We start from the raw sequence: 56,849 nt of genomic DNA on the forward strand, positions 1-56,849 counted from the left end.
CTCTTTTCAGGTCGGCCAGTTGTGAAGTGAGCTTCCCTTTCTCTGCCAGGGCCTGGCCCAGAGACCTTTCTGCCTCTTGTCTTAACTCCTGCTCCATCCCAGCGCGCTTTCGAGAATCCTCCACGAACTTCTTGGCCGCGGAAACCTCTTGGATGGACTGCAAAAATGTTAGGAGGGTCAATGCAGTAAAGTGTTTACAAATAAATACAAAACATAAGTGCGAGGTGGAACTTACCAGAGCTAAACCCCTTTTCAGTGAGAGGAACAGCAGCGGCTGGCCCATCTTCTCCAAGGATTCCATATCCTTGGGCAACAGAAGAGGACGCTCCAACACCTCAGCTAGGTGGTGGGCGTGGCCTTGTTGGACTGCCCTGATGCTGGAGTGGCAGGGAATAGGGGCGCCATCCAGCCTCAAATCAGGAGACCAGGTGACTGGTGCTCGTCGCACCTCGGCCACTTCCCTGACCTCCCCACTCTCAACTGAGCGGGCGCGCCCTTTGCCTTTGTCCGGCTTCTGTGGTTGGGCCAGTGGCGGTTGCTGTTTTAGTTTCTTTGCTTTCTCCCCACCAGCCCCCTCGGCGTCCACCTTTCTCTTCTTTTTAGAATCATCTGTAGGAGGCTTTGTCTCGGCTGGAGGAGGGGGTGGTGGCAAAGCAGTGTGAGCTTGGGCCCCTTTTGCTCCTTTCTTTGCCACTCGGGCACCTCTGTCGGTCATGAGATCCTTAAGCTTGTCCATTTCTTCTTCGATTGAATTGTCGTCTGGACGCGCTATCACTAGACCCGCGATCCCAGAGGCCTCGGCTTCTTCTTCCTCCTCGTCGGAGAGGATAACAAATGGATTTCCGCGAGGTCGTGGAGAGTCCTCGAGCTGGAAGTGTTCTATCTCCTCGTCCAAAGTGTTTGAAGAAGACACTTGCTCCTCTGGGACAACAGTTGCCTGGGAGTGTGTAGTTAGAGGGACCGCAACAATCGGTTGTAGGTACAGTATGGTGTTAGGGGCGTCAGGGAGGTCGTTGTCGGCCAGGAAGTGTGGTCTGGCTACGTGAATCTTCCTACGCTGCCGATCACCGACAATAATGGCGTTATCTATTGCCTGGAAGTCCGAGGATATGGGATCGTACCCCAGAATCAGATGAGCAGCCCTGAGTTGTAGGTCCGCGCTGACAAACACCTCGGAGCGCAGTACTCGGTTCAGATCTGCAACGTTGCAGTGGCTTAAGCGCGGGCGTACGTGTTGCTTATCTGCAAAGAAAGACATCAAAGCAAACAAACATGGTCAGATTCACACAACATATAATAAACTTAAATAAACATGAATACATGTGAATACGCATTTTTGTGAGTGTTAGTGGAAGTTGTGCGGTGGGGAGGTTAATCCTAAGGTGTCGCACTTGGATCTCCCCACTCAACTGGGCAGTGGAGGCCGTCGTGCCAGTTCCCAGAGACGATCAGGTAGTCATCCTTCATGCCTTTGTTGGATTTGGGCAGATAGGAGATTAGCCTAACGACGCTGGAGCGGGATTTAATGTAGTAACCTACATTGGTGAGTTTATGGCACTCATACAGAAAGACGACATCGTGCCAGGTGAGGTTTAGACCCATTTGCTCGTTTAGAGCATCGACGCTACCCAAAACTCTAAAAACGTTTGAGGTGCACTGATCGGGACACAACCGGTGGTTGCGGAGGTACTCCCTAGTTACAGGCTTCATTGGGAGGGTCATCCCACCCTCTACAAAGGCTACCATTGGGATGATAACATCTCCTTCCTTTCTAGGGCCGGCCACGGCTTCCGCCGGGCAATATTTTAAACCTACATCGCCGGGAATGTGATACTTGGCTCTGAAGCCTTCCATTCCAGCGGCGGTATCAACTAGACACTTAAATTTTCCCATCAGGGAGGGACGAAAGACTAAACTCTAAAAGGAAAAATGTCTACAAGGATAGCCGAGGAGAAGATCCGAGGAGAAAAGGTTAAGAAAAGAAGAATAAAAAACTTATGAATCTCAAGTGGTGCAAATTTCCACGGTTTTCTGTAGGTAAAGTATGTTTACTGATGTTTTGATGGGATTAGTCCTTGATGAATTAAATGAAGGGGTAGGTTCCCGAAGCGTCAAGGTGTGCGGAAAGCGGCCTCGAAATTATATTTGTCCCGCCCAAATTTTCGTGAAATAACGAGGACCGTTGGATGCCCATCTCACCGTTGAACGTGGGGGACAAGGTATAACTTATAGTAATAAATGCGCGCGTTTTTGAAAATAAAACCGCCAAGTGTCACCCTCCTGAACGCGGAACGGTTTTCACACGTTTGGTTATTTACAGAAAGTGTGGAGGAAGTGTTCGTTGGATCAAAACCCTATTTTTCTCCTCGGATGATGAAAAATAGAGTTTTTAGGGGCTATTGTGGGGAGTAAAAGGGCCCAAATGGGCATATGGGCCTTTGGGCTGTAACATGGAGGGCCGACCTGCTCTAGGATTAAACTCTATGAGTCGGCCCATACGCCGAGGGTCAGAGGATACAGCCGAAGACGAGCTTCTCCTCGGAAAAGCCCTAGAGAATTCAAAGTTTCATTATGAAGGTCAAAGCACAACACTGGAAAGACCAGTGGTTAAAAGGGGATATCCTGAATCTTCTAGATGCACCAGTATTAAAGAAAATATCAAGAATAAAGGCTGTCACCTCCGCATTAAAGGCTCTGCACCTACCTCCTTGACCGCATTAATGGGGAGGTGACCCCTGAACAGTGAGGTGGAAACTTCTAGTCACTGTTCAAAAAGTATCAGGGAAGGAAGTATAAAAGGGGGGTAAAGGCCAAAGAAAAGGGGGATCGGAAAACTAAGAAAGAAATTAAGAACTTGTAATCTTGAAGGATGAAAGAGAAATAATAAAGAAGTAGTCCTCAGCTCGAGTCCTAGGAGATCCATTTGTCATTATCGTTCGTTATTTACTTGTGTTTGCTTATAAAAGCCTGTTATCAAGCTCCCAGTACTTCTAACCTAGGTTTCAAGCCCACACTCTACAAATTTTATTGTTTAAGGCTCATTGGGCCTGAGTCCGTGATTGTCTTTGGGTCCAGGTGCAATTGTGCACTTACAGATATGATCTTAATACAAATAATGAATTTTTTAAAGAAATTACTAATTAATGAATAAAAAGCGTGACAGAATATATATCACAAGCCATGTAACTCAACTCTCATTTTTTGATATTTTCAACAGAAACATTTAGGATTCAAATTCTCCTTTTACCTATCTATAATGAATTATCAAATTCACTCGAATTACTTGACCCATGGACCTCTAAAAACATTCATATGGTTCTCGGAACTCATTATACATATAATATATATATATATATATATATATATATAAGTCATTATATATTTTTCCTTTCAAATTAATGAATAGTTTATAGGGATTTCTTTTTTCCTAGTAAATGTCACCTCAAAAGAATTCTTATAACTCGATCTTTTTAGAAAGGTAGATAAGATCTTATTGGGAATTCGCATGGAAATAATGCCTCAAATAACCCAATGACTGTATTTTATCCAGCACTTCTATTTTGCACAGATTAGATCAAACTATTATGGAATGCATAAGACACTACTAGCTAGGAATTACAAGAGGCATCACAAAACCCAATCCATGTATTACACAAAACCCACTTTATTCTTGATTTCTGTTCTCCACAAGAATGAATAAGCAAATCTAATGCATAATTTTCGCTGAACCATTGTGCTTCATATCTCATGGGCTTTAAGGTAGACAATTACGCTTATATGGGCTACATGCAGATCGAGGTGGCTTATAGAATGGGGGATTTGGCCTCCTATATATAGAATGGAAGACTTTTCGTTAGTGGCGGAGGAGGCGGATTTAATGGCACAGCTAGTGGCTTACAGTATGGCGGATCTTTACGACATTCTCGAACATGTGGATTACACTTACCTGAGATATGAAATAAAGTTATCAGAATATCATTAAATTCAAGAAATTAACAAGGAAAACATGGACTAGAACAAAGGGAACTAGAGTTCCATATATTGAAAATTTCAGAAAGTGAAAGTAACTGATGAGTAACTAGAATTTGGTTAGAATTTATCAACTACACACTAGTTCTTGGAGGTGAATAAAGATTATTATCTTTTTTAGGGAGAGTATAGATCATGTCACGTGGCCATCAAACTCGAAGGAGAAGTTTTATCCCCAAGGAGGCAAGGACACCTTTGTCCCGAAGGGTATATTTGTCCCGACGGGTATATTGATCCCGAAGGGTAAATTTGGCCCAATGGGTACATTAATTCCGAAGGAGACCTAGTACCCGAAGGGTAAATGGAACCGATGAACATTTTCAATCCAAAGGGTAAAAGGAGATAGAAGGGCAATCCAAACCTGAAGGGTAAAAAGAGTTAGAAAATTGTTTAGTTAAAATATTCCTTATCATTTGTATACCACATTATATTTTAATTATCAAAATACCACATATTTTTTTAATTTCTTATAAAATAAACACCGTTTAAAATAAAGAAAAAAAATAGACAAATGGTATTCTATAATGGATAGAACAGAGAGTGAAATACAAAAAGGGAAAGATGATTTCTATTCACTATTCATGTTACGTATATTTGGGGGCATATGCATTTGGTTATTACCTCTTTAGGGTTAATCTTTAGTGTTAATTAGATATATGATAGTGTTTTAAAAAAGAAGAATAATTTTGAATTGATATTTAAATATTAAACAAGAATACACTTAAATAAGCAATTTGAATTTGCTTTAAAAAATACCCAAAAGATATATATATATATATATATGTTAACGTATGTATTGTGGGCTTAGCCCAATTAGGTTACTTACTTGTATAGCATACATTGTACTACTTGTACTGCACTCATATTTGCTTGTACTGCACTCATATTTGCTTGTACAGCACTCATATTTGCTTGTACAGCACTCATGTGCCTCCTATATAAAGGCATTCATGTATATTATTTCAGTGTGAAATACAATACTATTGAATTCAGTATTTCTAACATGGTATCAGAGTCACTGCTCTGACCTTTGCTTAGCAATCTTGTCTTTATTGGTGTAACTCCATTCTTAATATTGCTTCCGCTATCACAACAACTGCCACAGCCTTTCGCCGTTGAACCTTCGAGTCTTCCAAACATCGTCCTCAGGTTCCAAACCTGTAGCAGCCGCCGATGAGGAGTTCGAACACTGCAAAGACCACTGCCTTTTCCGGCACCGCCGTGAATACTGCTCCGATAAATTTTCCGAAGGTACCACGAAGATCGTCTTGCTCCGATCTACCTGTTCGTGAAAACCTCACAGTCATCGGAGCCTCCACGTGCCCTCACGCGCCGCCCAAAGCTTCTGGATTGAAGATCATGCGCCCACGTGCCGCCACGCGCCAAAGCACTTCATCACGCGCCGCCACGCGCTGCCACGCGCTACCACGCCCTGCCAGGCGCCAGACCTGCTCCTGCTGACGTCAGCAGTAGGTGACGTCATCACTGGCACGTCATGGCTGACGTCATCTTCAATCGCGCTGCTAACGTCATCCGCCACGTCATCGTTGACCGTTGACCAACCATTGACCATTGACTTTTTTTTTTAGTTGACTTTTTGCAGCCCAGGTTTTTCCTTACTTAGTTTTTCGCGTAGATTTCATTTTTGTAGTCTGTTTTTGCATATTGTGCCTCTAAATGGATAAAAAGTATGTTTTTCTTCCTCGCCCCATCAATACTGTATTGGAAGGGACTAGGAATTACTTATCTTGGTCTCAAGCTATGCGCAGTTTTCTTAAGGGTCGTATGCTCTGGCATTATTGTACTGGTGCAATCACTATTCCTGTGAAGGGAGCAAGCGAAGAAGATACTGCCTTCCTCGGTCGCATGATTGAATGGGATAGTCACAATCACATGATCCTCACATGGATTCGAAACACTTCCATTCCCTCCATCTCTAATTTGCTGGGCAGCTTTGATGATGCGAAATCAGCATGGGATATGTTGGCCAAAAGATACTCTACTACTCACGGATCCATGAAATATCAGTTAGTGGTTGACTTGCATCAACTTAGGCAAGAACCGGGGCAGTCCATCAATGACTACTATGATCAGCTTCGCTTCATTTAGGACCAAATTGACCTTTCTGATCCAACTTGGGCATGCTCAACAGATGCTCAACAATATGCTGCTATTAGAGATGAATTCCGTCTCTATGAGTTCCTGATGTCACTCCACAAGGATTATGAGCCCATTCGAGGTCAGCTTCTTAATCGTAGTCCTCCTCCCTTTCTTAATACTGCTGTGAACGAGTTAGTAAGAGAAGAAGCTCGCCTCGCAACTCTTCAAGCCCAGAATAAGCTTAATGTTCTGGCCCTTACTCCTTCTGCTCTACCTATAGAGCAACCTCAGCACTCAGGTGATCCTTCTGGCTCTAGCAATCGTCGCAGACAGACCAACAAAAAATTCTGCAACTATTGCAAGCATCCTGGCCACACTATTGAGACTTGTTACCGTCGCAACAAATCCACTGCTGCAGTTGCAAATACTGAGTCTATTCCGCCAATACCTCCCATTTCAGCTGAGTCCCAGTCTTCTGGATCCACTATCAACCTCTCACCCACTAAACTACAGGAGATCATAGCTCAGGCTGTTCGTATGGCTGGTAATGCATCTTTTTTTACTGCTCTCTCAGTTTTACCTGGTAAGTCTCAAACTTGGCTTTTTGATTCTGCCTGTTACAATCACATGACACCTCACTCGTCCTTATTCTCCAAACTTAACCCTGCTCCACATCCCCTAAATATTCACATAGCTGATGGTTCCACCATGCATGGGAATAATCTAGGTTTTGTTTTGACCTCTAGCCTCTCTGTTCCTAGGGTCTACCATGTTCCTGATCTATCCTATAATTTGTGTTATGTGGGACAATTAGCAGAATTAGGTTATTGCCTTATTTTTTACTATTCTGGGTGTATTGTACAGGATCCAAGGACAAGACAAGAGCTTGAGACCAGCCCTAGAGTTGGGTGTATGTTTCCCGTAGACAATCTTCATCTTCCACCTGTTGCTCCGGTGTCTGTTACTGCTGCTGCCACTGCGGTGTCTTCTTTACCCTCTCTCTCACTCGGGCACTCTCGTCTTGGTCATGCATCCTCTTCTCGGGTACAACAGTTAGCTTCTAAGGGTCTGTTAGGTTCTGTGTCCAAAGACAATTTTGATTGTACTTCATGCTAGTTAGGAAAACAGCCAGCTTTACCTTTTAATAATAGTGATTCTATTTCTAATAGTATTTTTGAGTTAATTCATTCGGATGTTTGGGGACCTTCTCCTGTTGCTAGTATTGGTGGATCTCGTTATTTTGTTGTTTTTATCGATGATTATTCTCGTTACAGTTGGATATTTCCTATGAAATCTCGTTCTGAAATTTTGCCAATATATAGTAACTTTGTAAAAATGGTTAAAACCCAATTCTCCAAAAGAATCAAAATTTTTCGTTCTGATAATGCTCTTGAATATACTCAATATGCTTTTCAAGCTCTATTACACTCTTATGGCACTGTACATCATCTAACATGTCCAGGTACCTCTCAGCAAAATGGTCGAGCTGAACGAAAACTTCGTCATATTCTTAACACTGTTCGTGCTCTTCTTCTATCTACCAAGGTTCCTCCCCCATTCTGGGGTGAAGCTGCTCTTCATGCTGTTCACACTATTAACCGCATCCCAAGCACTGTCATCCATAATCAAACTCCGTATGAGTGCCTTTTTGGGTCACCCCCTAACTATCATCACCTTCGCTCCTTTGGATCTGCTTGTTTTGTTCTTCTTCAGCCTCATAAGCACAACAAACTTGAGCCTCGATCTAGACTTTGTTGTTTCCTTAGTTATGGCGAAACACAAAAGGGGTATCGATGTTATGATCCTGTCTCTCATCGTCTTCGTGTTTCTCGTAATGTTGTCTTTTGGGAACACCGTTTGTTTGTTGAACTCTCTCATTTTCGTTCTTCCCTCACTACCTCATCTGTACTTGATGTCTTTCCAGAGGAGTCTCATGCTCCTTCTCCTAATCCTTTTGAACCTCCTTTGGACTTCTCTATTCAACCTCCAGATCCTTTTGATGCCTATTATGGACAGATCGAAGATGAACAGATTGATGACGAGCTACCCCACCTTGCACCTGGGTCCCCCGCTCCTGCTCCGCCTGAAGATCCTCCACAAGACCTTTCACCTCCACTAGACATTCCCCCTCGTCACTCAACCCGGGTAAGATCCATTCCTACACATTTACTTGATTATCATTGTTACACTGCACTTGCTACACTCCACGAGCCTCAAACCTATCGTGAGGCCTCCACTGACCCTTTATGGCAGATTGCAATGAAAGAGGAACTTGATGCATTAACCAAAAACCATAAGTGGGACCTGGTTACTCTCCCTCCTGGACAGTTTGTGGTTGGTTATAAGTGGATCTACAAGATTAAGACTCGCTCAGATGGGTTCATTGAGCGCTATAAGGCTCTTCTTGTTGCAAAAGGCTTTACACAGGAGTATGGGATTAATTATGAAAAGACCTTTGCTCCAGTTGCTCGCATCTCATCTGTTCGTGCCCTCTTGGCTGTTGCTGCTGCTAGAAAATTGGATCTTTTTCAGATGGATGTTAAAAATGCATTCCTTAATGAGGATTTGAGTGAAGAAGTTTACATGCAACCTCCTCCAGGTCTCTCCATTGAATCAAACAAGGTTTGTCGCCTTCAACGTGCACTGTATGGTCTTAAACAAGCTCCTCGAGCCTGGTTTGCAAAATTTAGCTCTACCATCTTTTGCTTGGGTTACACTGCCAGTCCTTATGATGCTGCCTTATTTCTTCATCGTACTAATAAAGGCACCATTTTACTTCTCCTCTATGTGGATGATATGATCATAACTGGTGATGACCTTAGTGGCATACAAGAACTCAAGGATTTTCTCAGTCAGCAGTTTGAGATGAAAGATCTTGGACATCTTAGCTATTTCTTGGGTCTTGAAATCACGCGTTCCTCAGATGGTCTTTATATTACTCAAGCCAAGTATGCCTCTGACCTTTTCTCTCGTGCTAGACTCACTGACAGCAAGACTGTTGACACCCCAGTTGATCTTAATGCGCATCTGACTCCCTCGGGGGGGAAACCATTGTCTAATCCTTCTCTTTACAGACGATTGGTTGGCAGCCTAGTCTATCTCACAGTCACTCGTCCAGACATTTCCTATGCTGTTCATCAGGTCAGCCAGTATCTGTCTGCTCCACGGTCGACTCACTATGCTGTTGTTCTACGCATTCTTCGATACTTAAAGGGCACTCTCTTCCATGACCTTTTCTACTCAGCTCAGTCTCCTCTTGTACTCCATGCATTCTCTGATGCTGATTGGGCAGGAGATCCCACTGATCGTAGGTCCACCACTGGCTATTGTTTTCTCCTTGGCTCTTCCTTGATTTCTTGGCGAAGTAAGAAACAAACCTTTGTGGCCCGCTCCAGTATTGAAGCAGAATATCATGCTCTTGCTGATACCACATCTGAGCTCCTTGGTTACGATGGCTTCTTAAGGACTTAGGTGTGTCTACATCCTCTGCTACTCCTCTTTACTGTGATAATCAGAGTGACATTCACATTGCTCACAATGATGTCTTCCATGAACGGACTAAACATATCGAGATTGATTGTCATTTCATCCGTTATCATCTTGTTCATGGTGCTCTCAAGCTCTTCTCCGTCTCCTCCAAAGATCAACTTGCAGACATCTTCACCAAGTCTCATCCTAAGGGACGCCTTCGTGATTTAGTTGACAACCTCAAGCTGGTCTCCCATCCACCTTGAGGTTGAGAGGGGCTATTAACGTATGTATTGTGGACTTAGCCCAATTAGGTTACTTACTTGTATAGCACACATTATACTACTTGTACTGCACTCATATTTGCTTATACAGCACTCATATGCCTCCTATATAAAGGCACTCATGTATATTATTTCAGTGTGAAATACAATACTATTGAATTAAGTATTTCTAACAATATATATATATATATATATATATATATATATATATATTAAAAAAAAAAAAAAAAACCAACAAACCGACAACTAAGATCAATGTAGGAAAGAGAAAAATCGAGATCCACGATTGCTACAGAATGCAATGGTATAAGATTTTTTTTTTTTGGAATTTATTGCACTTTGAAAAGTCAATCTAAGTAGACTAATAATAGATAGAAAAAACTAACACCGTCATCCATCATCCACTAGTAATTGACTCTAAGTCTACACTAAGTCCAAAAACATTTGGCCACCATTCTTTTTCTACTTGACAATGACCTATGCTCACTTACATAAAGTATGCATGTTACATTGTCGGCCTTTAATCTTCAAAAATGAAACAAAAAATATTATGCGTAACTATAACTAATAAAAATTTTGTACTACTAGTCAAACTCGGACAGCTTCAAATTTTACAATGTGTGTGCAAGCCAAACGCAATGAGTAAGTTTAAAAACATGTACACCAAAATCCACAATATACTTAAGTCTTAACTTGTAATTGATGGACCTAGTTTTTTTTTTTCAACAACTACCTATTGTAGTCTCATGTGTAAGCGATAAAATTCGATAACAAGTTGACACTTAAGCATATTGTGAAACAAAGTTTTTTTGGGTGTTAGTAAATGAAGCTATATATTTGGTTAACTTAGAATTTAATGCATTTTATTGATCTATCTAAAAATAATTAGACAGTCAAAATAAAAGTTATTATTGTTTGTAACAAAAAATTTACTATTATTATTATTATTTGTAACAAGACAGTCAAAATAATAAGACAAAAGACACATGCAGTAGTTAAGGTTAGGTGTATGTGTTTGTAATATAATTGTCATATGTATTTCTCCAAATTAAAATAAGGTTTAAATCTTCACTTGAGTGAGTTTTAAAGTCAATTTTACTCATCCTCATGCAATAATGTCGAAAGCATTTCCATGTATATTTCTTCCAAGAACTCTGGACTAAAAAATAAATCATATAACTTGAACTTTTTCAGAACTCTTGTTGATGATGCATAATTAGAATTCGCACAGAAGTCCCTCATATAAGCCAACAGACAAACATTAGTCAACTTTTTATTTTGGATACATTTACAATAGACTATTATGGAGTGCATAATACATAAGAGTAGAATTTATGAGAGACATTACAAACCCCCCCAACCATATATGATATTATCGCATAAAGCCCACTTTATTCTTAATTAATACTGCCCTCCACGATAATAAGCAACCTAATACTTGATTATTGTTAAACCGTGGTGCTTCGTTTGTTAAGGGGTTGGAGGTGCGCAACGTCTATATGGGGTACGAGTACATCCAGATGGCGGAGTTGGCTTCCTATAGGGTGGACCTGGCGTTGGCGGAGTTGGTGGCTTCAAAGGCGGAGATGGTGGCTTCAAGGGTGGAGATTGAGGCAGCGGCGGTGACGAGATACATCTTCCATAAGGAATTCCCCTACCACACTTACCTGAGATATGAAATAAAGTTATCAGAATATGAACTAATTGAAGAAACTAACTTGGAAAACATAGGCCATAACAATTGCAGCTCTTGTTCCATATATTGGAAGTCTCTAAATGTGAAAATACCAAATAAATAACTCGTATTGATTAGAATTTATCAGAAAAACACTAGCTTTTAGAGGTGAATAAGTGATTATCTTTTAGACCTTTAATAGGAGAAAGCTTATTTCAATATATTAAAAAAAAAAAAAAAAAAGGAATAATTAATCCTAGACCAACTATTTGAAACAAGCATATATTCAAAATATTTTTCAACATTAATAAGCAATTGTTAGTATGTAAAAATTTTAATCATTGAACTGCTTTCTGTAAATAAAATCAAAAGCGTGTATGCAGAGCCAAGTTTGGCCCGGTCGGATTGTAAGTTACTGTTTATCATATAATCAAGTTGGTCGGCACTGCCGCCATAGTTATCCAGATTATTTTGGCATTATAATTATTTTGAATTATTTTCATGGATATATCTCCCATACCCCATATTTTGTTTTACATCTATTTCATGATAACTCTTCCATTCCCTTTTATTTATTTCTTCGTCTGCTATTACTTCATTATTTTCTATTACATCTGTAAATGGTAGGCTGAGCCTCCTTCTAACCGTTCCATTTGTCATTCTGTGATTATTTGTTCAGATTAACCTTTGCTTCCTCTGTTATCTCTATTCTTCCTATTTTTGTGTTTAGCCCAAAAGTTTGTTGCAGATCTATATTCCTGTGAGATTTGTTACCGAAATCTGTGGTGTTCTCTGTTCTTTAAAGAGGCCGAAAATCTTCCTAGGTTTGGTTTGGTCAGCCCGTTGAAGCCGAGAGAAGGCGTGTTAGGGTGGTCCCCATTTTGGAGGAGAGTCCGGCGGAAAGGAGTTCACAGATCAGGTGTCTATCCCATAGTTGTATAAATTTGCTTCAGATCTAAAGGTTTGATCCAGAAGTTTGAGGATAAAAGTGACTAGGTTGTAATCGTTGATTTAAACTTGTAACCCCAGAATCATGAATAGGTTGTTTAGAAGTTACTCTTCCACCAGCAGTAGATGTTCCCAACCCACATCTATACCAGATATCCCAGCAGACGTAGGAGCAATTAATTCAGAAACTTATGAGCTATCTGATCTAGATCTAGACATAGGAGATTGGAATATCCCAAAGGTTTCTACCAGCCAATTCTATAAGTCTTCATGGTCTTTGAAAACAGCTTTCAAAACAGACTACCATGTCAAGACCATAGAACAAGTCTATGGAATCAACAAGGAGTACGAAACGTGCTACTTGTTATCCCCTTCAGCTATCCAGAAACATAAAGACAAAGGACATAACTTCCTACACATAGGATTAGTCCAAGTTGGAGTGAAACCACTCACCAGAAGAGGTTTGAACAGCTCAATCCTCATGGCCCTTAGAGACGCTCGTCACATCAGATTCGATGACAGCCTCCTAGGAACCATAGAAACCAGTCTTAGTAACGGACCCATCCATTTTAACTGTTTCCCAGATTTTAGCATCTTTCTCCATGACAGCACAGTTATCAAAGCTCTCACACTCAATATCAAGACCCATGGAACCCTTATGACACAGGAAACCAGTCAGATAGCCTTGATATACAGAGTTTACTACAAGTGCATGAGAACGAACATGAATGTTGGAGCACTTGATAGGAGACAAAAAGGTGAGACAACCCTCATCCAGACCACTGACCCTAGCGCCAAAATTAGGATTCCTAGAACCCTTAAATGGTCTGAAATCACTTTCCCAGCCAATTGGACTTTAGAGAATGAGAACCATACTCTACAGATCCAAAACCCAGCCCAGAATCCAGATTTAGAATTTGTCCAACAGCTAGCCGACGGCACGGTTAGGTTAAGTTTCGACAGATCTAGGCTTAGCACTCCTCTAGATTATGAGTGTAGGCAACCTCTGGACACATCACGGTTTAGATCCCCAACCGATCTACACCAGCCCCGTAGGCAGTCACCTATCTACCTTAGAGATAGACCTGTATCCCAGTGTAGCTCAACCAGACCTCTAGGATCACCTTTCCCTACGTCCAAAAGAGATTTAGGTGTTCAACTTCAGGGAGTTAGAACCAATTCCCAACTCACCACACCTTGCTACACAGCCAAACAGGATTCGATTGTCAATGAGGAAGACGATCGCGAGCAATCCCCCCATCCCCATCTGGAACTGATATGGAACAGCCTCTAGATCAGCAAGAGGAATCTCTGAATATCTTAGTGTTAAACAGAGAGTTCGTTCCTGACCTAGAAGAATTAGGAAAGGAGTTTAGTTCTGAGGAAAACAGGACTAAGAGAGAAGCCTACAAAGCCAATTATACCAGAGATCAAAAAGAAAAAGTATTTGAAGCATGGACGGCATTCATGAGGGAAATATCCCGTAATGTCCCCTTTTTCATATACTTCGAAAGGTATTTTGGCCAACACAAGCAATTTTGTGTCCTTACCAGAACCTGGAACACAGAAGGACCCAATGCAACCAAAGATATGGTTGGCAATCCAACTCCTAAGCAGCCTCTAGTCAAGTCTCCTGCTACCAACTTTAGTTACCCTAAGGACAAATCAGCCTTAGACATAGTTGCCCAGAAACTTGAAGAGCTAGCAAAGAAACCAGCCGTTCCCTTACCAAAGTGTACCAGTCATCTCAAAATGTTAAAAATCCGTACAGCCTCTAGCAGTTCCTCCTCTGACACAGATGATGAAACCCTAGAAGCCAAATGGAAACGCTTGAGATTAAAAAGACCTGAAAGGCGTGCTAGCAGAGCTCATCGACCTATTTCCAAAGCCTACAGAGAAAGTAAGAAAAATAAGCCTGGAAAATGTTATGGTTGCGGCAAACGCGACCACTTCCAGAGAGATTGCAGCACCAAAACCTCTCACCAAAACCTCCTTCAAGAGCCTAGCCCTAACCAACAGCTTTCGGTACAGGAACCAAGTAAAACTAAACCCAGTAACCATCAACCCAAGATAGATTTGGACCAATCCCACAATAGGTTTGTCCTGTCTAAGAAAGAAGTTAAGATCAACGACCTTCAAAAAGAGACCAAGGAAACCAAGTGTGAAATTAAGACCTTAAAGCAGAATCTTAAAGCCCTCCAGGAAACTCAACCCTTAGAAAGCACTTCTCATCAAGGCAATGAGGAAAGTTCCTCAGATGATGAAGTTGGTCATATAGTTAACCCTACAGCTGATCTCATCTATGAACCCAGCAACAAATTGTTCTTAGATGCTATCACTAGGATTAACTTCCATAAATGGCATTCCAAAGTCAGGATTGTCGTTAGCAAAGATTTTGAATTCGAGGTCATAGCCTTAATTGATTCAGGTGCTGATCTCAACTGCATCCAAGAAGGAATCATTCCCTCCAAATACTTTAAAAAATCTAGGGAACGATTAACATCCGCAAGTGGCGGAAAAATGCAGATTGAATTCAAACTGCCTAAAGCCCATGTTTGCCAAGATAACATGTGTTTTAAAACCACATTTGTTCTTGTCAAAAACATGACAGACAAGGTCATCTTAGGAAATCCCTTCCTTTGCATCCTTTACCCTTTCACAGCAGATAGTAAAGGAATCACTACCCAACCTTTTGGCCAAACCATTAAGTTTAAATTTATCAGTGGACCAGTGCCTAGAAACATTAGCACCATCCAAGCTGGCATCATCTCCAAAACCTTAAACCTAATTAGTGCCAAGACCATACATCTTAAGTACCTCCAAGAAAAAATCAGATACAAGAAAGTTGAGGACCAACTAGCTTGTAAAACCCTCCAAGAAGAGATCAGAAAGTTTGAAGAAAAACTTAGGCAGGAAGTCTGCTCTGATCTACCCACAGCTTTTTGGCATAGAAAGAGACACGAGGTAGCTCTCCCATATGTCAAAGATTTCAATGAAAAGGATATCCCTACCAAAGCTCGACCTATCCAAATGAACCAGGAACTTATGAATACCTGTAAAGCTGAGATAGAGGACCTCCTTAAAAAAGGAATTATCAGGAAATCTAGATCACCATGGTCTTGTCCAGCCTTTTATGTACAGAAAAATGCTGAGATAGAGAGAGGTGTCCCTAGGTTAGTTATCAACTACAAGCCCCTCAACAAAGTCTTAGAATGGGTAAGGTACCCAATTCCCAACAAAAAAGACTTAGTTAACAGGCTTAGCAAAGCAGTTGTTTTCAGCAAGTTTGATATGAAGAGTGGATTTTGGCAAATACAAATCAGAGAGCCTGATAGGTATAAAACAGCCTTCACCACACCCTTTGGCCATTACGAATGGAATGTGATGCCCTTTGGTCTCAAAAATGCACCGTCTGAATTCCAAAATATCATGAATGAGATTTTTAATCCATTCTCCAGCCATGCCATTGTGTACATTGATGATGTACTCATTTTTTCAGAATCTTTGGAACAACATCAGAAGCACTTAAGAGCATTCCTCCATACCATCAAACTCAATGGTCTTGTTGTTTCAGCACCCAAGATCAAACTTTTCCAAACTAGAGTTCGTTTCTTAGGTTTTGAGATTCATCATGGTGTTATCAAACCTATAGACAGAGCTATCCAGTTTGCTGATAAGTTTCCAGATGAAATCCTAGATAAAACCCAGCTTCAGAGATTTCTAGGTTCTCTCAATTACATTTCTGATTTCTATCAAAATCTCAGGCAACAATGCAAACTCCTTTTTGATAGACTTCGAACCAATCCCTACCCATGGACTCCAGCTCATACCACAGTGGTTCAACATATCAAACAATATGTCAGAACCCTTCCTTGTTTAGGAATTCCTTCTGACAACTCATTCAAGATTGTCCATACTGATGCCTCAAACATAGGTTATGGTGGCATCCTCCTCCAGTGTATTAATCCCAATTCCCCTGAACAAATAGTTTGTTTCCATTCGGGAATATGGACTCCTGCTCAAATTAACTATAGTACTATCAAAAAAGAAATATTATCTATAGTACTATGCATTTCAAAGTTCCAAAGTGATCTTTTAAATCAAAAATTTTTAATCAGAATTGATTGTAAATCAGCAAAACATGTTTTGGAAAAAGATGTTCAAAACATTGCATCAAAACAGATTTTTGCACGATGGCAAGCCATCCTTTCAATTTTTGACTTTGATGTAGAATTCATTGAAGAAAGCCAGAACAGCATCCCTGATTTCCTAACCCGTGAATTTTTGCAGAGTCACAGCCAAGATGTCCGGGAAGAAACCCGTACAACTGTCCCAACCCCCTAAAATCTCTAAACAGCAAAACCCTGTTGGTTCTAGCCAATCACAAACCATAGGAAAGATTGTCCCAATCACCCCCAGCCAAATTGTCCCAACATCCCAAGCAAGAAACCCCAGACAGAATAACCCTGCTTCACCATCAAACATTGCCAATCGATATTTGGTTTCAACAATTCCAAAACCAAATTATGAAAGGCCGCCTCATGGTCAGCCCAGTTACAGCTCAGCCCTAGCCTCCCCAGCACCCAAAACAATCAATCCTTATCAGATAGAAGAACAATTTAGCCCTATCCAAACTCAAAAGCCTTCTTTCTATCCAACCCAAAGAGGAGGACAATCCTCTTATGTCAAGAAGACCTTTACCCAGCATATCTCTTATATTGAACCTCACTTAGTTCATTTAACAGATCCCCTAGCCTTAGCCATGGAAGTATTGCCACCAAACTGGCATTTCCTACCCAAGCATCCGGAGAAAAATATCCAGTTCTATAAGAGCATCCTCTCTCAGGAAAAATCTGCTCAAATAGAAAACATCTACAGCAAAGGGGACCCCCCAATAGTCCTCTATCACAAGTTCATCATCACCGGTTTTATTAGTAGTAAAGAATGGGGACAGCATCCTTCCCTGTTAAGGATCCTCAAAAACTACAGATCTCCATCAGGCTCAGTACTCCATTACAGCTATTATGATTACATGGATGCTTTTGAAAAAGTACTCTTCTTCCAGAACCAGAAATTTAATCATTCATGGTTCTTAATGTTCAGCAAAGATTTTGATAGCCAAACCCCCTCTTGGTTCCTTAAATGGTGGGAAATGTTTGGATCCATCCCTCAAATCTTCCCAGAACCATTACAAGATGCTTTGAGATACTTTGATTCAAGGTGCAGCTCCTCTAAGCACAGATCCCAGTTCCCAATAATCCTGGTCTTCTCCCAGAGGTACAAGGTCCATTGGATCAGCATGTGGAAATACACAATTGGTAGCAACCTCTTAAACCGAGAATTCTCAGTTAAATGGTGGGACAGTCTCAGGATTAATCCAATCATCAGCCAGGTTTACAAGGATTATCCTCCCCCAGTTCAGAAACCCATTGCCCACAGGACAAGATCTCAGTCTAGCCTAGATTCCGTCCAGCTCGCCGGAAAGTCTAGCAAAGAGTTAAAAGAATTAGCCCAGCAACTCATAGCTCATTCCCAGCAGCTAGAGTCAGAAGAACAGATCTCTCCTACTGCCTCTGAAGGGTCAGTCAACCACAGTCCAATTGACCTTTTCAAGATTCCCAAGATCCTTACAGCGGGTATAATCTGGACAGCGATTAAAAGCATCCTGACTCAGCAACTCAGGATAAAAGATCACAATCCGGTTACTATTCAAAATCAGCACCAGCCACTGATATGAACAGTACCCACATCATAAACAGTACCCACACCCAGCAGATTCCCCGACAGATTACTATTTCAACAGTGTCCGAATCCAGAAAAGCAAGGGGACAAAGCACTGTAGCATGAACAGTGAAAGTTTTTACTGTTCACAGACACAATCATTCCGAATTACTATTGCTTTCGGTGGAAACAGCTTTCACCTCAGTAAAAACAATTTACCCTCCGGATTTTCAGCAATCATCCAGCAGCATCCAAGGCCTCATCCAGCCTATATAAGGAAGCCATTTCTCCATTCTGAGGCAGGTCCAATTTTGTGAGAAAACAAGGTTCAGTCTTGAGAGCAACTCCAAAATTCCCTCCTCTTCCAGCCAAGAGTTTAATTTTCAGTTGTAATCCAGTGACTCAGTCATTGTAATCATATAGCCTCAGCCGGCTTTCATTTGTATTTTTTCTTTTACCTTCCGCACACTGGCCTCAACCGGCCTTAGCCTGTAACTTACCCCCTTATATATATATATATATATATATATATATATATATATATGCTGCATATTAAATTTAAAATATAACTGTCTACAAGAAACTACTTCTCTCATCACCACGTACGTATTGGCCCTATTGGAAATTCTCTAGCTGCGTTTGAAGAAGGAATGAAAAATGTGGAAGTGAGGAGAAGGCAGACAATTAGAATGGCCTTCATTTTGAGAGTTTGGGGTGCTAAACTTCTCTACCCTGATCTTATTTATAGAGGAGCACATGTAATGGACGATCAAACTCACTAGAACAAGCTAAGACAAAATCAAGTGGGACATAATTGAAAAGTATTACACCAAAAAGAAGACTTCAGAAATAGTTGGCTATCTAGAAGACTTAAAACTTTGATTAGGTTACTGTTTTCTCTATGTTTGTTTTTTTTCCTTTTTTTTTTTTTTTTTTTTGTGGGGTGAAAACAATTGAAATGAGTTGCCTTTAATAATCTTGTTACGTGGAATCTTTAGTTTATGAAATCTTATCATGATTTCATTAAGGACAAAATTGGTTGTAACCTAAGACTACAACTTTACTCAATAAAATAAACATTATTACATATTTTGATAATCTAACCATTAAATTGCATGTTCTTTACACTCTTAATACACATGTCAAATTTTGTGTGAATTTTATATTATATACTATATGATCTACAAACTTATGTTTTATGTATAATTTTAAACTACAAAAACTGGCAATATAAATAATTTATTGATGGCATAGCTATTAATTTTTAATTTTTTATAAATTTTGCAAGTATGGAGAATATAAGAAAAATATGTAATCTAATGGTGGAATTCTTAAAATTCACCTCCAATAAGAAGATATTGATTAAGGTTGTAGCATAGGCTACAACCTTACTCAATAAAATAAACATTACTATATATTTTGAAAATCTAACTGTTGAATTACATATTTCTTTACCCCTTGAGATATGAACACAAAGAACATGCAATCTAACCAAGGCACTTGTGTGTGGCTTGGACAAGTGCCTTCGTTCATTCATCCATCCCGTAGGTACAAAGACTTAGATCTTTTACCAAGGTACTCGTTGGTGGCTTGGTTCGTTCATCCGTCCCCCCTGTAAGTAGGAAGACTTAGATTTTTGACCAAGGCACTCATAGGTGGCTTGGTTCGTCCGTCAACTCCATAGGTAGGAAGACTTAGGTTTTTTTACCAAGACACTTGTTGGTGGCTTGGTCCATCTGTCCATCCCCTCTATAGGTAGGAAGACTTAGATTTTTTACGAAGACACTCGTGGGTGGCTTGGTTTGTCCATCCATCCCGTAGGTAGGAAGACTTAGATTTTTTTTTTTTTTCCCTTTCTCTTCATGTAGTCATGTGATAATTTCTAGATAATGATGCCTTTATTGAATTAGGAAAAATACATGGAACAATAGATTAGGTGTTGGACGGACACTCTATAGTTTCCTTAGAAAAACTAAAAGTGTAACTTAAAACATAGTTTGTAGTTGGTGAACTACTAGTAATACTTCCTCAGGTGCTCGGCGTTCTATGGGCGATGTAGCCTTCGTCTTCCTTTACTGTGAGCTCGGTGACAAAGTCATCCAAGGCTGGGGCTATAATGGTTGTTCTTGGACGGTACTATATGTTGAACTCACTTAATTTTCTTACCCATAAGACTAGTCATCCGGCTGCTTCTGGATGGTTCATTGTCTTTCGCAAGGGCATGTCTGTCTAGACCACTATTGCCTTCTACAAGGGCTTGTCCATTCGAATGGGGGTAGTCCTATCTTTCCCTTTTCTTTTTCTTGGCGCCTTGGGCTTTCATGGAGGCTTCGACATTCATGTACTTGGTGGCTTTGTATAGCATCTCTATCATCATCTTTAGGCCATTCTTGTAGACGAAGAAGAGGAATTCTAAGGAGCATAGCCTGTTGGTGAAGCTTGTGACGAACACCTTGTCATCGGCTTTGTCAATCAAGAGGGCTTCCTTGTTGAATCGAGCCACATAGGACCTCAAGCTCTCATCTTCTCGTTGCTTGATGTTCAGAAGGCTTTCCAAGGACCTCTTATATCTTTGTCTGCCAATGAAGTGCATGATGAAGTGCCCACTTAGCTCCTTAAAAGTTGAGATGGAGTTTGGAGTAATCTTGCTAAACCATACCCTAGCTAGCTAATCCTTTGAGCATGGTTAGGAATGCTTTGCACATTATCTTGTCGGGCACTCCCTGCAGGTGTATGAAGGTTTTGAACGACTCTAGGTGATCGAGCAGATCTTTCGACCCGTTGTATGTCTCAACCTGGGGAATCTAGAACTTGGGTGGGAGGGGACAAAATGTGACCTACACCGTGAAGAGGGCGTCAATACAGTGGACTAGTTTGTCCAAGTTAGTGGACACTCGCCCTCTCATGGCATTCATCATCATGTCCATCTTGTCTTTTATAATTTGCATATCTTACGCCATGACATTACTCCGCTCTCTAGCTCTTACTAACAGCTAGTGTCCTCCCATCAGTTGCACCTGTTGCCGACATTACTTTCTTCTTGATCCTCTCTTTCGCGTTGGTCATTCGTCGGTAGATAACTGTCGTCATGCTCATCGTTGTGCTGCTCATTGTGCTGATTATTGGTTTGGGCACGACTTTCATTCATCAGGTTCATTTGCAATTCAAGATCCCGATTTCACTGGGTGAGCCGCTCACCAACCGCAGTTAGAGTTTGCACTTGCCTATCCAAGGTTAGTAGTAGTCATTAACCGTTGTAGACACCTCATTTTGTATTCGGTTAATAAACTCTAGTCCCTAGCCCCAATGATGAGTTTGACATATCTACAAAAGGTAATTGAAGTTATTTTGATAGTTTGGAAGTAATCACAACTTAAAAGTGCTCAAATCGCTTTGAAAATGTTGCTAAAAAATGACATTTACTCACTGTTTTAACCACAACTTTTGACTCACAAAGAATATTTACGTGAGGTTTATTTCATTGGAAATTAGACATCTTAGGATTCAATTTGAACACAAATATTGCCTACTTTGGACTTATATTGAGTGAGTTATGACCGTTTTAAGTTGAGCCAACCTAGTAATCAAAATTAGGGTTTTTGGGGACGCATGCATACGCATGAAGTATGCATGCATACACATGCACAAGCATGTGCGCGCACACTGCATTCCAAAACTTCAGAACATCAATTTTTAGGGTCCAAATCCTCCCTCTTTGATGGGCCCCAACCCCTAGAACCTTTGAAACGTCCAAAACCATCTAAAAATTCTGAAAACCCTATGCTTCTAAACTCAAACCCTAGCTAGAGAGAGTTGATTTTTTACCTAAACTCATCCAACAACACTCTTATCTCTAGATCTTTTGCACTCACAGCCACCTAGCATGTTTTTGGCTCTTCAAAACCTCTTTCTATTCATTAGTGCAGAAATTATCTATCTCATTTCAAGAAACGTTTTAAAAAAAATTCTTTCTATAGCTTTTTAAAGAACATCTTTCTATTTTTGAATTGTGATTATCAATGGACTATTGATATATTTGATTGCCTTGATTATCATTTGATCTTGTTGTGTAAGTACTGAGGGGCCGGTCAAAACATCAACCAAGTTGTGTTCCATAAGCAAGGTGAGTCTTTCTTCATGACTTTTCATTAATTTGGATCTTTTATAACTTGTGTTCTTGTTGTTCTTAATTAATTTATATGTTTTGCATTCTTAGAAATATGATATGTTTTATTTGGTTTTGATTTATTGTGTCTCACCATATTTTGATTGGAGAGTTGAATGATTAGATGTATTGATGAACATATTTTGAAGTGTTAAGTGTTGTTCTTGTTTGTTTTTAGATCCAATGCATGTATAGGAATAGATTTTGTTTGTTTATCTCTGATATCTTTCTTGTTAGTTTAGGTTGTTTATTTTTGTATTAGATATACGCTAGGGTTTGTTAAATTGTTGTTTTGTTTGTTGCTCTGAAACTGTGTTTTTGGGTGTGTATGCATTCACATGCTTCATACTCGAGGCATGCGTACGCATACTTCATGTTTGCGCACGCATACTCATGCCCAAAATGCATATTTATGGTTCTTGCTATTTTATTTGTTTTGCTTAGTTTTAATCACATGTTTAGGTCTTGTTGAGTCTAGTTTCCCAGTAGGTGACTAACTCAAGGAACTTGAAAGGTTATTGTTGGCTACAAAGTTTTCACTTCATCAACAATGAAGATTAGGAAGCACTTGGTTACAAAACCCAATGGCGTACAAACGCAATAGCTTCTCACAGAGAAAAATAAACTCTTGGTCTTTGTATCCATGTGTGACGGCTCTTAAAATAAGCCTTATATATGTCTACGATTATGAGAAAAGAAACCTTAAACAAATGCATCAACATAGGTAGAAATTCAAATTTGGAAATTCTAAATTCGTAAAGCTCGATAGATCGAGCATATGTCAAGCTGGCCATTGAATCTCGATAGCAGCTTTCTGTCGAGTTTCAGTAAAACAACTTTTTTTCACTTGCTTCTTGGATCAATCTTCATGTCTTTAATACAATCACTTGATATGTATCAAACTCAACTTAGATCTACCTAATTTACAAGTAAAGTGAGTTTTGTCAAAGGACTAGCCAATTACATAGAGAATATGACCCTAACACATTTGATTTGGTTGATGAACATGATGAGCTTTCTTGATTGATGAACATGATGAATATGCTTGATTGGTGATATTGTTTTATGATGTGCTTGCTGCCCTTGATGTATATTGCTAGATGAATGGTAAGGTTTTATGTTATGAATGAGTGTGGGACATATGCCATGTTTGGATGTTAAATGCATATTAGTGTGTGTAAGTTTAGAATAACATATTAGAGGAACCTTTAATGGGACTAATATTTGGAATACAATGTGTGGAGGCTGACCTATGGGTCGGGTGGGGTTGGGTGCCTAACACCTTCCCATTTCCATACCTAAACTCCAGACACATGCTCTGGTAAAGGTTAGTCCATCCATAAAGGCACTATATATATGGTTCCTAGACTTAATCTAGGTGGCGACTCTATTTACACCCTTTGCCATGGTCCACCCTAGGTCAAGGCATACTTCCCACAAATTTGGGGAAACCCAAAGCCCGTCGCGGGTGTTGCACCCACAACCACATCTGGACCATGCAACTCTTTGTCTTAAAAGCGATGATATGACCAATTACTCGTTTCCCACTGATGATGTCAACTGATGATCCATAAAATCATCAGTGAGTTGATCATTCTCACGCACGCCAATTAGGTACCTAAAGAACAAAAGAGTAAAAAACCTACAGAGAGCACCGGTGGGGTGCCAGCCAAAGACCCTCCAAAGGTTAATTCAGTGATAGAAGAATCTCCAATAACTTAAAAGTAGGATCTAGGAAATTTTTATGTACCTTGGAGAATAGGAGACTCAGTGCTTATATAATGGTGTAGGGTTGACCAAGATCTCATAAATGTAGGATCTTTCCTTGTAGGAAAGATATGGAGTTATTGTTCCGAAATCTTAGGGTTTTACTTCTCATACTAGGAGGATACAAATATGTAGAAGGATCTTTGGACGTGGTGTTTAAGTTCTTTCCATATAGGGATGCATAAATGGAGAACATGCAAAAGGTGTGGGACTAAGTATAATCCATCGTTGGTATTTGGTAACCCAACAGGTACTTTCCTACCCATTGGTGAATGTGAGTGGAGAGCAAGAATGACCTTGTGTCGTAATCAACCTGAAATGGACCTAGCACCCAAAGGGTAAAAGGAGAATGATGAGTGTTAGGGTACTTTTTTTTGTTGTTCACCTAATTTTATTTAAGTACCACCTATTTATTTTCAATACCACTAATAAGTCATTGGTTTTTCCAAATTTTTTTTGATCTATTATTATTTTAATAACAAATATTTCATATCTCATTATCTAAATTGGGTCATCATATAAACTATCACAAAAGCCCAAAAACTCATATTTTATCCAATTTTATTAGGCGTAAATGCACTTTTAGTCTTTACATTTTTTGTCATTTTCTATTTTGGTCCCTACATTTTTATTTTACCACTTTTAGTCCCTAAACCAATTAACGCATGACATTTAAGTCCTTACCGTCACCCAACTAACAGAAAAAACTAACGTGGCTAACGGCACATTAAAATAATAATTAAAAAAAATCTATTTTGGCATTAAAAAATTGCCACATCAGAATCAAAATAAAAAAATAATAATTTATTAATTTTAACTAAATGAAAAAAATTAAAAACAAAAAAATCAAGCCTAGAATGGTTCATGTTCTTCCTCAAATAACCTGTTGCCCAGAAAATTATAAAAATCAATATTTTTGTTTCTCTTCTTGCATTTTCTTAGCAACCAAACATGCAAAACACACAGCAATCTTCAAATGAGACCAAAACCCAACGATCACAAAAATACCAAAACACATCTCAATCAAAACACTAAAACATCTCTATCGGACCCAACCAACCAAACACCAAACATCAAAACTCAACCAAACACAACAATAGACCAAGAAAATCCTCCACCGATCCACCACCTTCAAACCCCACCAATGGCCAAAAAATCCAGATCTACCCACCACCTGTGAGCCCAGCTGACCACTGCCACCCAGATCTAAAAAATTTTCTTTCACAAACCCATATCATCCCTTTTCAATTTTATCAAAAATCCAAAAGAAATACAGCAGACTCAACCCAGAGAAAGAGAGACTGAGATGAGAAAGACAAGCACTTGTGGGAGCAGATTTCATTAGAGATAAGAGAAATCGATCGCCCACTATGTGCACCGACAACAGCGACATCATCGTCACTGCCTCGCATGACAAAACCATTAGCCTCCGAAACCTCACCAAGGAAGACAAGACCTACAGTGTCCCTCGCCGTAGGCTAAAGGGCCACTCCCACTTCGTCGAAGACGTGGTTCTCTCCTCCAACGACCAGTTCGCTCTCTTCGGCTCCTGGGACGGCGAGCTCCGCCTCTGGGACCTCCAGGCCGACGTCTCCGTCCGCTGCTTCGTCAGCCACACCAAAGGCGTCCTCTCCATCACTTTCTCAATCGACAACCGTCAAATCGTCTCGACTTCCCGTGGCCGCACGATCAAGCTCTGGAACAACCTCGGGGAATGCAAGTTCACTATCTCTGACCTCAAGGCGCACCAGGATTGGGTCTCGTGCGTTCGTTTCAGCCCTAACAAAACATATCTAACTTCCATCATTTTTTTGTTTTTAATTATTTTTTTATAATTTTTTTTTATTTTTAAATTGATAAATTTAACTTTTTAAATTAGATGCTGACGTTGACGTGGATGTTGAAGTAGCATTTTTTAATATTATTTTAATAGACACGTCAGCATTTATTGTGCAAACAATGCACTCCGTTTGCCACGTAGGATTTTTTCGTTAAGTCAGTAACAGTAAGGACCAAAATAGAACGCATTAATTGGTTTAGGGACTAAAAGTGGTAAAATGAAAATGTAAGAACCAAAATGAAAATAAGCCAAAATGTAGGGACTAAAAGTGCATTTACGCCATTTTATTATCATTATTTAGCTAAACTCCGAACCGGCCCTATGAACCCAATACACACATCCTATTCTATTTAAAGCCCAAGAATACTCATGCTTGGCAATATTTGAAAAGTCCATGATTCAAGTTCATGGCAAAACAATCTTATCAATGGAATTCAAATCCATAATCAAAGCCCATGATTTAAACCTATGGCAATTTATTTATCCAAAACCCTATTCACATTAACAATATCAAAGCTCAATTCTCATTGGCAACATCAAAGTCCAATTCTCATTGGCAATATCAAAGCCCAGTTTTCGCTGGCAATATTTAAAGCCCAATACTTATTGACAATATCAAAGCTCAATTCTCATTGGAAATATCAAAAACTCAACATCAAAAACTCAACTTACGTTGGCACTATTAAAAACTCAAGCTAACTACTTGGCACTATATTATCAAAAGCCCAAGGTTATTAATACTTGGCAAAATACTATATCATAATTATTGCACTTAAAAGTCTAATAATGAACAATACTTTAGATTCTTAAACCTATTACTATAATATTACAAGCTCATGGAATTTATGAATTATCTATTCTCAAAACCCATGGCAATCATCTTATAAAAGCCCATGGAAAGTTATGATTTTAGACCCATAACATTTATTTATTTCAAATCATATTATAAACTCATGTTCACTATCTATCTTACATCATAACATTCATAATATTTATTTTCAAAACTCATGGTAATTATTCATCCTACATGCCCATTATGATTATCTATAGAAAAACTCATGAGAATATCACATTATTCCATTATAGTAGATATTGCCTCTATTTAAAACCCATGGTAAATATTAATCTCAAGAAAATATTGGAGGTCATTATTTAAAAAGCCCTAAAGAAAATATCATTTAAAAAGTAATCCATAGCAAAAATTATAAGAAACTATACAAGTTGTTGTTAAAAGCCCATGGAAATTAATACCCAAAACCTATCATAAATTTTTATTAAAACTTATGGATTTATTTTATTTCTACTAACAACTAAAGCTCATGTGGAAAAAAAATCCATGGCAATATATGGTAGCTTTGTCCATTTTGTAGGGCTCACAATGAGAAAACAAAAGGATGGGCCTAAGTGGAGAGAACCACCAAGTCAGAGGCCCACCAAAATACTTAGCCCTCATGGCCTAACATGAAATCTCAGCCAAAACAGCTCATGTGTGCAAACTGAACCTGCTGGAGAACTCCATATAGTCCTGCTTTCCGCTAGAGGTCACCTTAAGAAGCAACCAAGCTCCCAAACCAAATTAGGAGATACCCACCTATCTCACTGCCAACTCTGACATGAACAGTACTAGAGGCTGACACCTAAAAACTAATGAGCAATAAATGCCATTTATCTTCAAGTTTTGATCACAACTTAAGGAACCCATAATCAAGACCTTCAAGCTCATGAAATCCTCAACCAAATAGTTTATTTTATTAGTAAAAATATATGTAATTAGTTTATGAACCAAGCCCATGAATTCTAAAGAGGAAAATTTGGGAACATGTGGTTTGGAGGGCATAAAGGGATCTCCAACAAAACCCTCTGAAGTGGACTTAAACTTTGACACTTGGTTTTGGGTGTTGAATCCTACTTTCTAGGGTCCAAATCTCAGTTGCAGCACTAGGATTCTTCCTTAATACTTGCCTTAATCCCATTGGCTGAACACAATCTCAGTAAGCTTAGCATTTAATGTAAGATTATCCCAAATACGACCCATATGTGACATTGCCCAAAGGAGCAAAATTGCCCCAAAAGCAAATTTCCCATTTTTAGGCCAAATCTAGGTTATTAATTCAGCTGTCCTACTCCCCTGAATGAGACCTACGTTTTCTGGATTCTTGTTAATTAATGCTTCTCTAAACTCCATTATAAAAGCATAAGCACCTCAGCCCACAAACACACAGCTACTCCCTCTGAAACTTTCTGATTTGTTTGTCATTTTGCTTGTAATTTAGCTATCCTCAAGTCCACAACTCATTCCCTTTAACCCACACTCACCTAAACTCAAACATTCCTTTCCTCTTTTGCATAATCACAGCCCATAAATGCTTCCCAATTGGTCACAAACAGCCCACTACTCACTAAAGCCTTAACCTCAGTATTAATTCCATCCCACTCACTCAAAACAGCCCACATTACCTCATTCATGCCTTATGCACACATACTCACCAAAATCTTAGTTTAATACTTGCTACACTAAGCTGGGATCTCTCTCTCCCTTCATATCATGCCCAATAACTCCTTTTTCATCACTATGCAACCACTAATATTTACTTATTGTTTTACTATGGGAGGCTATAATGTATTTGAGACTTTTTGAAATTTTTTCTTCATTTAATGTAATGATAGCTGAGAGTTCTTTAGACCCTATTGAACAAAATACACAAGAATTTCCTAAAGTTAATACTTTATTATATTTATTTAATAATTGAATATAAATTACCCTACTACTAGAGGACTGATTTAAACTATGATGCTGTAAAAAGACTAATAATATAACAAGCTAACAACAGTAACGTATTTATTGGGCTTTCTTGTTGTCTTCTTGTCAGGGTGTAGCCTCTATCTCTTGCCTGGGTGGGCTTACACAACACCGAAAGCGTTTGGGCTTTATTTCAAGAGCCCATCGTCGAGTTTCAGCTTGGCTACCCCATATTCTATTCGAGAACATCAAAATTTTCCCCTCAACAATGAGTAATCCAAACCCGAAGGGTAAAGCAGAACGAAGGGTAGGACAGTTTGAATAAGTGACCAGACACCTGTTGATGTCCTTAGTCATTGGTCCTAGCCGATTCGTTTGTTGCATGATGCACTAGACGAGTTATTCTCTGAGCGTTGCTATGATATCACTAAGCAAGTTGGTTTGTTGATTGGACGAGTATAATGGGTCGTATGTCAAGAGTATCTCATCAGTTTAGACAAGTTAGTGTCTGCGTTGTCCTGGGCGATGAGTAGGATACCTAACGACCCCTTGATACGTGACAACCATTAGGGCAGAATGTGTTGCGTGGTGTCAAGGAAGGTACCTGACGAACCCTTGATATGTGACAACCCCTTGATACGTGATGACCGTCAAGGCGAAGTGTGTTGCATGGTGTCAGGGAATGTACCTGACGACCCCTTGATACGTGACGACTGTCAGAACGGAATATGTCGTGTGGTATCAAGGAAGGTACCTAACAACCCCTTAATATGTGACCACCGTCACGGCGGTGTGTGTCGCATGGTGTCAGAAAGGGTACCTAACGATCCTTGGATACCGGATGACCCTTTGTTACATGATGATCGTCACGGTGGAGTGTGTTGCGTAGTGTCAGGGAAGGTACCTGACGAACCTTGGGTACCTGAAAAGCCCTTAATACGTGACGACCCTCACAGCACAGTGTGTCGTGTGGTGTCAGGGAAGGTACCTGACAAGCTCTTGGTGGCCAAAGATACTTTTGATGACCGAAGACTCTTTTGGTGAGCTCATAATGCTTTTGGTGACCGAAGACTCTAGGATGTTAGAAAAAATTTTGGGATGGTGAAAATATTCTCTATCATTTCCAATATTTTGAGTATATGAATATCTAGAGGGATCCTTGGATGCGGTATGCAAGTTTTTTCCATATTAAGAATCATGAGTGGAGAGTACACAAATGGAGTGGGACTAAGTATATTCCCCTGGCAGTATTGGTTATCCGACGAGTAGATTCATACCTAATAATGAATGTGAATAGAGGGTATAGACAATATCACATGGCCATCAAACTCGAAGGAGATGTTTTATCCCAAAGGACAATTTTGTCCTAAAGGGTATATTTGTCCCAACAAGTATATTGATCCCAAAGGGGACCTAGTACTCGAAGGGTAAATGGAACCAAGGGCCATTTCCAACTCGAAGGGTATAAGAAGACGGTAGGGCAATCCAAACCCGAAGGGTAAAAGGAGTTAGAAAATTTCTTAGTTAAAATATTCTTTATCATGTACCATTTTTTGTATACCACTTTATATTTTACTAATCAAAATACCACATTTTTTTAAATTCCTTATAAAATAAACAAAGTTTAAAATAAAGAAAAAAAATAGACACATAATATTCTATAATGGATAGGACAGAGAGAGACAAAAATGGGAAAGAAGATTTCTATTCACTATTTACATTACGTATATATGGGAGCATATGCATTTGGTTGTTACTTCTTTAGTGTTAATCTTTAGTGTTAATTAGATATATAATAGTGTTCAAAAAAGAAATGAAGAATACTTTTTAGTTGATATTTAAATATTAAACAAGAATTCACTTAAATATGTAAGCAATTTAAATTTGCTTAAAAAAATACCCAAAAGATAAAATAAAACCAACCAACCAACCAACAACTAAGATCAATGTAAGAAAGAGAAAATCAAGTTCCACGATTACTTCTGAATGCAGTGGTATAAGATTTTTTTCGGAATTTATTGCACTTTGAAAAGTCAATCTAAATAGACTAATAATTGATAGAAAAGATTAACACCATCATCCACTAGTAAGAGTGCGTTTAGATACCACTTATTTTACTGAAAATTAAAAACTAAAAATACTATAGCAAAATAAATTTTAAATGTGTAAATAGTGCTGTGAAACCTATTTTTAATGAAAAATTTCTGAAAAAAAGAGATTTATGGGTCCCGTGAACAGTGCACGGGACCCAATGGAAGTGCTGAAACGCATTTTTCCACAAAAAAAAAAATAGAAAACGCAGACGTTAGATACCGCATGAAACGCAATATCCAAACGGATACTAAGTCATCACTAAGTCTCAAAACATTGTCAGCTTTTTAATCATCCAAATTATTCCAAAATTTCTTTTAAAAAAACAAAAAATATTATGCGTAACTACAACTAATAAAATTTTCGTACTATTAGGCAAATTCGGACAGCCTTAAATTTTATGGCTTCAAATTTTGCAATGTGTGTACAAGCCACGCAATGAGTAAGTTTAAAAACATGTGCACCAAAATCCACAATATACTTAAGTCTTAACTTGTAATTGATGGACCTAATTTTTTTTTTTTCAACAACTACCTATTGTAGTCTCATGTGTAAGCGATAAAATTCGATAACAAGTTGACTGTTTGGGTGTTAGTAAATGAAGCCATATATTTGGTTAACTTAGAATTTAATGCATTTTACTGATTTGTCAAAGAATAATAAGACAATCAAAATAAAAGTTATTATTATTTGTAACATCAAATTTACTATTTTATTTTTTTGGCTATAAGTTGTGTTGTTGTTTATTAATAAATGAATGTGTTGTAAATTAAAGTAGACTCTAATTTTGGGTATGTTACAGTAAGGGAAAGGTTTTGTATGTAGTAATTAATATATAATGGGTTATGCGACAGTAAAAAGAAGGTGACAGGTGTCTAAGGTCTACATGATCATGTGCATTGCATATGACCTTTGGAAACATGTTGCTTTCTTTTTATTGCCACATAATTGCTGCATACAAATAGAAGTCTATTTATTTTTTGAATGCTCCATAGCAAGAGCCTTGTGGTTTGTTTTTTGAATGCTCCATGGCAAGAGCCTTATGGTTTGGAAGTAGATGGTGTGCTCGAACAGACAATATAGAACTCACTAATAGCACTGATATCAAAAGTAGAAGCATGTTTATTTTGAAAGGCTCCACCAAAGAGTGCGAAAAAGAATTAAATCTGTATGCAGTGTGTTCAAATGAGAAGACTCACGTAGCTGTGGTAGTTCAGGATGGAAATGGAGATATTTTAAATGTGTGGGAGAGAAGTATAAGGATGTGTATGTAGTCCTAGTTTTGCTAAAGCTTCTGCCATAGTTTGGGCTTTGCAGCTGGCTAAAGATGAAAAATTCTAAAGTATAATTGTTAAGGGTGATTCTAAGATCTGTGTTGATGCCATAAATAAGAATTTGGATGAGGCATGTTGGAAGATTCAGCCATTATTGAATGATGCATTAGTCTTGGCTAATTCTTTTGTGGGTTGTTGACTTGCTTTTGTTGGATCAAAAGGGATGCTAATTCCATAGCCCATTAGCCAAGTAGGTATATTTTGTATTTAAATATATATCACCTATATTTGAAGTGTGCATCCTTTCCAAGTGCTATCATATATGATTGGGAAAGAGATTTATTTCTTTTGCTTCTTCAATGAAATATTCACATTTATCAAAAAGACAAAATACACAGTAGTTAGGTTAGGTGTGTTTTTAATATAATTAAGGCGTAAATGCACTTTTAGTCCCTACATTTTGACTTTTTCATTTTAGTCCCTACATTTTAATTTTATCACTTTTAGTCCCTAAACCAATTAACGCGTGTTATTTTTGTCCTTTTCGTCAGTCAACTGATAGAAATAGCTGAAGTGGCTGCCGGAGGAATTGAAATATTATTAAAAAAATGCCACATTACCATGACACATCAGCATATAAATTTAAAAAATTAATTTATTAATTTTAACTAAATAATAAAAATAAAAACAAAATTAAAAACTAAAATTCACCTGAATTAAGATCTAAAAGTTTTTTGAACAAGAACACCAACCCAAAAATTTTAAAACCCAAAAAATTAACATAAGATCCAAACCTGAACACTATTCTCAAACTCAAACTCTATTCTCTCATCTCAAACTCAAACTACATGGTCACACACTATTCTCTCACCTCAACCAAAAAAAATAAAAAATTCTCAACCCAGAAAAACACATTCAAGTAATTTGAAACCCAGCAAACTCATCTCAAGCAAGTTCGAAACTCACACCAACAAAAAACCCAACCAACGGTCACTGATCAGACCAACCAATCAACCAAAGAAAGATACAAACACAAACAAGCCAACGATTTCGCTCAGCTGCTCATGAATGCGCAAATTCCACCGCAAACTCCTCCGTCAGCCACTGCAAATTCCACAATCTGGCTCAGCCGCTCAAGGATTTCACGCGTTAATTTATCAATTCGTCCTTTCTCGTTGAATAGCAAGTCGCGGCTCGCTTGGGAGTTTGGGGATATTTTTCAACCCGATCTGAGAGCAAGTCATGGATTATTATTGGGTTTGCTAGTTTGTTATTGTGTTCTTTGTTTGGGTTTGCTAGTTTGTTATTGTGCTCTTTGTTTGTTGGAATTGAGAGCAAGGTAAAAATTTTCTTGAGATGTGTTTTTCTGGGTTGAGATTTTTTTTTTTTTTTTAGGTTGGTTGTGTTGTATTTTTGGATTGATTTGGTACTTTGGGGTTTTGGGATTTGATGATTTGCTGGGTTTGAGAAAATGGTGCCTTTGAGATTTATGATTTTGTTTTTGAGCTGAAATTTTTTGGGTTTTTGTGTTTGTTTCCTAAGAAAATTTTTGGATTTGCTAGTTTGTTGATTGGGGAATAACATGGTATTCATGTGCTAGGAAAGAAGAAATGTTCTTACTAAAAAAAAATTAATTAATGTTCTTTGTGTTTTGAAATTTGAGTTTGTGTTTGGTTCTAGGTTTGTGCTCTTATGTTCTTGTTCTTTTGTTGAATGTTCTTGTGTGTTCTTGTTCAAAATGAATTAGATCTAAATAAATGTATTTTATTATTTTTAATTCTGTTTTTTCTTTTTTTATTTAGTTAAAATTAATAAATTATTCAAAAAAAATTAGATGCTGATGTGGCATTTTTTATAATATTTTAATTTCTCCGATAGCTACCTCAGCAATTTCCGTCGGTTGTCTGACGGAAATGACGAAAATAACACGTGTTAATTGATTTAAGGACTAAAAGTGGTAAAATTAAAATGTAAGGACTAAAATAGAAAAAAATCAAAATATAATGACTAAAAGTGCATTCGCGCCTATAATTAATATATGTATTTCTCCAAATTAAAATAAGGTTTAAATCTTCACTTGAGTGAGTTTTAAAGTCAATTTTACTCATCCTCATGCAATAATGTCAAAAGCATTTCCATGTATATTTCTTCCAAGAACTGTGGACTAAAAAATAAATCATATAACTTGGAACTTTTTCAGAACTCTTGTTGATGATGCATAATTAGAATTCGCACAAAAGTCCCTCATATAAGCCAACAGACAGACATTAGTCAACTTTTTATTTTGCATACATTTACAATAGCCTAGTATGGAGTGCATAATACATAAGAGTAGAATTTATGAGAGACATTACAAACCCCCCCAACCATATATGATATTATCGCATAAAACCCACTTTATTCTTAATTAATACTGCCCTCCACGATAATAAGCAACCTAATGCTTGATTATTGTTGAACCGTGGCGCTTCGTTTGTTAAGGGGTTGGAGGTGCGCAACGTCTATATGGGGTACGACTACATCCATATGGCGGAGTTGGCTTCCTATAGGGTGGACGTGGCGTTGGCAGAGTTGGTGGCTTCAAAGGCGGAGTTGGTGGCTTCAAAGGCGGAGATGGTGACTTCAAGGGTGGAGATTGAGGCAGCGGCGGTGACGAGATACATCTTCCATAAGAACTTCGCTTACCACACTTACCTGAGATATGAAATAAAGTTATCAGAATATGAACTAATTGATACGTCACCTGGAGATGGTGGAGTTGGCTTCCAATAGGGTGGACCTGGTGTTGGCGGAGTTAGTGGCTTCGAAGGTGGAGTTGATGGCTTCAAAGGCGGAGCTGGTGGCTTCAAGGGCAAAGCTGGCGGGTTCGACCGACATGATCGTCGAAATGGTTCACACTTTCCTGAGAGCAAAAGTTCCATATATGAAAGATCTTAAAATGTGAAAGTACGTGCATGGTTAGAAACTTAGAATTTATCAGAAACACATTAGCTTCGGGAGGTGGATAAGTGATTATCTTATAGGCCTCTAAAAACAAGAAAATACTTCTACTATTAGTATATAAGAAATCATATTGAATTACTTATTCTTGAACAACAATTGAAACAATATTATATTCAAAATATTTGTCAACACAAACAAGCAACTGCTACTGGTTTGAAAAATCTTACTTGATAAACAAAAATAAAAAATTTACTTTGATAAGTATGCTACAAAATTGATTAAAATAAAACTATCTACTAGAAACTAACTTTCGGCTGCATTTGAAGAAGGAATGAAAAATGTGGAAGCCAAGAGAAGGCAAATAGTAAGAATGACCTTCATTTTGAGAGTTAGTGATTCTAAGCTTCTCTCACCTGGTCTTATTTATAGACCAAACATTCAAGTAGAAGCTTGTAAAATGGACTATTAAACTCAATGGAACAAGAAAAAATGAAGTAGGATATTTAAAAAAAATAAAAATCAATAGTTGCAATAGAAAATTGACAATTGAACTCCTAAATATTTCAATTAGAAACATAATATATATATATATATATATATATATGTATATATATATATCAATTGAGTTACAAAGCTCTTGACAAGTAATATATAATTGAAAGAAGACTAAAAAGGGGAACACATGAAAAAAAAGAAGAAGCCTTTGAATAATGTTGGCTAGACATAAAAATTGAATGGGATAAAGTTATGTACCTTTATTTGCTTAATTTATCAAAACTATGGAAATGAGTTTGCTTTTACTATTTTTATTTCATTAATCACATGGGTATTAGTTTGCTCAACTAATAAGGTTTTTTGTCATCAAATAAGAGATTTGTTAGTAATTCTAACATTCTCTACCCTAGTCTTATTTATAAACCATATCTACAATCAAGTAAAAGCGCGTGAAATGGACTATTAATTAGACTCAATAGAACAAGACAAAATGAAGTACAATACTTAAAATAAATAAATAAAATTCATAGTTACAATATAAAATTGGTGATTGAACACTAAATATCTCAGTTGGAAGCATAATAAAAAGAAAAAAAGAAAAATCAATTGAGTTATAAGGCTTTTGTCAATTAAACATTTTCTCCCCCTTCATTTTTTCCAATGAACTCAATTTTTTCCTTTATTCAAATTAAAATATTTTGGTTTCCTTTATTGTGAATGGAGTTGCTTTATATCCTGCATAGTGAAAAGCTTATCCATGTAGTTATATTTAATTAGACTAAAAGAGAAAAGTAACACCATCATCCACCGTCCACTTGTAATTGCCTCTTTAAGTCTTCACTAAGTCCAAAATATTTGGCCACCACGTGTTTTCTACATGACAATGATCAACGCTCACTTATTAGTCTACTTTTTAATCATCCAAATTATCATGAAATTTCTTATAAAAAAGAAACAAAACATATTAATTAAGGCTAAAATGCAAAACTAACCATCTAACTTTCTTCAAATTTCATTTCAGTTCTCTAACTTTACTTTTGTTCATTTCGGTCCTCTAAGTTTCAGATTATTCAATTAAAACCTTTCCATTAACTTTTGTTAAAAATTTTTGAAAAAAAAAATCCAGAAATTATATTTCAATCATTAATTGAATTTTTATTAGTTTAAAAAATTTGAAGAAAAATTTATAAAATTGAAAAATTAACCACAACATATAACAAAAGTTGATAAAAAAGAATTAATTGAATAAACTTAAAATTTAAAGGACTAAAATGAATAAAAGCAAAGTTAGATAACTGAAATAAAATTTGAAGAAATTTAGAGGATCAGTCTTGCATTTTACCCATTAATTAATTATACGTAACTAATAAAATTCTTGTGCTACTGGTCAAATTCAAACCTCCTTAAGTTTGATGGCTTCAAATTTAGCAATGTCTTTACAAGCCAAATGCAGTAAGTCTAAACTCAAAAAAGGAAACCTAATTACACACCTAAATCCATAATATGTTTAAGTGTCAACTTGTAATTGGTGTATCTAATTTTTTTTATTAAATTTTCAACAAAAATACTTGTGGTCTCATTTGTAAGTAATAAAATCCAATAACAAGTTGACACTTAAACATGTTGTGGAACGGCGCGTTTAGGTCAATAAATGAAACTATTTGGTCAACTTTTTTTTTTATATACAAGATAGAATTTCTACTCTAGCCTAATCTAAGTATATATGTGTGTGAAACTCTCTCCTAGAGACTTGAACCTCGGCCCTTGCCCCTCACACCCTACAAGCACTTATACTTGTGGAGTGACCAGCACACCAAGGGTGTGCGGTTGGTCAACTTAGAATTTAATACATTTCATTGATTTTTTAGAAAATAATAAGATAGTCTCAATAAAAGTTACTATTATTTGTAACACAAATTTTATACTCTTTTTTTTGCTAAATAAGCTTTGTTGTTGTTTAATAAGAGATTGATGTGTTATAGATTACTAGTTTTGGTGGCACTTGCAAGGCACATGCTACCCCTTGATTGCAAAACTTAAGATAGGTATCTATCTAAAGAACTATGAAATCATATTCTCAAAGATACATGTCATACAATGCTAACCTCATTCATATAAAAATTTTGATTACACACAAACTTAGAGTAACTATATAACATATGAAATATCAATTTTTCTATGATAGTTTTTTATAACCTATTTTCTGAAGGCAATATCCACTCACCAAAAACTTTTAAGAATGATATTAAATATCATTGTCCTACATTTTATAAGTCTCTGTGATGTTTAGCTTTATTAGTTTTTAATAGACAACCTTTTAAGCAAGAAAATAAATAAAAATAAAAATAATAAAAGTAAAAACAAGATAAGAAAATGCATATGTGCAATTGAAGTCTCCGTTAGATAAAATTATAGATCTAGAAGATTAAAAACCTAATAAATTAGTGTTCTCTAAATAACAAATAGAATACCTTATATCACGATTTCAACTTCCCAAGCATAACTACTACATAAAACTCAAAAAACGTGAAAAAGATTTTTGAGATATTAAAATTCAGTGGGGTATTTTAGATATAGCACAATGGAATATTTTAGGAATTAATCATAGGATTCATTAAAGTATAGTTTAGAGAATAATAATAGGAGGTATTTGCTAATTTCTAAAACATAAAGGGAAAATTGCTTGGTTTTATAGTTTAGGGGGATTTATAAACTACCCAAGAGTATAAAGGGAAAAATCAAAATTATATTTTTCCGTAAATCTATATATGGACAAAATGTCAGTTAACTAATCCACAAAATGTCCATAAAAGTACTTTCTCCAAGTAACTAATCCGAAGAAGAAGTTTAGGAACAAATTGTCACAACAATTTGACAATACCTTTATTTTTAGTTGTGGTTGCAATCGGTCTAATATTTTTTTTTTTTTTATATTTATTTTGACTTATAACAAACTTACACTTTAGTAGTTATGAAAATATTATAACATAAACAAAATGTCCCAACATTTTCACAATACCTTTTATTTTCAATTACGGTGGGTTTGGTATGATATTTTATTATCTTATTTCAACATATAAGAAATTGACACCTCTATAATTGTGAAAATATTGTAACAAAAACAAAATGTTACAACATTTTCACAATAAATATTTTATTTTATTTTGACCTATAAAGAACTAACAATTCAACAATTATGAAAATATTGTGACAATTTATTGTGTCATTATAACTATTTCTAAATAAAAACATTATGTCAGCACATATAAACATTTTTTAAAAAAAGAAAGAAAGAAAAAAGAGCGAGCTCGAAGTATCAAATCAATGTCAGTACATATAAATATTAAAATAAAATTAAAATTAAAAGGGGAAAAAGAGGCAGGCTAAAACAATGAGTTTTGGCTCACCAATTGATTAACCAAATGGGCCTCTTAGCCCTTTTTATACAAGTGTTGCGGGTTTAATTGGTAGCCTTTGATTCTCCTTATTTAGGTAATATAATATTAAAATAAAAAAATATTGCATCTACAATATTTTTACAACACTTTTATAACAAATTTGAGATGACAAGTTGTTATTGGTTCTAATTTGAACCTGTCACTGAAATTATTTTTTCCCACTAATAATACTCAATAATAACCTATTATTTAGAATTTATTGTGAAAGTGTTATAAAAATATTGTAGGCATAACATTTCTTTATATTATAGTTTTTCATTTGTGATCCAAACTCATAATTTTAGCTCAATAAAAGATAAAAGGCGTATTAAATACACTTTTGGTCCCTACATTTTGGGTCATTTCTCGATTTGGTCCCTAAACTAATTTTACTCCTAGGTCAATCCTTGATTTTTTTTTTAAATTGTTTTTAAAATGGTTCCTGTCGTCAACCCAGTAACAGAAAAATCTAAGGTGGCAAACGGAGTGCATAGGTGCATGTTAGATGCTGACGTGACTAATAAAATAATATTAAAAAATACTACGTCAGTATCCATGTCAGCATTTTAATAAATAAAAAAGTCATCTCAGAAAATTAAAAAACAAATAACGAAATAATTTTTTTTTAACTTTTTTTTTTTTTTTTGCTTTTCATTATTTTTCTAAAGAACATTGTTCTTCTTCTTCCCCAAGACATGAACTTCATGCTTCATGTTCTTCCCCAAATCAAACCCAATAAATCCAAGAAATGAAACCGATAAACCTCTAGTAAATCAAACCCAATAAATCTAAGAAATAAATATACAAATCCACATCAAAAAATTAAAAAAAATAAATAAATAAACCACAAACATGAAACCAAACTCACTGAGACATCTTCATCTCCGAAACACAAACATGGCCACACCAATCTCCACAACCACACCGATCTCTACCTCCACTACCGACCACCCACCCCTACAGAAACCCAGAAAAACCCCACCTATAACCAAACCTGTAAACACAAATCCAAGACCCACACCAATCTCCACGGCCACAGCCCACGCACACTGAAACCCAAAAAAACCCAGCCTCTCCAACCAAACCCAGCCATCTCCATCTCCATCTCCAACCAAACCCATAATCCGAGACCCATGGATTATTGATCTCCACCCCAACCACCAATCTCCACCATGACAACCCCAACGACACCGATCTCCACCCTGACCACCGATCTCCACCTCCATTACCGACCACCCCACGAAAAACTAGGAAAACCCAGAGATTAGAGAGTCGGGTTTAGAGAGAGAGAAAATGTCAGAGATTAAGAGAGAGAGGGATTGAAAGCTTGAACAAAGAAAGATACAAACACAAATACGCACCAAGAGACAGAGAAAGAAAGGATCTGGAAAAAAAAAAAATGAAACAAAAAGAAGAAAGATACAGACACAAACACAGAGAAAGAGAGGCTCTGAAAAAGTTTTTTCTTTTTTTTTTTGTTTTTGATTTTGAATTTTTTCAGTTTAATTTTTTTTTTTTTTTTTTTTTATTAATTAAAATGCTGACTTGTCATTAAAACGCTGACATGGATGCTGACTTGGTATTTTTTAATATTATCTTATTAGCCACATCAACATCTAACATGCCACCTATGCACTTTGTTTGCCACGTAAGATTTTTCCGTTACTGGGTTGACGGTAGGAACCATTTTAAAAACAATTTTAAAAAATCAAGGACTGACTAAGGACAAAATCAGTTTAGGAACCAAATCGAGAAATTGTCTAAAATATAGGGACCAAAAGTGCATTTACGCCAAAATAAAATTATAATAAACCAAAATGACTGTAGAAAATATATAAAAGACAAAACTACACTAAACCAAAGCTACATTAGAAAAGCTCCTGTAGAAATGCTCATTCACTCTTTTTATATAGTTAGTAGATTAGTAGATATAGTAGACTCTAATTCATCAAATATATATACATATATATATATATATAGTAGACTCTAATTTTTTTACCAAAAGACTTAAAAATTGACCAGGGTAAAGTTTTTCGTCCCTTTGTTTATTTATTTTGTCACAATGGTTGAAATGTGTTTGCCTTTACTCTTTTTTTTTTTTCGTTTCCTGCTATCTTTAGTTTACAAATCTATACATAATTTCACTAATATGTTGGGGGTATTTAGTATCATGTACAAGCCTCGTCCTTAAATTAGTTTAGTACAGTTTCGTTTGGTTAATATCTCTTTCTTTTCTTTTCTTTTTCTTTTTTTTTAGAAGTTGTTTAATACCTTTTTGAAAGAGGCTAGGATAAGGAACCAAAGCAGAAATCAAGAATTTGAACCTTACGTTATTTGTGGAAAGATGAATGTATTTGGTTTTTTTTGTGTGTATAAACTAGGTAAATAGAGAAAACTAACAGGATCTGTCTACTTGTAGAGTTGTAGTTGACATAAGTCTTCAGTAAATCCAAAAAAATTTGACTGCCACAATTTTCTCTAAAAAACAATGACCACGACAGTACCTAAAGAATATTAGGTTAACCCTCTCCAAAGAAAAAAAAAAAAGTATGTTATGTTATTAATTTTTTAATCATTCAAATTATCATAATTATGTAAACAGTCTTATAACTCAACTGATACATTTTGATAGTTTGATATTCACCGTTCAAATATCTCATCTTCCATTTTTGTAACTATTAAATTATCTAAAAAAAATCTCATCCAAATCTTACTTTTACACTTTACCAATCATAGATTCACAAGTTATCATGTGACTAATTTTAAAAAATTAATTAAATAAATTAAAATTAGTTATTTTATAAGAAAAGAAAAAAAATATATATGACAATAAGTAATTGGTAGGGTATAAAATAGAAAACTAAAATCTAAAAAACATTGGTATATTGGTTCTTTTTTGGGGGGGGGGGGGGGGGGGGTTAATAGATATAAAAAATATAATGGTTCAATGTTAATGAGTCTATGCATGTTGTAGGCATATGATATATGGTAAACACATGTAAATTAAAATAGTAAATTAAGATAGAATCAGGTTAATGGATGCCCTTATGTTATTTTGTTAAGGACCATTTTAGGAAAATTTTGATACCATTAAAAAACTTAGTTGCCTTTTTTTTTCTTATAAAAAGTTTTAAAAATTATTTCTTAGACCAATACCTTTAAAACATCCATTACCTTTTCCCATTAAAATCGGTCTCAATATATTTTTAGAAATCAAGTTTTTTTTTTCTTGAGAAACTTTTAAGACATCAAGTTAGATGTCTAAACTTTATATATTTAGATTAATTTCTTATTTTGATTATTAGTAATTATGAACTGCTTATTTTTGTTTCTTTATTTTAATGGTATTAAATATATGTTTGTGGTTAATTGAGATTATGGAGAATCTAAGCATAATAATAAGCCCGCATTAACTTCTACACAAATCGAGATAGATTTTGCAGATCCCCTTGTGGTATTTTCTGAACCACAACTTAGACCATGTATGAAATAGTTTTACGTTTATATTAGAATTTTTATAACAATTAACATTGTTTATTTATTTTATTATTAATAATCGACTTAGTATTATTTAGGGTTTTTTTTTAAATGTTGTCCTTTAATTTTAATCTTGTATCTCCTAAACTAAAATTTTGGCTCTATTACTTTATAATAAGCCCTCAAATTGGAATTTACATAGAAGTCCCTTAAATAAGCCAACAGATTAGTCCACTCTTTTATTTTGCACACGTTACAATATACTATTATTATGGAGAGCATAATACATAACTAGGAATTAATTATATGAGGCATCACTACTTCAAAAAAAAAATTTATAAGAGGCATCATAAAGCCCAAACCATATATCACATAAAACCCACTTTATTCTAACTTCTCTCCACGATAATAAGCAACCTAATCTATATATATATATATATATATATATATATATATATATATATATATATATATATATATATATATAACTGAATCCTCCGAAACTCCCACAATTTTTTACATCAACATAATATTTAAATAAAATTATCATTTTATTTAAATAAAACTATTTTTGTGTAGTCCAAATTTAACTAGGAGTGAAACTCCATCTCTCTAATAAGTCCAACTTAAACTCAAACTTATCATTATCATTTCTTTTAAATAAAATTATTTTTGTTTAATCAAAACTTAACAAGAAGTGAAACTCTATTTCTCTAACAAGTTTAACTCAAACTCATCATTTTTTAAATAAAATTATTTTTGTTTACCCCAAATTTAATAAGGAGTAAAACTATATTTCTCTAACAAGTCTAACTTAAACTCAAACTCAAACTCAAACGTTGATAAAAAAAAATAAAAATAAAAATAAAAATAAAAACTTGAATAAATCCTCATTACAAGAAATCAAGGTTTAACCGGCGTTATTTTAGCGATGTTTTTAAATTCAACGCTATAAGTGGTATACTGTGACCTTTTTTGAAAAACGCTGCTAAAGAGTTACTGTTTAGTGACGTTTTCCAAAAAACGTCGCTGTAACTCAAAACAATAGCAGCTGAAAACGCCGCAATAAGTGTAGTTCTAGCAGCGTTTTTCTGGTTCATAGCGGCGTTTTAGAAAACGTCACTGTAGGTATTAAGCCAGTATATTAAAAACTCTATAGCGACGTTTTGAAAACGTCACTATAAGTTCCCTCCATATTTTGACTTTTCCGCACTAGCTTTTTCCCACACTTTTTTCCCTCTCCTTTTTTTTTTTTCTTCCTCCACTTTGTTTTTGCTTTCTTTTCTTTTGTTCACTTCGTGTCCCACAGTCCCACCTCACACTTCTTTTTTCTTTTTTTTCTCCCTTAGCTTTTCTTGGCTGAAGGTTCCTCACACAAAATTCAAAACCCTCTCTCTCTCTCTCTCTCTCACACACACACACACACACAAGCGGCTCTCTCTGTCACAGCCGCCGACACTGCCCAAGTTAACCACCATCGCCGCCTCTTCGACCTTTGCCGCCACCTCACTCCCTTTTCTCCATGGTTTGACTTCTTCTAACAAGAATCTAAGGTAAAATCTTCATGACCCACCTTCTAATATCTTTGGGTTTTTATTCTATATTGATAGGATCACTCTTTGATGTTGTGGGTTTTGTTGTGTTTGTTGGGATATTTAAGATCTGGTTGGAGGTTTTTAATTTAATGGGGTGAAATGGATTTATTGTTTGGCAACAATGTGAGTTGGGTTTCTTGAGTAATCATTTGGGTTTTTGATTTATATGGGAGATTTGGTTTAATTTTTGAAAGAAGTTTTTTTTACATTTTGAAATGCCTTTGGCATATGAGGTTGTGATTGTGGTGTTAACTATAAATTTGTGCAAGTAACGTGAGCATGTGTCTTTTGCTTACCAAGTATTTGATAAATTGCCTATATGAGTTATGGGATTGAATTTCTTGACATGTGTTGTAATGATTGTTATATGAGGTTATGGGTTGTAATCTTAGTTGTTTATATGTGCTAACACATGTAGCTTTAAGGTTTAATCAAGTTTCAAAGCTTTTGGCATGATGTTGAAACTATAGTATTTTGTTTTTGAGACTTTAAATCTGTCAAGGACACATTTGAGTCAAATGCACTACGTGATTTTTAATAAATTATACAAAAATTATTTTGAGTTGAATTTTTTATTATACATACTAGACATATAAGGGCTCTCCATATTTAATTTCAAGGTTTTTAGATAACACTAAATGGACCAATTAAATTTTTAAAAATAGCTGACTTGTTGCAAATTTAATCAGAAAGTATGTTCTGAATTTTGAGACTTTAAGGAAGCTACTACAAGCTTTTGTTGTGTGGCCTATATTAAGATTATCCTAAACGTGACTTTATTTGGATAAATATAAAAATCATCAACTATTGATAAAGTTCAACTTCTTTGGATAATAGAACAATTCTACTACAATTTCTTTAAAAAGTAATTTTCGTGCATAAACCACCAAACTTTTTTTAGCCATTTTTTATAAGATAAAAAAGTTTGCAATAATTGAAATTATTCTTTTGAATGTACGTAACACATATTTCTTTTATATTTCTCTATTGTTTAGTCATATATATTTTGTTATGTTTTAATAATTTCTAAGCAATGAATCATCTGATTCTTTAATAATTTTTGGTCTTTTAGAAGTTTTAATATCTAAAATTTTCTAACAAATTTTTTGTAAGTCATCACGTTCAAGTAATGACTTCTTCATCAAATTGTAACACAAATTGAAGTCATACATGAGCAAGTTATGAAATGATGTAATTTCTTAATCAATTTAAGATTTTATAAAATTATTTTAGTCTATCTAATAAATATGTAAGTTCTCGTGCATAGCATGGGTTAGCGACTAGTGCTTAATTATTATTGAACCATGGTGCTTCATTTCTTAAGGGGTTGAAGGTGGGTAACAGTTATATCGTGACCGAATATTACATCCAGATCGAGGTGGCCTATTGAATGGCGGACTTGGCCTCCTATAGAGTGGACCTGGCGTTGGTGGAGTTGGCGGCTTCAACGGTCGAGCAATTGGCTTCAAGGGTTGAGCTAGCGGCTTCAAGCTACATGATCTATGATAATTTAGATCACACTTTTTTGAGATATGAGATAAATTTATCAGAATATAACCAAATTAAGAAATTAAGAAAACATACATGGAAGAGAGCAATTAGAGCAAAAGTTCCATATATGGAAAATCTCAAACAGTGAAATTACTTGACAAGTAATTTGCTAATTAGTACATGTTAAGAAACTTAAAATTTATCAGGAAAACACTAGCTTTTGGAATTGAATATATGATTATAGGCCATTAAAAACAAGAAAACTCATTTGATTTCAATATCGGTATATTAAAAATTATTTAATTTTGCTCAGTCTTTAATAACAGTTTGAAATTAACAAGCTTATATTCAAAATATTTTTTCAACATATATAAATGAGTATAACTGCTACTACGTAAAAGCTTACTCAATAACCAAAATCAAAAGTTTATTTTAATGAGTACACAAAAAAATAAATTAAAATACAACTATGAACTATCTAGCTACTAGAAAATTCAAAATAGTGCTCTCGCGAGGTAACCTTCAGCTGCATTTGAAGAAGGAATGAAAAATATGGAAGCCAAGAGAAGGCAGACAATGAGAATGGCCTTCATTTTGAGACTTCGTGGTTCTAAGCTTCTCCACCCTTATCTTATTTATAGGCCATACATTCAAGTAGAAGTGTGTAAAATGGACCATTAAACTCACTGGAACAAGACAAAATGAAGGAAGATGATTTGAACTCAAGACATCTCCATTAGAAACATCATTAAGTGACAATTGAACTACAAGCTTTTGATAATTAAGATATAATTGAAAGAAGACTTTAAAAAATAAAGCTGGCTAAAAAATTGATTAGAATAATGTTTTTCGTAAGTTTATTTATTTATTCTGACAAGACGATTGAAATGAATTTACTTTTATAATATATATTTTAGTGGCATCAAAATAAAAGATAAATCATTGGAAGGTCTCTCCCTAAGAGAAAACATTCAAACCGGTCCTGGTGTAAAACCCCATCTCAATTCCCAACAGTGCTTTAATGAAGACCTCATTTTGTTGATTTAAAAGAATAATGATAATTTCAGTTTTAGTGCACAAAAATATTTTTAACAAAATAAACACCCACGTCCTCATAACTCTGCTAATTGCGAACCTCATTAAGCTAGCAAGCAATAGCTAATGGTCTATTTATTCATTGGGTACTATCTAAATAATTCAAGGGTTTAAGCTTGTCACTTTTATCTTATCGCACTTTGAAAAGTCTATCTTCTTGGATATATGGAGAAAACTAACATGCGGATTGGTCTATTTGTAGTTGACCCCAAGTCTTCACGAAGTTCAAAAACTTGTCGGGTTCCTTTTTTGTCTACTTAACAATAACCATTTATTATGCTAAGAACTTTGTAGCTAAATCGGCACTTCTTAGTATTTTTAACAATAACTACTAATTATGCCAAAAACTTTGTATTTAAACTGACACTTTATATATTTTCAATGAAAATGTTTAGGATACCAATTCTGGCTCCCCTTTGTAATCATCATATTCATCTTGAAAAAAGAACAAAACAGTAAATGACTAATAAAATCTCCTACCAGTCGAATTCGAGCAGACTTAAGTTAGGGTGGCTGGCTCAAAATCAAGCCAACGCAATGGATGAGACTAATTCAAAACCTTTGAATTTAATAGATTTTATTGTTCTACTTCTATCAGAAAATAATAATAAGACACTCAAACCTCACATTGATATTGACAGAAGAAATTTCAATGCAAGGCAATGGTTCAATGGGGATGGGGTAAGACAAAACCATGCAGGGTGGGAGCGAAGACCCCATCCTTCAGACCCGCCCAACCCCATTGCCATCCCTATTTTCTTGGTTAATAAATGGGGCCTTATATTTTCTTGGTTAATAGATGGGGCCTGCCAAAAAATAATAGACTACTCACACTTATAACACTTATAAGAAAGTAAATTATGTTCCCACTTTCATACATCAAATTCGTAGGTCCTGATATTGTATAAAGCGAAAGCACCATCACAAACTTTTGTATTGAAAATAGGACACTTATATTACACCACCACGCTGATATTGAAGCTGTGTGGAACTCATTTACTGTGAGTGGGATATTGTAGGGATAGGGAGCGGAAAAAGCACATGCCTTATCCGCACTTCACACCCCAAACTTTGGTATTGAAACTAGACATTTAAACCCCACACCGATATCGAAATCACAAGAATTTAATGCAAAGTGACCGATTCATCAGTGGGCTTTCCTGGTCTAAAGATATTTCGTGGATATTGCATGATATCAATGTGCCTGCGTCATATCACCATCACAGAATACTTTCTTCTTATCCTCACAAATCACACAAAGGGGCATTAGTCTTTAGGCGAAGGATCAATTCCCTTCCAACATCTTTATAATAATAGCGTGAATGCGCGCATGCACTATAGCACTGTAGCTACAACAGTGCTTTGGTTTAGTGAGTCACTTCTTTCTTTTTTTTTCTTCTTTTCCTTTTTTCCAAGTTTTGAACAGTTGCTCCTTTTTTTTTCCACTGCTTTCTTTTCTTTTTTCTCCGCTTTTCTTCCTGGGTAATATCCTGTCCACTCTTTTTTATAAAATAATAAATGCGCACATGCACTGTAGTACTTGTAGCTACAACAATGCTTTGGTTTAGTAAGTCTGATAGGCCAAAAATGTATTGACCTCTTGTAATGAATTAGGTTGATTAATTAGTCAAGTTATTAATTAATCAAGTTATTAATTAATCAAATGAACATGCAAACGTGTGGTAGCACAAACAAATCACCAATTAAACTAAGTATGCAGTGGAAATTAAATGACACGGTAATTTGTTTACGAATGGAAAAAACCTACACGGCAAAAATCCCACCGGGTGATTTTAAGGTCACTACTTCCGAAATTCCACTATTGTCACAACAAGCGGTTACAAGTAAAGGAATCCCAAGTACCTTACCAACCTACAGTTGAACCCTTACCCCAATACCCAATTAGACTTGTTCTGTAGTGACAATTTCTCGTTTCAATGCACAGTTCCCAAGTACGTGACTAACCAATTGCGCGGATCCCAGTTCGCGGCTTCAATCACCAACTAGAGAAGATTGTTGGCTGCAAAATTCTTCAATTCATCCACACGATGTAGATCAAGAAGATGCTTGGTTACAAAACCCTATGGTGCAAAAACACAACAACTTCTTCACAAGAGAGATAAACTAGAGCAAGAACTTCGTCTCAAGTCACAATTTGCATGAATAAGGATTTCTCAATACTTGTGCAACTTGCATACACTTTGACGGCCCTTAAAATAATCATTTTATATGTCTAGGGTTTAGAGAAAAGAAAGACCAAAGACACATCCACGGATTGAAATCAAAACAAAACTCAGAATCTGTTTTTCTTAAATCTTGATAGATAGAAGTATCAAGAATCTGTTGAGCAGCTATTGAGCCACGGGGCTGGAACAGCTCTTTAAACCTCGACACATGCTAGCTGTCGAGCTTTAATGAACTTGCACTTTTCAACTTGTTTCTTGGACAGACTTGATGACTTCAACACTTGATCTTGAAACACAGTTTCTTGAAGTATAAAACTCATCCTAATTCTACCCAATTACAAGTAAAGTGCGTTTTGTCAAAGGATTAGTCAATTATATAAATGAATGACATATGTTATAAACAAGTTAAACACATATGTCCTAACAAAGTCACTTTTTTTTTCCAAGTTTTGAATAGTTGCTCCTTTCTTTTCCACTGCTTTCTTTTCTTTTCTTTTCTTTTTTCTCTGCTTTTTTTCTCGAGTATATCTTATCCACTCTTTTTTATTTTCTATATATAAAACTGTTAATTAACACAATAAATTGTCACAATATTTTTGCAACTGTCGATATGTTAATTCCTTATAGGTTAAAATAAAATATCATACTAGAATTATCCACAACTAAAACTAAATGTATTATGAAAAAAGAAGTACTACATCCACAACATTTTTCGTAACACTTTTACAACATTGTTCATTAGGATCTTTTTTTTTTCCACAAACCATAGTACACCAATTTTGATTGTGCTGTTTTTGTCTTTTCGTTTAAAATTATATGTATATATATAGTTACACTGATTTAACAAATTCTTACAATATTTTCACAATTATTGACAATTTGCACTATTCATTGGCTTTTTTTTTCACAATATGCTAGTTTTGCTTATACTTTCAAATACTATATGTGCATACACAATTACACTAACGCAACAAATTTTTACAATATTTTCATAATTATTGAGGTGCCAATTTTTTAAAGGTCAAAATAAAATAATAAAATAAGAGACTGAGAACAATCACAACAAAAAATAAATGTATTATGAAAATGTTATAACGTCTTCTTTTTGTTACAATATTTTCACAATCACGAGATCTCAGTTCCTTATAGATCAAAATAAAATAAATAAATAAAAATGCTATGTCCACAAAATTTTCACAATAATTTTGTAACAAAATTTTGTAGCAGGGTATTTTTGAAGGATAAAAAAGTGATATCAGTATTAGGCTCAATTTAAAACCAATAACAACTTGTCATTTATAATTTGTTCTAAAAATGTTATAGATGTAACATTTCTCTCAAATAAAATAAAAATATATCAATTCGGATCCTAAAAATAAAAGTATTTTAAAAATGTTTTAATATTTTGTTACATTCTTAGACTTCTTTTTTAGTATTTATAGTCAAACTGGGTGAGCCAAAATTCACTGTACGTTTCACGCACAATTTTCTTGTATTATCTTTTTGTTTTTTTTTAATGCATAATTTTTAAGCCATTAATAATTTTTTACCTAAGATTCGTTGTGAAAATGCTATGGATGTAAAAATTAAATAATAAAATATCAAACTGTGACCTACCACAACTGGAAATAAAAAATATTACAAAAATGTTGTGATGTTTTGTTATATTCCTAAACTTCTTTTTTGTGTGACACTTTGTTGTGTTCCTAGGCTTCTTCTTTTTTTAGTCAAATTTAGTAAGCCAATATTCATTGTTTTAGACATAATTTTCTTCAATTGAAATTTTATTTTATTTTTAAATACATGGTTAAAAGTGGTTAGCCTAATTTAAAACTAATAGCAATTTACCACCTAAGATTTATTATGAAAATATTGTGGACATAACATTACTTTAAAATAAAATAATGAAATATCAGACTAGGACCCGCAATAGCTAAAAATAAAGGTATTGTAAAAATATCGTTACTTGTTATTGTGTTTCTAGACTTCTTTTTTGGTTTATTCAATTTGTTGAACTAAAATTCATTGTTTAATGCATAATTTTTTAGATTGATTTTTTTTTTACACATTGTTTCAAGTTTTTTTTAAAAAATAAAAATGAAAACACACACACACACACACACATATTGTTTTACACACACATAACACACACACAAATTGACGAAGTAACACTTTCCACATTTATGTTCGGGGTAGTTGCATTCCCCCCTAAAGTAAAGTTGAATAATTTCATCATTTATATTTTGTAAATGAGAATATACTCCTATTGTTTCTCTCTTAGTTAAACCCCAACAAAATCTTATAATTCCTAAAATATTCCATTGTGCAATGTCTAATATACTTCTACTAAATTTTAATGTCCCAAAAAATTTCTTTGTCTATTTTGAATTTTTTGTAGTAGACTGGTAGCCGTGCTTGGAAAGTTAGAATGATAATATATGGTATTCTATTTGTTACCTAGAGAACACTAATTTATTAGGTTTAAATCTTCTACACTTATAATTTTATCTAATAAAAACTTTGATGACATATGTCTTTCGTTATTTTGCTCTTATTTTAATTTATTTTCCTACTTAAAAGGATATTCATTAAAAATAAGTAAGTTAAACACCGTAGTTAGACTCATAAAATAAGATAATAAAGAAAGAAATATGAATAACAAAATCTTCATTGTAGATGATTGCAAATATTTAATTAAATGAAGATCTTCAAAAAAATTGTAGCATATATTATTATTCATTGCGAAAATTTAAATATTATAGAAAAATGATAACATTCATTATTATTCTTTGTAGCATTTTTTGGTGAGTAGATATTACATTTAATAAATAAGTTCTAAGAAATTGTCATGGTACATAGATATTCAAATAGCTATTTTAAATTTAAGTACATGACTTCATACTTCTTCAACAACAAAAATCTATATTAATTCTCCCACTAAATGGCCAACACATGCCTTGCACGTGCAACCCACACTAGTAGTAAGCTAAAAACAAGGTGAAAATCTTGACTCTTGACTCTTAAGTGAGCTCTAAAGTCAATTTCACTCAATCTCAGTATAATGGACAGAATTGAAATAAATAAGGTAATAATGTTTTGGTTAAAAGTGTCATACGGACACAAGTACGACAAAAATTTAATAGATATGATCTATAATACAAATTGAAAGTTTGAATTTGTGCTAAAACACAAAAACTTATTCAGACCCCCAATTAAAAATTACGGCTAGATTGTTTTTACTCTAACTTAGACTAAATGTGAAATAAGAGTAAATAAGCGCAATTAACCAATGGCACTACCCTAAGCCATATTCATCAATCATCAACAACAAAATGAAAGCTTAAAGAGTAAGAGAGATACAAACATAAGATAACACTGAGACGTGTTATCGAAGAGGAAATTGAAGAACTCGGCGAAAAACCTTTTCGCGACCCTCCAAGTCGAAATTGATCCGCTAGAGAATAAAGTTGGAGTACACGAATAACAAAATACCCTTCAAGCCTAGACTACCCCATGTACTTGAGCCCTCCAAGCTTCTGCTACCAACTGACTTTTCAAAGCCTTATCTTCTCTAGCTTTCCAGATCCCGCAATTCAGTCCGATTGCATCCGCCAATGAATGGCTCCTTCCAATACTTCTTAGCAGCACCAAAATCTCACTTTACACTTAATATGGGTGTGATAAGTGTTTAGGCTATCAACCTCTCAAAAATATAGAGATGGAGAGGTCAGAGTTAAGGAAAACCACAAGAAAATGTGTAGATGATTGAAGGTATAACAATCTCTAACTCTCAAGTGTATTTTCTAGGGTTTTCTCTCTAAAAAACACTCCTTACACTTTGTGGGTAATGAGGGTATATATAGTGTGGGTAAAGACTTGGTAAAGTAAAACATAACTTTTTACCCAACAGAGAAATTTGCGTGTCCTTCGTGGGTTGGCCTTACCCGCAAGACAATTGCAAAAATTACAGCCTGGTGTTGATACCATATTTTGTCTGCACTTGATTTGCATGCTAGACCCTGAAAAATCTAAAAAAATTATTTTCTCCCCATAAGGCCAAGAGAACATCCAGAACAATGTGGCGTAACCCGTTCAGGTACCAGAGCACCCAAAGTGCATTTTTTAGCCAAAACGACCAAAATGTCCCTAGTTGAACCTGGGTTTGATCAAAGGTCAAATGAGGTCAAAACCCTCACAAAACAACATTTTTCATGGTTTTACATCAAACCCGAGTTTCTCGAAGATTTTTAACAATTTTGACCAAGTTCGACCCGAAGTCAATCCCAAGTAGGCCCAAAAACCCAAATTTTGATCCTACCATCAAAATGGGTTGAAACTAATGCCATTGCAAAGATTATCAAATTCTCATTCCAACGACTGTTCATGGGTCGAAATCGGAGTTAGAATGGCCGAGATATTATAAAAATCGAGATGATAAACCGATCGATGCACCACTAACTTCTGAGAGTCATAACTTTTGATCTGGCCGTTGAATTTTCAAATTCCATACCTTTTCAGAAACAAGAAATCAAAACATTTCCAAGGACGTCAAGATCGACCCGATCAGGGGAGGTTTGAGCCTAGCAACCCTACAAGGGCCGCCGCCTCAAAGTTCGTGCTAGGGCTATAAATATCCCATCATTTTCACAATACCTTTTATTTTCAGTTATAGTGAATTTTGTCTGATATTTTATTATTTTATTTCAACATAAAAGGAATTGACACCTCAGTAGTTGTTAAAATATTGTAACAAAAACAAAATGTTCCAGCAATTTCACAATAAATATTTTATTTTATTTTGACCTATAAAGAACTAACAACTCAAAAATTATGAAAATATTGTAACAAATTATTGTGTCATTATAACTATTTCTAAACAAAAACATTATGTCAGCACATATAAACATTTTTTTTTTTAAAGAGGAGAAAAAAGAGCGAGCTCAAAGTATCAAACCAATGTCAGTATATATAAATATTAAAATTAAAAAGGGGAAAAGTGACTAGCTGAAATGGTGAGTTTTGGCTCACCAATTGATTAACCAAATAGGCCTCTTAGCCCTTTTTATACAAGTGTTGCGGTTTTAATTGGCAGCCTTTGATTCTCCTTATTTAGGTAATATAATATTAAAATAAAAAATATTACATCTATAATATTTTTACAACACTTTTATAATAAATTTGAGATGGTAAGTTGTTATTGATTCTAATTTAAACTTATCATTGAAATTATTTTTTTCTACTAATAATAGTCAATAATAACCAGCTATTTAAAATTTATTGTAAAAATACTGTAGGCATAACATTTCTTTATATCAAATTTTTTCATTTGTGATCCAAACTCACAATTTTAGCTCAATACAAGATAAAATTATACCAAACCAAAATGACTGTAGAAAAGATATAAAAGATAAAACTACACTAAACGAAAGCTACATTCGAAAAGCTCCTGTAGAAATGCTTATTCACTCTTTTTATATTGTTAGTAGATTTGTTGATATAGTAGACTCTAATTCATCCCAAAAAGGGAAATATATATATATATATATATAGTAGACTGACTCTAATTTTTTACCAAAAGACTTAAAAATTGACTAAGGTAAAGTTTTTCATCTTTTTATTTATTTATTTTGTTACAATGATTGAAATGTGTTTGCCTTTACTTTTTTTTCTTCTTCTTCTTCTTCATTTTTTTTTTTTTTTTTTTTTTTGTTTCCTGCTATCTTTAGTTTACAAATCTATACATAATTTTACTAATATGTTGGGGGTAAGTAGTATCATGTACACGCCTCGTCCTTAAATTAGTTTAGTGCAGTTTCATTTGGTTAATACCTCTTTCTTTTTCTTTTCTTTCCTTTTCTCCTTTTTTTTTTCTTTTGAGAAGTTGGTTAATACCTCTTTGAAAGAGGCTAGGATAAGGAACCGAAGCAGAAATCAAGAATTTGAACCTTAATTTATTTGTGGAAAGATGAATGCATTTGGTCAATTTTGTGTGTGTGTGTGTGTGTGTGTGTATGAAGTAGGTAAATAGAGAAAACTAACAGGATCAGTCCACTTGTAGTTGACTTTAGTCTTCACTAAATCCAAAAACATTTGACTGCCACTATTGTTTCTACTAAACAATGAGTCAATGACCACGAGTCCACGACAGTACCTAAAGTATGTTAGGTTAACCGTCTAAAAAAAAAATAAAAAAAATCTATGTTATGTTTTTTTTTTTTTTTTTAGAATGTATGTTATGTTATTGATTTTTTAATCATTCAAATTATCATAATTATGTAAAAAAAAATTGTAATTCAACTAATACATTTTAATAGTTCGATATTTAGAGTTCAAATTTCTCATCTTTCATTTTTGTAATTATTAAATTATCTTAAAAAATCTCATCAAAATAAAACCAAAATTTCTTTGAAAATAACAAAAGAAAAAAAAATTATACTTAACTAACAAAATTCTCGTAGTACTGGTTAAATTCAGACAAAGGCAGTAGATAAAGCTATTTAATTTGGTCAGCTTACAATTTAATACATTTTATTGCTCTGTCGTAAAGGAGTAAATAAGACCCCCACATTGATATTGAATTATTGAAATCATGCAGAGGAAATTTCATTGCAACTTGCAAGGGACCACTCAGCGGGCTATCCTGACTGCTATTTCGTGTTTTGTCGCTAAGCAAGCAAGAAAATCGTTGCAAGGATTGTTCTCCTTCCATAATATACTGTAATTACATATTGCAAGAAAGTATACAAGGTGATGCATGAATATAAATAAAATAAAGATAGTATTGCAATGTCTATTTGCACACATAACTTAACTTGTGTTCAATACTTGTATGCACTAGTCATTCCTCATAAATATAACTGTAAATATGCATGGCAATCTGGTTGCAGCAAAATATATATGGCAAATACCTTATGAAAATGGAGAGATAAAGACCTCGATTATGGACGATTCTTTTTTCTTTTTAGTGGAAGGGGTCGACTAAAGTCTAAATTATTATTTTGTATAAGTCAAGAAAAGTTTGGTTTGATTTTGTTTCTAAATAATGTTTTATCAGCCTGCGAAAATTTTGTGGTAAAAAGCTTATGCATTTCCTATTATAGTTTGTTGGATCATTGTTTGGCATTGAGCATATAAGGTATTTGATGAGTTAATAGCTTAATGTCTGCTCAATGGTGCAGAAAAAACATCAGTCATGATCATAAGTGTGGGATAAAATTATAAAAATCTCCCGCCTCATTAGGAACATAAAAAATTTTTAGGGTTCTACTTTACACTTTACCAATCATAGATTCACAAGTTATCATGTGACTAATTTTAAAAAAATTAAATTAAAAAAATTAAAATTAGTTATTTATAAGAAAAGAAAAAATAATATATGATAATAAATAATTGGTAGGGTATAAAATAGAAAACTAAAATCTAGAAAACATTGGTATATTGGTTCTTTTTTTTTTGGGAAGGGGGGGCGTTGGTTTAAGAGATAGAACATATATAATGGTTCAATGTTAATGAGTCTATGCATGTTGCAGACATATGACATATTGTAAACACATGTAAATTGAAACAGTAAATTAAGATAGAATCAAATTAATGGGTGCCCTTATGTAATTTTGTTAAGGACTATTTTAGGAAAATTTTGATATCATTAAAAAAACTTAGTTACCTTTTTTTCCTATAAAAAGTTTTAAAAATTATTTCTTAGACCAAAACCTTTAAAGCATCCATTACATTTTCCCATTAATATAAGGTCTCAATATATTTTAAAAAATCAAAAAAAAAATTTTGGAGAAACTTTTAAGAAATCAAGTTAGATTTCTAAACTTTATATATTTAGATTAATTTCTTATTTTGATTATTAATAATTATGAACTGCTTATTTTTGTTTCTTTATTTTAAAGATATTAAATATATGTTTGTGGTTAATTGAGATTATGGAGAATCTGAGCATAATAATAAGCCCGAATTGAATTCTACACAAATCAAGATAGATTTTGCAAATCTCCTTGTGGAATTTCTTGAGCCACAACT

General features: G+C 35.3%; 1 protein-coding gene and 1 long non-coding RNA gene across 2 annotated transcripts; one reads left to right on the top strand and one right to left on the bottom strand.

Annotated features, from left to right (window-relative positions):
• Positions 1-11,124: 11,124 nt before the first annotated feature.
• On the bottom strand, positions 11,125-18,964 carry LOC142622265 (uncharacterized). Its single transcript, XR_012841882.1, has 2 exons — positions 18,832-18,964; positions 11,125-11,548 (listed from the first exon to the last, which is right to left on the bottom strand). It is a non-coding gene; the product is annotated as an uncharacterized LOC142622265 (long non-coding RNA).
• Positions 18,965-25,527: 6,563 nt separating this feature from the next.
• On the top strand, positions 25,528-26,066 carry LOC142628993 (small ribosomal subunit protein RACK1-like). Its single transcript, XM_075803001.1, has 2 exons — positions 25,528-25,923; positions 26,037-26,066. Exons 1-2 carry the CDS (start codon positions 25,528-25,530, stop codon positions 26,064-26,066), a joined length of 426 nt encoding a protein of 141 aa, XP_075659116.1.
• The last annotated feature ends 30,783 nt before the right edge of the window (positions 26,067-56,849 follow it).

Source organism: Castanea sativa, chromosome 1 (assembly GCF_040712315.1).
Source record: "Castanea sativa cultivar Marrone di Chiusa Pesio chromosome 1, ASM4071231v1".
NCBI lineage: Eukaryota > Viridiplantae > Streptophyta > Magnoliopsida > Fagales > Fagaceae > Castanea > Castanea sativa.

Excerpts from the sequence above, each read along its gene's own strand:
- LOC142628993 (XM_075803001.1), top strand. The coding sequence starts at position 25,528 with ATGTGCACCGACAACAGCGACATCATCGTCACTGCCTCGCATGACAAA. Across the intron at positions 25,924-26,036 it reads ACCAGGATTGGGTCTCGTGC|ATGCTGACGTTGACGTGGAT; the intron begins GTTCGTTTCAGC and ends TTTTTAAATTAG.